Source organism: Macrosteles quadrilineatus, unplaced genomic scaffold, assembly GCF_028750875.1.
Source record: "Macrosteles quadrilineatus isolate MER2022 unplaced genomic scaffold, UCM_ALF_1.0 Scaffold_5__1_contigs__length_97177068, whole genome shotgun sequence".
Classification (NCBI taxonomy): Eukaryota; Metazoa; Arthropoda; class Insecta; order Hemiptera; family Cicadellidae; genus Macrosteles; species Macrosteles quadrilineatus.
This window is the reverse complement of record NW_026542598.1, coordinates 57,253,736-57,321,106: the sequence shown is the minus strand read 5'-3', so window position 1 is coordinate 57,321,106 and position 67,371 is coordinate 57,253,736. Positions and strand designations below refer to the sequence as shown.

The window sequence follows — 67,371 nt, the reverse complement described above, 5'->3', positions numbered from 1 at the left end:
TTTCAGGTAACTTAATAACACGTGCGTTGCTGATCAAGAAGTTATTTACTAACTTACAAAAAAGAAACCTACTTTTTTAAAAGAATTGTATTTTATACACTAAATAAAACCATTTATCTTAATGAAAGTAGTGAAAACTTTTGAAGAACTATATATAAGATTAACTAACTCAATAAAATGTACTCGATTAAGTTCCTCTAACATCATGCACTAATATAAGTGGGCTATTATTTATATTTGGATAACTGCATACCTGTGGTTTTGAGAGGAAAACTTTAGTGGTAGGGTGGTAAGCACACATTAGTGTATTACTGTATATATTCAAGTGCATTAATCTTGTTAGTGGTGACCTAAATAATAATAATTGCATGTGCGTAACCAATGCATTAAAGCACTTTAGCTTGCATTTGTGAGAGCGGCGAGTACTGTTGAAGTGTACTTCTAAAATTATATTGACTATTCCATTTCCAAAAATGTTTCATATTCAAATTCATTGTTATAATAAGTTGTAATAAATGATGACGCTTTCTTTTACTACTTTAATCAAATTTTAAGCGAGTAGATAAGATTATAAGTCGGATTTTAATGTTCTAAACATCTCACATTAGTAAATTTATTAATTTATCTTTAGAGCATTCAAATTATAGATTTTAACTTGTTTGGTTATAAAAGTGTTACATAATTTTATGTTTACTTGTTAGAATTTGTTGTCTTGTCCAATTTTAAACAGACGCCGTCTTTGGTCATAACTAAAAGTTAACTACACGTTAACTTCTTCAATTACGGGTCCATTTTATTTTGGGCTAGTATAAAAGTTTATAAACAATTTCCATACATTTTTACACACGACGGATGACAAATATGCCTTATCTTGTTCACTGTCAATTCGTTACTGAATTAAAAATGCCATGAAGTTGGAAGCTGAAAATCCTTTATCGGAAAACAAAGAAATTAAATTGAAATAAAAACTTATACTTAATATCAAATATGAATTGTTAAAGAATTCTTAAAGAAATCTTGTTATTTATGCCAAAGATGTTAGAAATATGATAAAAAAGTTATGACAAGTCTTTGGACTTTGACAGACTCTAAAGTGTTGATTGTTGTTTTTCAACCGAATTTACTTCCAGAGCTTTAACTTTACCTTAATTTAAACCATGCCAACGTTCACCTTATGGTTAGTATTGAACCTTTTTATGCTGTAAATATATAGAGTATTTTTGGATGCTATGAAGGTATATGATCTTACCGTCTTACCACTATAGCCTACGATCTCTACATCAATCGCTAAGGAAATGTATAGTGTAATAATCAAGAAGACGGTTCGATAAAGAAAGATGAGCATGTTAAATAAAATAGAGAATCATGGAATTTACACCAATTTATATCATCAATAGTCATGATTTAGCCCCAGAGCTGAATTGATGACTATAATATAATATAATACAGTTACCCTCGTCACAGCTCTGAAGTTTCTGTATATTACGGCCGTTTCGGCATCAAACTACCATCCTCAGATATATCCACCAGAATTGGCGTTCGTGTGTGTGTAAAGTTTGACGACGCCAATTCTGGTGTATATTATCTTGTGTATATCTGAGGATGTGTATACCTATCCATTTTAATGAGTCATTTTCATCCATTTATTTTCCACACAAGAGATAGAAAAAAACTAAAAGAAAGTGATCATACTACAGTTAACATTTTCAGACACACATTTTTTACATACAAGCTTTAAGTAACAATAATAAAGGCTAGACAACAAATGACACTATACCATTTCAATAATCGACTACAATGAAATCAGCATTCAACAAGCTTATAAGGAATTAACACTAATGACAAAGCGATATGGCATGTTCAAAGCTGCAAAAACGAAGAGAACTGTAAAAAATACAAAGAAATTTCAATAATATAATATTTGTTATCTGTAATGCTATGAAATTAGAGGTGTTTCTGTGTGTGCAGTTATGTGTATCTGTTTTCAAGTGTGAACGCAAAACTTCTGATTCTCTTCGTCATCGCCCTGTTGCGTAATACCATTGAATATATACTATAAATGGTATATAGTCAACCATTTACGATATATATTCAATGTTAATACAATCCGGGTAAAGTAACATATATAAATTCAAATTTATTTTAAAAATTGAAATCTTACTACACATTGTAGTCTGCTGTAGAACAAAGAATAATATTACATTAAATTTTGCAAGTTTGATTAAACCTAATTATGATAGTTGTTATATAGGTGGTTTCTTATAATATTAATAGAAAATTTTATGGCTGTTAAAGATATTAAATATAACACTTGATTTTCCAACTTGAATTTCTTCCAAAATTTCTCAACTTGTTGAGGAATTGTTCCTCTTGATCCAATGAGTAGTCCATATACTTCAAATTTTGATATTTTATATTTCTCTGAATAATATTCTGTATTCGCATTTAAAGTTTCTAATATCGTACGAACGGAGCCATCTCACGGTTTATTCAGGACATTTTAATAAAACTAGTAAACACGTTGCTCGAAATCGAGCAATTGCAAAGATAGTAAAGTATCTATTTAAAAACAAATAAAAGTCATCATAACTTCCGATGAGTTTAAAAGACTTTGAATCGAAAAATAAACAACAGCAATTCAATAATACAGCTGATCAAAATGTAAACAATTATGTTCTTCATAAGGATAACATGGGAGCTTTAACAGCCACTGGGACAGAGCCCAAGGGACTTTTTCAAAAATGTAAGACCAGTTTGCAAATCTACGCGACTTGCTCTTTCCAATGAGACGTCAATGGATAAAATCGGTTAAGAAATGGCGGAGGAGTTCAACCGACAAAGTTTCATGTAGCGTATTAATTATATAGATATCATTAAACACAAACCAACATCCAAAACTATACACATTTTAATACAACATAGATAATTTACACATTGACTGTTTACAATTAAAACAACATGTGTTCTTCAGGCATTTGACAGTTCTGGTTGTTTACATTTAAATGTCAAAGCAAATGTAATATTTAATTTATGACAACAGCTGGAGTTTCAAAACAATGTTTGTTTCCCATGTTAATCTTATGGAGAAATACGAAACTTTAAAGGGCCCCAGGTCCTCACTCTCTAATTATTTACCTAAAAAGAAAGTTTCCTGCACAACTTCACGTTACGCTCTTTCCAATGACACCAAAAACATGTCAATCGGTTCAGTAGTTTCGGAGGAGTAATTGTCACAAAAATCCTGCTTGCGTATTAAATAAGTATAGATTTGTTCACACTGTCAACCGTTTTATTAAAAGCTACGAGGCGTTTTAAATTAAATCTAATTCGTATCTTTCGAGCTTATCGTATTTCACAGAAAGATGCATATTTGCTGTTGGAAATTAAATCAGAGATGGGTTAGGGGGAGCGATGCGACAGCCACCACAATCTGATAGAATAATTTCATTTGGTGAGGGTGGCTTATGTCTTGCCACAGTGGCGCTGTGGTGCGTTTGCGGTCGTTATTAGAACTACCCTCGTAGGCAGGTTTGCGATTTGATTGTGTATTGTTGTTAAAAAGTTCATCGTATTCTGGGGGTTTTATTATTTCAAAACACATATTTCTGTATACTCTGACTCTCACATTGATAACCAGTATATATCTTCATAAAGGAATCTGGGCCGCCTGTTGCTAAACCCTTTTAACATAACTATTAATGACCACTAAGTTAATGTCGTTAATGTCCTCTAAGCTATGAAAATGGTAGTTTTGTTTTGAGATACTGTAACTTGTCATTTAAAACACGCTAAATGAGAGAGGTTACGAAGACAAAGTAGTAATCGTTATTGATCCTAAAACATTTAATATGATTACGAATTTTGTATTTCCACAATGTAGCTTGAGATAAGGCTGTAATCAACAAACTGACTTTGAATAACGCAAGTAAACCTCCTAACCTACTGTAAAACATTCAACTTGTATGTTTTGTGTAGTATTTAGGGTTATTTATTTTTTTATTTTTTGAGAGCACTAACCTAGAAGATTATTTTTGTTATTTTCTTTATAACTACTGCAAGCCGAACTGGTCGATGGCGATCGCGCTAAATGTCTACAGAAATTAATTCCAGGAACTTTTTGACTGTAGTAGTATAATACACTGATGTTCTTATTTAGTAGATAACGAAACTATTTTATATTGTTTACTATTTACTAAAATACTCTGTAATTATTAAGATCTAAACTCAAACTCCTGGCAAATTTAAGTCATTCACGACATATTAAATGGGAACCATTCGATTTCCGCTTGAAGTTATTGCAAACAAGGTGGAACCGTAAGGTGAATAATTTACGCCTCCGAGTCGCCGTCAATACCGAGCTTGCCGCTGTAAACACTGGGTTATGTGACTTTATGTCTTCTAGGCTTTATTTCATACACCACATCGCTTATTAATATTCATTCAATATGAGTTAAGGTGGTGCATAGACGCGGTAGTCATTTATGGTATTTTTCTTACACGAATATTTACTGGAGTTTATTTTATTTTTATTTGTTACTTTGAGTTATTATTAGTTTCTTTCGCAGATTAATGCATAGTTCAAAATTGAGCTAAAAACAATATAGCAAGCATAGTTTGTTTGTGTTTTTTCCTCAATTAGACCCCGTTTGGAAAAAAAAAGATTGCATAGTAAAAAGGAAAACTGTTCATGTTCGATAAAATATTGTGTTTGAAGATTAAAAACCCAGAACACAAGAAATAATACGTAGCTTTTCTCCAAATCGTCACAAATTAATCCATTGACTATGAAAAACTGTGTTAGATTTTTCATAAATAAAAATAATCGTAACACATAAAATTATGTTTCAGCATATTACATTTAAGTTTAGAGGTTAACTGTAAGAAAGGACCAGGAGGTCCCGAGTTCGCCTCAATAATGAAAGAAGGATTTTTATTTCCTTTCATTAAAAGCTGTATCAACAAAATCGGTTGGTATGTGTCAATGAGTAAACCTAAATTTCGAAAGTATTCAGAAAGATTGGTTTCAACTGATAAAGGGATTTAGACTCGATGACGATATCATGGCAACTATTTAAGATCCGCAAGGTGAGAACCATGGCAGAGTGCAGTTACATGGTTTTATACGGTTTTATCAGTTTATATGATTACTACCTGAACCCAGCAGACGTTGTCTTGCCTTTGACTATTTATGATTTAAGTACCGTAACGTTTAATTGTCTTATTGTATATGAAGTGCTTATAACTAAACTAAAATACGTACGACAACTAATGAAACACATATAGTACAAAGGATAACCGATTCTTTATTATTGCTCTTATATTAATGCTAGTGGATAGACAATAATTTTGGTTTTTCTATTCGGCTCAATCACGTCCTGGTTGAAGTTCGTTTGCTACGCTCACTCACCTTTAGGTTGGAGCTCGTTCGCTGCGCTCACTTGCCTTCAGGTTAGCTCGTTCGCTACGCTCACTTGCCTTCAGGTTAACTCGTTCACTACGCTAACTCACCTCCAGGTTGAAGTTCGTTCGCTATGCTCACTCACCTTTTGGTAGCAAATTAGCTGTTGTCATAAATGTAAAAGAAATAATAGTGCTGCACCCTGTTGGTAATCCTTGTAACTTTAATGCTATTGAACATCATAGAACAGAACCAACTTGTTTAATTGAAACAGCTGTTAAGATTCATTAATTCCATTTCTCATAAGGTTAACATGTGGAAACTCCAGGGCCACTGGGGCGGAGCCGATTGGACGGATCACGAAATTGATGGTGTATAAACCTATTCCATGAAATTCTACACGTATGTACCAAGTTTCGTGGCAATCGGTTCAGCGGTGTCTGAGTTTATCACTGCCAAAAATATATATATACTAGAGAACCCGTGCGGCTCAATGAGCCGCATAAACATAACATCAAGGAAAACGCTATGCTTAAATTCGAGTAATTCTAGTTACATCTTAAAGTTGTTTAAACACTTGTTAGAAACTAATTTTAAATATCTCGATTTGCGTCGTCAAGGCTCACCTACATTATTTCTGCTCTCAGTTTTAACTGATAACCTCTAATGAATGGTAAATGATCTGTTACAATTCGAGTTAACATGTTGCAAAAACGTTTTTCCAGCATTGAGAATTGAAGAAAACTGTTGCCTTCCTGATAACCTGTGTAAAGTAATTTGAGTTGGGTCATTTTAAGGTTTGAGACATCCCCCTAATCAAACAAATTTCCTCTGTAGAGAATCCTGAAAAGTAAGGTGATATCAACAATTTCATGTGCTCCATTTTTTACCCACAAACTCTGAAATACTAATTGCACGGTCATAAAAATCTGCTTTGAATAGGCTAAAGCAGCAACACCATTGAAAGTTGGTTAACATATTTTAACGTGTAATCTGTCAGTCACAGTGTATGCCCCGCATCAGAACGTTCTCACGTTGTTCTGTGGAGTTAAGTTTCTCTTAATACCTGTCCCAAAGTTTTGAAAGTATGGATTCATTTGTCAAAATAGGTTCGATAACTCTTGTAGCTATAAGATTTTGATGGCAATTTTCATTTTCTCTTTTTGAACAGCGTATATTATTTGCCTTTCCTGAATCATAAAAATAAACAAACTTGACCGTAACTACTCGTTGAATACATAAACACTAATTCCTTCACTTATGTTTGGTCTAATATTGCCACTGAAAATTTCAATAGTAAATGAGTTTTTGAAACTTCTTATTTTTGACTTGAAATGTCTGAATTGTGTTGGTGAATTCAGTAAAAAAAACTGTGTATTAGTTTGTCAAAGCAACCGGCATGGCAACCTAAACCTAGGAGTAAACAATCCATTTTGCATTTTTTTCTCAATTGAAGTAGAGCGAGTAATACAAAAGTTTACAATAAAAACATTAGGTCCGCCAAGATTTGGTATTATCTTACTACTTGAACTCATCAAAGTCAAGGCATAAATATAGTTTGTACTAAATGTTTTGAAATATCTCGATCTGTCAGTGTCAGAAGTATACATTTCTTATATGCATTCATTTGATCTGACATTAGGCAAGTTAACTTTACCACCGTGACAACACTATGTGCCACATATATTTTTTCACTTCCAAAGTAAGTTGACTGCAGAACTGGCAAATATTATTCATCTCACCAAGTGAATTTGTATCTGGATGGATATCTGTTAGACCAGGCCTCTCTTTTTCTACTCTCCTCATATGCATAAGATATCTTATTATTAATTGTCTCCTCCTCCCGTTTTCAATATTTCTTCTTTGAACTTGAGGCATTTTCTGTTCTTCCAACAAAACTGATATAGTATATTTCATTACTAGGACCGAAAGTGGCATTTTCCGGAGCGCGCTCAAGTTTTTGTGTGAGGCGAAGCCGAACACAGGAAAATCCAATTTCACATGCGAGGCGAAGCCGAGTATGTGAGAGCTATTTTCACGTACGAGGCGAAGCCGAGGACGGGAATAATGGAGCAAGAGCCGGAAAATAACTTTCGGTACGAGTTATGAACGATACTTTTCATCACGACGCAAAAATACACAAACACAGAATAACAGACCTCAGTAATATTACAACTAGTTTATTTCTAAATTATTTATTTTAAACATCAAAATAAAATCTTCTAAAAGGAAACCTTTGTATATTTCTCGATTAATCTTTTTTTAAACATAAAAAAATCTAAAGGGAACCTACTTAACAATCAAAAAATTAGAAGTTTATGGTTATGTTTATTGTACAGTTTTCATTGTTGGAGACATTCACTCCTTCGTTTAAAAGTTTTTTCTGAAGTTCTTGAATCGTTGAAACGTTTGTAGTGGTCGTGTTTGTTTCATCAACTTTTCTTACTTTTCTCTGAGGACATTCTTCATCTTCTGAGTTGTTAAACACATGATCAATGTCAAAAAAATCTATTTGGCTTCCTGAATGTGTTTTTTCTACAACATTTCTGTTTGTATTCTCAGCAGCTGTTGAACTCATTGCATGCGGATTTTTAAACAGTTTTCTTGACAGTTGTAATTTTCTTCCAATGGAATTTTCCATGTAACTCTCTGCGACATTAGAGGATTTCCAACCTCCGTGTGATTTAAGGGCAAGTAAATCCCCTCCTCCCTCAACTAGCATGGTGGCTGAGGTACGCCTGAGGGCGTGTCCAGTATAGCGCTCCGGTTCGTCTAATTTAAGGTATTCTGCTACCTTTTTTGGGATTGAACTGATTGTGTGACCCCCTACATTTTGTCCCACGCATTTACCCTTCCTGTAACCAATTAAAAATCGGTTACTTTTCATTTGTCTGGGGCGCAATAACAAATATTTGCGAATCAAATCACATGGTCTATATGGACAGTTGTCATTGGTTATGGTAAAACTGCGTTTAATGTGTGTTTTGCCATCGTTGAGAAACACGACAAAAAAACTGCCATTGTCTGTAATATCTTCTACTTTTAAATTTATAAGATCGTGGTTTCGACAAGCTCCATAAATACCGAGCGTTAGGATGACTTTGCTCAATAGCCATTCATTGTCAGGAGCGTTAACCATGAATCTTTGAATTTCGTCTTCAGTAAAAACCTTAGCTTTTGTAGGTTGATAACCCACTGATTGACGTTTAAGAAATGCTAGAGATTTGTTAAATTTTGATACATCCACATTTTCTTTTAATTTCAAACCACTCTTTATCATAGAAAATTTACTCCACAACGTTGTTGGTTTCATGCTTTTAGATTTCTCAGATAAATATACTAATAAAACTTCGTCACTTACATTCTTTGGTAAAACATTGTGTCCTTGGCACCAGTCCATAAACTTCCTGAACTCCTCATTATACCTCTCTCTCGATTTCTCTGGAAGGAGGTTTTTGGTTATCTCTAAAGCTTTCTTCGATAAATCGTCCGAAATAATAGACATATTTTGGCCGCTTTTAAATACGCACTAAGCTAAAAACACAGCAAAACAAGCTTATGCCTGTTTATGTTTACATTTAGATTGTCAAACAATAAAAACAGCTGATTCAAATCATTAAATTAAACTGTAACAAAACACTAGCGCGCGTAGTGAATAAATGGAGAACTAATTGAGAGCGACGAAAGTAAATTTAGAGCGAGGGAAAATCAGCTGATCGATTTTTCCTCGCCCTAAATTAGAGCTTGGGAAACGGCTACTTTCATTGATGTCAGCTGTTATCGAAAATAGTTACTTTCGTTACGGAGTGATGAAAAACTGTTTAACTTCTTCTTAACCTACTGAAAATTACAAACATTAATATTTACTCCCTTTTTTGTAAACAGCTGTTTTTTGTTTTTAAATTTGTTCTATGTATTTCTTATGGGGAAAACCCGACCTTTGAGAAGGTCTCACGCCCTTAAGAGTAGGAGTTTTTAAATTCTAAAACCTTATTGCAAAACTACATATTGAGACGAATCTTTTGACACCTTAAACGTTAAAATTGGTCTACAAATAAGGGAGGAGTTGCGTTAACAAAAAACTGCTTCACGTATTATATATATAGATATATATATATACAAACATCCTCTTTTATACTTATAGATTATGGTTATATTTTAACCTTCAATGTTTTATCGCCTAATATTAGGATGTTTTACTCTTTCTATTCAAAAACGCACTTTCGTCCACTGATACAAACCAAAAATGTCCTTCATACTAAAAAAAATTATACAACATCAAATATGATGGATGGGCTTTTATTATGATGAACATACTTAAATTTTAATCCAGTAACTTCAGCTATATTTTTTACAACTACTGGAAAAATTTGTTCTACGCAGACAATTTCTAACATACGGTAGATCGAACCTTACAACCAGATGAATTACCAACACAACTTTCAACACATCACAACCATACAAATAACATGCTTCTGGGGTTGTAACACTATTTCATCCTCAAGTTCAACGATGTATTTATCATGCATTACCCATTATTCTATTCCAAGTTGTCGTCGTGCACATACTGGTAACACTGAATATCGGACTTAACATTTGGATCAAAGCACACAGGTAATAATTCATGGGCAAATACACTACAGACTCCAGGGACGGCAAAGCAGCTTAGGACGTTCTGTGTTAAATGCATGACAGGCTTAATGCATGTGGGGCCGTATTGCTTTGAAACAAAACACATACACACGGTACTGTAGCGTAAATTGTAATAACTTATATGATTCTGAATTTTAAATCTTATTGGCAATCTTAAAAGCTAAGGAAGACGCGTTTTAAGTCGTTGCACTTAACTTAATTTTTTTCTTAATTTTAGTGTTAATCTACACTATAGAGTGTAGATACCTCTAAAAAGCAACGTAGAAAACGTTGAACGACCCAATTAAAATTACCTACAAATATACAGGTCAAGTAAAGGTGACCTGATATAAATATTTTTTTTGTCCTAATTTTACTAAATCTGCTCACTATTATTTATTTTGCTTATCTACAATCAATGCTTAGTTTCAATAAATGTAGACTTAACATGAGGCAAACTACAGTACCACTTAAGTAGTAAAAGTTTTGTAATAGGATACCATATCTTAAAACGATATCTTTTCTGTATATGATTGTTTTCTAATCAGTTTCTCGTATAGGTTTCTTGTTACTTATTGTCCAACAAGGAAGCTTGGAAGTGTAACCTAGAGTTTAAAGTGGATTCCAGCCCACCAGTCCGTGGTATAATGATGATACTAACACCCAACAGCAAACTACCATTTGTGTTTGGTGAGATTTGAACCCGCGGGCCGTTGGAATTGAACCACTGAACCATACCATACCATACCATACTATACCAGCCGAACCATTATTACAAAATTACTCTAAGAAGGTTTCACGTGGTTTCACCCATAACAACTGTGTGTAATACAACTGACTCTGATTCACCAACCACACACGGTAGCTTTATCATATAAAATGTTGTGCTTAATTAAGCGTTTTGCTATGCAGCTTTTTTCATAAGGTAGCAGTGAAGTGGTTTTAATTACTTTCAATACAAAGAGTAGTCACCCACTCAGTGGAATTTTACTTTGTTTGATATTGTCTGGTATTTTGCAATATTAATTTTATTCAAAAGAGGATTTTTAACCGTCTTTTGTGTTACTTGTCTCGTTTCATTGTATGCTGTGTGTATATTGTCACTGGATATTTGAGAGTGGGGCTTTTCAAAGAGGACTTTTAATTTGTTAAGTATTTTAAGCTAACGTTGTTAAGCACATTCGTCTACTTTATATGGCGATGTAAGCATTATGAAGGCAACGCTTCCAAATTGCAAGTACGAAATATTGTTGAAAGTGAATCGCATATAAAGTAGGTTCATCTCATTTAATATAGTCAGACTATCTGTTTGTATGTAATTTCATTTTCAGTAAGCAATATTTACTCTATTTAGTCAAATTTTAACACTTAGGTTTTGGCAGGCCAATTAAATATTGTTAGTAAATTTCATGGCTTGGTCTTCGTTTGTTAGACGAATATCTCTTAAAATGAGTTGCTCCTACTAGAGGATGGGAAATTCGCTAAAATTAAATACAATTATTATAAACGTAAAAATTACCAGATATGTCTTTGTCAGACCAAAGTATCCCTACGCAATCAAAAGAATCCCTATTTTAATTCCAATAAGTAAAATCTCTATCGCATACAGACTTGACTGGTTTACAGTATTTTCAAAGGGGTAGATAGAAAAGAAGGAAATGTATCAAAGTTGAAAGTGAAACATGTGGGTTTACCTGCTTTACATTGGCCCCACGATCCCTTCAAATTGAATCAAAATCAAGGAGTTGTGTAATTGTAAATAAGGCAAACTCGATTGTCATCATTGTCATTCAACAAACATGCTTCCTCACATCCAACTTGTTAACTTCAAAATAGGAGACGGGTCTTATTTATTACACGTGCCTTTTTGTTATACAAGCAAAATACCCCCACCGCAGCAAATCTGCAGAGTAAGCAAATATCCATCTGCATATATATTTTTTTCTTGCAGATTTCTTGAGAGAATTATGAAAAAGGAAACATGAAACAGAGCGAATTTTCGTTTAATACAAACGGTTTCAAGTAGAGAGAAATTAATGAAAAATGTAAAAATGAACAAAACCAATAAATATGAACAGTTTACAAATAGTTGAATTTTGAGAACATTGAACAAATGGTGTTTTTGAAAATGAAAAAAATCTTCAACCAAATTAACCAAATTCCCACTTTCTATTTTTAATTTTCAATGAAAACGGGGTAACAATAATTGGTCATTTTACACCGAACTTGAAATTGTTCAAACCATTCCAACCAATACTTTTGGTTTTCAAATTTTGCTAAGGCTCGAAAAGCCCAGACTCTTCTGAATATAGTGAGTTGTCATTGTACAACACACATACATCCAGAAACGGCAATAACACAATATTAGTTTTCTCAGCCGAACTACGAATAGAAGGCCTTGCATTGATTCCTGGATGCTGACAGGTTTAGTGTAATAGTCATTAGCCATTGTTTTTTAACCAATGTTAAGCACTTTTTTTCTTTTGTTTTATTTTGTTAACATCTTCAGCCTGACTTTGTGGTAGAGCTGGTTCACAGACTCATTCAAATATAACGCTGTATGTCCTTTGTCTGGCCGCAGCAAACCTGCCGACTAAGCAAATTCCCATTTGTCTTAATTGATTTTAAAATTAAATATATTTAAATAACATTAGGTTTAACGAGCAAATAGGTTTGCTGCTACAAGGAAACTAATAAAGTGTGGTTTTTAGTAAAATATTAATAGCTAAGTATAAAATAAATAAATATGGCAAGTTTGATAAAAATATATCCATACTCAAGCAAACTACAACATTTTACAACCATAAGAATAACATGGGAATTTTAAGAGAAAAAAAACAATTTGATATACTAAATTACTTGTTTTATACTCTCTCAATTTTTTCCTTGTTTCCTACATTCAGACTTTTCAGGCTTTTTCAGGACTCTCTCATTAACCGAACTCTCGTATAAAGTTTATACATTTATTTCACTCAGCTCTATTTAATACTACAGTATATACAGTACTAATTACAATTTCTCCTTCGAGGTACGGTTCTTCATGGCTAAGGCAATTTTTAAGGCGAACCTTTGACGTCTTCTAGATCAGATCTAGACCCCCCCCCTGTCTTAGTCACAGTAGCTTCTTCTTCCAATGTTACTGTCCAGTCATACTGTCAGAGGTAAACTGACTCTTGTACTATATCATGCCATACGGTCCTATTCTTTAGATAAGCGAACTGTCTACGTGTGGACTGCCGAGATGTCTGGACAATGTGGCCTCTGACATTGATAATAGGCTTGTGAAGGTGGGTGTATGTTCGTATGTCCTAAGTGACCATGACGCAGTGTTCTTGGAAGTACCACTGCCGGAGAAGAAGCAGAATCGCCATCAACCTTCTACGTCAAGGGAGATTAGGCCTGTTAATCAGGCTAAGATAGACTACTTCATATCTATTTTAGATGGGGTCGAGTGGTGTAAGTTATTAGTAATCGATGGTGGTGAGGCAAATTTTGATCTATTTATGGAGACCTTCATAAATATTTTTAACCAGTGCTTTCCGGTTAAAGAAATTAAAATCAAAGCTGCTAAGCCTATGTCTAAGAGCCGTAGGCCTACTTCCAATTGGATCAACCAATCAGTACTTGCCAAAAAAAGTTGGGTTCTATTTCTGTACGACATGATGAAAAGCTCGGGGAGTACTGACATAAAGAACTTGTATAATCAATGTAAAAAGGAGTACAAGAGTGAACTAAAATCAGCCAAACTGGTGGCAAATATGAAGTTTATTGAAGGCTCAGCAAATAAATGTTCCGCTGCTTGGAAGATCATAAAGAAGGTTACCACCCCCAGCCTATCTAGAGTGCCTGAAGTAACTCCGGACCAGTTGAATGAGTACTTTGTGGAAACGGTGCAGTCCCTTAGAGAAGAGATGGAAGATCCTGGAGTATCTGCATTGGAGTTGCTGGAGAGGTGCCCCTCCCCTACCTGCAGATTCGAGGTTGAACTGGCTTCTTGTGACCAGGTGCTGGATGCTGTGAAGGATATGAAGACATCGAGATGTAAGGACATTTATGGCATTTCTAATGATTTCTTAAAATTGATTATTAACCATATAGTTGACCCTTTGACCTTTTGTGTAAATCAATGTATAGCTGAAGGGATTTTCCCAAAGATTTAAAAAAAGTCTAAAACCATTCCCATCCACAAAAAAGGCAGTTGGGACCTACCAGAAAACTTTAGGCCTGTGTCGATTCTGCCCATCTTTTCTAAGGTGTTTGAATATGTTATTCAAAAGCAACTTTACCATTATTTCGAATCAAACCACCTGCTCTCGGACACTCAATACGGTTTTCGTGCAGGGCGGTCGACCATTGCTGCGGTCGACAATTTGGTTAAGATTGTTCTTGAAAGTTTTGAAGAGGGTAGTCTTGCTGGGGTCACCATGTGTGATCTCAGCAAGGCTTTTGATACAGTCGATCATGAACTGTTAATCAAAAAACTTGAATTTTATAAGGTTGGGCCTAGAACACTCAGTTTGATTGAGTCTTATCTGTGTGGCCGGGAGCAGGTTGTGTTTGCTAGAGGGCAGAGTTCTCGTGCCAAAACATTGTCTCATGGTGTACCGCAGGGCTCAATCCTGGGGCCTCTGCTCTTTTTAATCATGGTCAATGATCTAAGTCATAACACTGACGCAACTGTCATTAGCTACGCAGATGACACTACTCTTGTGTGTACAGGTAAAGATGAAGCCATGCTAACAGGGGATATGTCACGTTCCTTGGAACAATCAGCTATCTGGTTCCGTGCAAACTATCTCTTTTTAAATAATGCCAAAACTCAAAGTCTGATTTTTTCTCTAAGGCGGATAGGCGATAGGCCTATCAATGATTCCAATAATGTTAAATTACTTGGCTTAACCCTAGATAATAAGTTGTTATGGGATGATCAAGTTGCAGTGACATGCAGCAAATTATCAAGAGTTGTACATTTATTAAGAAATTTGAAGGTAAATGTTCCCAAACAATACTTAAAAGTAGCCTATGTTGCATTTTTTCAAAGTATAATTTTATACGGCCTAAGCCTATGGGGCAGTGCAACTGATGTTAAAGGTATCTTAACTGTTCAAAAGAAGGCAATTAGGTTAATGGCTGATGCTTCTTATGACGCACATTGCAAACCCTTATTTGTATCTGAGAAACTGATGACTGTTTACAGCTTGTATATTTTTGATATTTTAGTTAAGTTTAAGGAAAATAGTATTGGGAATGTAGTAACTAGAGCCGAGGTGCATGAGCATGACACAAGAAATAAACATCTAATAGATATACCTTATGTTAGACTTAGAAAAACTCAACTCAACTGTGATATCTTAGCAATAAATCTATTTAATGCATTGCCTTATTCAGCACGAAACCTGGAGATCCGCCAGTTTAAGCGGAAACTACAAGAGATGCTATTGGCGCATCCTTTGTATGCTTTAAAAGAATTTTTTGAAATTCCTACAGCTGTTGTAAGTAGATGCTTTTGATTGCTTTTGCTGTGCCTGAAGTTTGAAGTAGTTTGTGCATGGTGTGTTTTTTTTTGTTTTTTTGTTTTGAAAGTAGATATGAGTAGTTTGTGCACTATTTATTCACTATTGTAGTTGCCATTATTTAACTATTTATTTATTTATTATATTTGCCTGTTTTTGTGCATGGTGTGATTTAAGCTAAGTCAACCCAGTTTACTAACTGGGACTGTTAGCCTAACTGATTGTTGCCAGATGATTATTATATGACTTGTCTGATTGCATGTAACTGCATGTTTAAAAGACCAAATAAAATTCTCATTCTCATTCTCATTCTCATTCTTATTCTCATTCTCATTCTCATTCTCATTCTCATTCTCATATTATTTCGTGTGATAAGGAGTGAGTAAAATCAACTACTATAACGGACTTTTCTTCTGTGGCCAGTAGTACAGTAGCAGGGCTTGAGATATACATATGTATATCTCAACCTATGTACACAACCTATGTAGTCAAATAGTTTCTTCAGGTATTGCATTTTCTTGAAATTCTCCCAAAAAAGAATTTCCATTTTCTGTTTTCAAAATAAAACTTTCCTAGAAGGACGGACATTGCGAATAATTTCTCAATGTTTTTATATCCTCCATTCTTAATTGTTTATTTATCATCTTTACAATGTGCTCGTGTTGAAACAGTGATTTTGATATGAAACAAAATATTCTTAACTTTATCTTTTACTACTCTTAAAAACTATGTAAAATACGCAAATAGATTTGTTTAAATCCAACAGAAGTATTCACCTCAGCTTCATTTAAATGAAGATAGATGACTTCGTGACAGGCTCTGTGAAATGACAGTGTAATGAAAGTAAGTTATTAGTGTTAGTACTGTAGAAGATATTAGAAGCAGAACTTCAGCCATTACAAACTTACCTTGTCTAACAAGACAGTCAAACATTAGGGACGAACACAGCATTGGACTTTGTTATTCCGACTTCGGAAGTGAGGAGTTGTGTAACACATTTTTGTCAAGTTCCATTTATAGCTTTAATATACAATAAATAGAAAAATGTCTTTGTGATCCTAGATAACAAAGGTGAGGTAACACAACTAGCTTGATTTGGTTTTGGCAAAGCTATTTTTTAAGATGTTGTTAACATGTTTAGGTTTTAGTTGTGTAATTTTAAATCTATGAGATAACAATCTAAAGATGTTTTCCCAAATGTATGATCCCCGACGTATGATTCTGGTCCCTGAATTCATTTGAAATTATGCATTCTAACATTAGGCCAATGATGAATATTGAGAATACCGTGGTTTGAACCTTTAACTGTTGATAAAACCTTCAGTATCCAATAGTCAATCGTTTGAACCGTTCACTTACTAAAGGTGAACCCAATCCAATGGCGTTTAACAAACACGATAGTAAAAATTTGAGGAAATCGCTTAACAACACAAAATATTTTCATAAAGATACTCCGATAAGAATTACATTAATTTTAACTTACGAGGATGAGGATGTTCGTAGTCCTCTAGTTGACTACTACTAATTTACATGAATAACAAACAAATTATACGTCTAATAACTCTAGTATTACTAGTTATCACACTAGTGTTATTAGTGTGATAACACTTACTAGTGTTATTAGTCGTATAATTTGTTAGTTTTTTCAGGTAACTTAATAACACGTGCGTTGCTGATCAAGAAGTTATTTACTAACTTACAAAAAAGAAACCTACTTTTTTAAAAGAATTGTATTTTATACACTAAATAAAACCATTTATCTTAATGAAAGTAGTGAAAACTTTTGAAGAACTATATATAAGATTAACTAACTCAATAAAATGTACTCGATTAAGTTCCTCTAACATCATGCACTAATATAAGTGGGCTATTATTTATATTTGGATAACTGCATACCTGTGGTTTTGAGAGGAAAACTTTAGTGGTAGGGTGGTAAGCACACATTAGTGTATTACTGTATATATTCAAGTGCATTAATCTTGTTAGTGGTGACCTAAATAATAATAATTGCATGTGCGTAACCAATGCATTAAAGCACTTTAGCTTGCATTTGTGAGAGCGGCGAGTACTGTTGAAGTGTACTTCTAAAATTATATTGACTATTCCATTTCCAAAAATGTTTCATATTCAAATTCATTGTTATAATAAGTTGTAATAAATGATGACGCTTTCTTTTACTACTTTAATCAAATTTTAAGCGAGTAGATAAGATTATAAGTCGGATTTTAATGTTCTAAACATCTCACATTAGTAAATTTATTAATTTATCTTTAGAGCATTCAAATTATAGATTTTAACTTGTTTGGTTATAAAAGTGTTACATAATTTTATGTTTACTTGTTAGAATTTGTTGTCTTGTCCAATTTTAAACAGACGCCGTCTTTGGTCATAACTAAAAGTTAACTACACGTTAACTTCTTCAATTACGGGTCCATTTTATTTTGGGCTAGTATAAAAGTTTATAAACAATTTCCATACATTTTTACACACGACGGATGACAAATATGCCTTATCTTGTTCACTGTCAATTCGTTACTGAATTAAAAATGCCATGAAGTTGGAAGCTGAAAATCCTTTATCGGAAAACAAAGAAATTAAATTGAAATAAAAACTTATACTTAATATCAAATATGAATTGTTAAAGAATTCTTAAAGAAATCTTGTTATTTATGCCAAAGATGTTAGAAATATGATAAAAAAGTTATGACAAGTCTTTGCTGGACTTTGACAGACTCTAAAGTGTTGATTGTTGTTTTTCAACCGAATTTACTTCCAGAGCTTTAACTTTACCTTAATTTAAACCATGCCAACGTTCACCTTATGGTTAGTATTGAACCTTTTTATGCTGTAAATATATAGAGTATTTTTGGATGCTATGAAGGTATATGATCTTACCGTCTTACCACTATCGCTACGATCTCTACATCAATCGCTAAGGAAATGTATAGTGTAATAATCAAGAAGACGGTTCGATAAAGAAAGATGAGCATGTTAAATAAAATAGAGAATCATGGAATTTACACCAATTTATATCATCAATAGTCATGATTTAGCCCCAGAGCTGAATTGATGACTATAATATAATATAATACAGTTACCTCGTCACAGCTCTGAAGTTTCTGTATATTACGGCCGTTTCGGCATCAAACTACCATCCTCAGATATATCCACCAGAATTGGCGTTCGTGTGTGTGTAAAGTTTGACGACGCCAATTCTGGTGTATATTATCTTGTGTATATCTGAGGATGTGTATACCTATCCATTTTAATGAGTCATTTTCATCCATTTATTTTCCACACAAAGATAGAAAAAAACTAAAAGAAAGTGATCATACTACAGTTAACATTTTCAGACACACATTTTTTACATACAAGCTTTAAGTAACAATAATAAAGGCTAGACAACAAATGACACTATACCATTTCAATAATCGACTACAATGAAATCAGCATTCAACAAGCTTATAAGGAATTAACACTAATGACAAAGCGATATGGCATGTTCAAAGCTGCAAAAACGAAGAGAACTGTAAAAAATACAAAGAAATTTCAATAATATAATATTTGTTATCTGTAATGCTATGAAATTAGAGGTGTTTCTGTGTGTGCAGTTATGTGTATCTGTTTTCGAGTGTGAACGCAAAACTTCTGATTCTCTTCGTCATCGCCCTGTTGCGTAATACCATTGAATATATACTATAAATGGTATATAGTCAACCATTTACGATATATATTCAATGTTAATACAATCCGGGTAAAGTAACATATATAAATTCAAATTTATTTTAAAAATTGAAATCTTACTACACATTGTAGTCTGCTGTAGAACAAAGAATAATATTACATTAAATTTTGCAAGTTTGATTAAACCTAATTATGATAGTTGTTATATAGGTGGTTTCTTATAATATTAATAGAAAATTTTATGGCTGTTAAAGATATTAAATATAACACTTGATTTTCCAACTTGAATTTCTTCCAAAATTTCTCAACTTGTTGAGGAATTGTTCCTCTTGATCCAATGAGTAGTCCATATACTTCAAATTTTGATATTTTATATTTCTCTGAATAATATTCTGTATTCGCATTTAAAGTTTCTAATATCGTACGAACGGAGCCATCTCACGGTTTATTCAGGACATTTTAATAAAATTTGTTCACACTGTCAACCGTTTTATTAAAAGCTACGAGGCGTTTTAAATTAAATCTAATTCGTATCTTTCGAGCTTATCGTATTTCACAGAAAGATGCATATTTGCTGTTGGAAATTAAATCAGAGATGGGTTAGGGGGAGCGATGCGACAGCCACCACAATCTGATAGAATAATTTCATTTGGTGAGGGTGGCTTATGTCTTGCCACAGTGGCGCTGTGGTGCGTTTGCGGTCGTTATTAGAACTACCCTCGTAGGCAGGTTTGCGATTTGATTGTGTATTGTTGTTAAAAAGTTCATCGTATTCTGGGGGTTTTATTATTTCAAAACACATATTTCTGTATACTCTGACTCTCACATTGATAACCAGTATATATCTTCATAAAGGAATCTGGGCCGCCTGTTGCTAAACCCTTTTAACATAACTATTAATGACCACTAAGTTAATGTCGTTAATGTCCTCTAAGCTATGAAAATGGTAGTTTTGTTTTGAGATACTGTAACTTGTCATTTAAAACACGCTAAATGAGAGAGGTTACGAAGACAAAGTAGTAATCGTTATTGATCCTAAAACATTTAATATGATTACGAATTTTGTATTTCCACAATGTAGCTTGAGATAAGGCTGTAATCAACAAACTGACTTTGAATAACGCAAGTAAACCTCCTAACCTACTGTAAAACATTCAACTTGTATGTTTTGTGTAGTATTTAGGGTTATTTATTTTTTTATTTTTTGAGAGCACTAACCTAGAAGATTATTTTTGTTATTTTCTTTATAACTACTGCAAGCCGAACTGGTCGATGGCGATCGCGCTAAATGTCTACAGAAATTAATTCCAGGAACTTTTTGACTGTAGTAGTATAATACACTGATGTTCTTATTTAGTAGATAACGAAACTATTTTATATTGTTTACTATTTACTAAAATACTCTGTAATTATTAAGATCTAAACTCAAACTCCTGGCAAATTTAAGTCATTCACGACATATTAAATGGGAACCATTCGATTTCCGCTTGAAGTTATTGCAAACAAGGTGGAACCGTAAGGTGAATAATTTACGCCTCCGAGTCGCCGTCAATACCGAGCTTGCCGCTGTAAACACTGGGTTATGTGACTTTATGTCTTCTAGGCTTTATTTCATACACCACATCGCTTATTAATATTCATTCAATATGAGTTAAGGTGGTGCATAGACGCGGTAGTCATTTATGGTATTTTTCTTACACGAATATTTACTGGAGTTTATTTTATTTTTATTTGTTACTTTGAGTTATTATTAGTTTCTTTCGCAGATTAATGCATAGTTCAAAATTGAGCTAAAAACAATATAGCAAGCATAGTTTGTTTGTGTTTTTTCCTCAATTAGACCCCGTTTAGAAAAAAAAGATTGCATAGTAAAAAGGAAAACTGTTCATGTTCGATAAAATATTGTGTTTGAAGATTAAAAACCCTGAACACAAGAAATAATACGTAGCTTTTCTCCAAATCGTCACAAATTAATCCATTGACTATGAAAAACTGTGTTAGATTTTTCATAAATAAAAATAATCGTAACACATAAAATTATGTTTCAGCATATTACATTTAAGTTTAGAGGTTAACTGTAAGAAAGGACCAGGAGGTCCCGAGTTCGCCTCAATAATGAAAGAAGGATTTTTATTTCCTTTCATTAAAAGCTGTATCAACAAAATCGGTTGGTATGTGTCAATGAGTAAACCTAAATTTCGAAAGTATTCAGAAAGATTGGTTTCAACTGATAAAGGGATTTAGACTCGATGACGATATCATGGCAACTATTTAAGATCCGCAAGGTGAGAACCATGGCAGAGTGCAGTTACATGGTTTTATACGGTTTTATCAGTTTATATGATTACTACCTGAACCCAGCAGACGTTGTCTTGCCTTTGACTATTTATGATTTAAGTACCGTAACGTTTAATTGTCTTATTGTATATGAAGTGCTTATAACTAAACTAAAATACGTACGACAACTAATGAAACACATATAGTACAAAGGATAACCGATTCTTTATTATTGCTCTTATATTAATGCTAGTGGATAGACAATAATTTTGGTCTTTCTATTCGGCTCAATCACGTCCTGGTTGAAGTTCGTTTGCTACGCTCACTCACCTTTAGGTTGGAGCTCGTTCGCTGCGCTCACTTGCCTTCAGGTTAGCTCGTTCGCTACGCTCAATTGCCTTCAGGTTAACTCGTTCACTACGCTAACTCACCTCCAGGTTGAAGTTCGTTCGCTATGCTCACTCACCTTTTGGTAGCAAATTAGCTGTTGTCATAAATGTAAAAGAAATAATAGTGCTGCACCCTGTTGGTAATCCTTGTAACTTTAATGCTATTGAACATCATAGAACAGAACCAACTTGTTTAATTGAAACAGCTGTTAAGATTCATTAATTCCATTTCTCATAAGGTTAACATGTGGAAACTCCAGGGCCACTGGGGCGGAGCCGATTGGACGGATCACGAAATTGATGGTGTATAAACCTATTCCATGAAATTCTACACGTATGTACCAAGTTTCGTGGCAATCGGTTCAGCGGTGTCTGAGTTTATCACTGCCAAAAATATATATATACTAGAGAACCCGTGCGGCTCAATGAGCCGCATAAACATAACATCAAGGAAAACGCTATGCTTAAATTCGAGTAATTCTAGTTACATCTTAAAGTTGTTTAAACACTTGTTAGAAACTAATTTTAAATATCTCGATTTGCGTCGTCAAGGCTCACCTACATTATTTCTGCTCTCAGTTTTAACTGATAACCTCTAATGAATGGTAAATGATCTGTTACAATTCGAGTTAACATGTTGCAAAAACGTTTTTCCAGCATTGAGAATTGAAGAAAACTGTTGTCTTCCTGATAACCTGTGTAAAGTAATTTGAGTTGGGTCATTTTAAGGTTTGAGACATCCCCCTAATCAAACAAATTTCCTCTGTAGAGAATCCTGAAAAGTAAGGTGATATCAACAATTTCATGTGCTCCATTTTTTACCCACAAACTCTGAAATACTAATTGCACGGTCATAAAAATCTGCTTTGAATAGGCTAAAGCAGCAACACCATTGAAAGTTGGTTAACATATTTTAACGTGTAATCTGTCAGTCACAGTGTATGCCCCGCATCAGAACGTTCTCACGTTGTTCTGTGGAGTTAAGTTTCTCTTAATACCTGTCCCAAAGTTTTGAAAGTATGGATTCATTTGTCAAAATAGGTTCGATAACTCTTGTAGCTATAAGATTTTGATGGCAATTTTCATTTTCTCTTTTTGAACAGCGTATATTATTTGCCTTTCCTGAATCATAAAAATAAACAAACTTGACCGTAACTACTCGTTGAATACATAAACACTAATTCCTTCACTTATGTTTGGTCTAATATTGCCACTGAAAATTTCAATAGTAAATGAGTTTTTGAAACTTCTTATTTTTGACTTGAAATGTCTGAATTGTGTTGGTGAATTCAGTAAAAAAAACTGTGTATTAGTTTGTCAAAGCAACCGGCATGGCAACCTAAACCTAGGAGTAAACAATCCATTTTGCATTTTTTTCTCAATTGAAGTAGAGCGAGTAATACAAAAGTTTACAATAAAAACATTAGGTCCGCCAAGATTTGGTATTATCTTACTACTTGAACTCATCAAAGTCAAGGCATAAATATAGTTTGTACTAAATGTTTTGAAATATCTCGATCTGTCAGTGTCAGAAGTATACATTTCTTATATGCATTCATTTGATCTGACATTAGGCAAGTTAACTTTACCACCGTGACAACACTATGTGCCACATATATTTTTTCACTTCCAAAGTAAGTTGACTGCAGAACTGGCAAATATTATTCATCTCACCAAGTGAATTTGTATCTGGATGGATATCTGTTAGACCAGGCCTCTCTTTTTCTACTCTCCTCATATGCATAAGATATCTTATTATTAATTGTCTCCTCCTCCCGTTTTCAATATTTCTTCTTTGAACTTGAGGCATTTTCTGTTCTTCCAACAAAACTGATCAACTGTTTAACTTCTTCTTAACCTACTGAAAATTACAAACATTAATATTTACTCCCTTTTTTGTAAACAGCTGTTTTTTGTTTTTAAATTTGTTCTATGTATTTCTTATGGGGAAAACCCGACCTTTGAGAAGGTCTCACGCCCTTAAGAGTAGGAATTTTTAAATTCTAAAACCTTATTGCAAAACTACATATTGAGACGAATCTTTTGACACCTTAAACGTTAAAATTGGTCTACAAATAAGGGAGGAGTTGCGTTAACAAAAAACTGCTTCACGTATTATATATATAGATATATATATATACAAACATCCTCTTTTATACTTATAGATTATGGTTATATTTTAACCTTCAATGTTTTATCGCCTAATATTAGGATGTTTTACTCTTTCTATTCAAAAACGCACTTTCGTCCACTGATACAAACCAAAAATGTCCTTCATACTAAAAAAAATTATACAACATCAAATATGATGGATGGGCTTTTATTATGATGAACATACTTAAATTTTAATCCAGTAACTTCAGCTATATTTTTTACAACTACTGGAAAAATTTGTTCTACGCAGACAATTTCTAACATACGGTAGATCGAACCTTACAACCAGATGAATTACCAACACAACTTTCAACACATCACAACCATACAAATAACATGCTTCTGGGGTTGTAACACTATTTCATCCTCAAGTTCAACGATGTATTTATCATGCATTACCCATTATTCTATTCCAAGTTGTCGTCGTGCACATACTGGTAACACTGAATATCGGACTTAACATTTGGATCAAAGCACACAGGTAATAATTCATGGGCAAATACACTACAGACTCCAGGGACGGCAAAGCAGCTTAGGACGTTCTGTGTTAAATGCATGACAGGCTTAATGCATGTGGGGCCGTATTGCTTTGAAACAAAACACATACACACGGTACTGTAGCGTAAATTGTAATAACTTATATGATTCTGAATTTTAAATCTTATTGGCAATCTTAAAAGCTAAGGAAGACGCGTTTTAAGTCGTTGCACTTAACTTAATTTTTTTCTTAATTTTAGTGTTAATCTACACTATAGAGTGTAGATACCTCTAAAAAGCAACGTAGAAAACGTTGAACGACCCAATTAAAATTACCTACAAATATACAGGTCAAGTAAAGGTGACCTGATATAAATATTTTTTTTGTCCTAATTTTACTAAATCTGCTCACTATTATTTATTTTGCTTATCTACAATCAATGCTTAGTTTCAATAAATGTAGACTTAACACGAGGCAAACTACAGTACCACTTAAGTAGTAAAAGTTTTGTAATAGGATACCATATCTTAAAACGATATCTTTTCTGTATATGATTGTTTTCTAATCAGTTTCTCGTATAGGTTTCTTGTTACTTATTGTCCAACAAGGAAGCTTGGAAGTGTAACCTAGAGTTTAAAGTGGATTCCAGCCCACCAGTCCGTGGTATAATGATGATACTAACACCCAACAGCAAACTACCATTTGTGTTTGGTGAGATTTGAACCCGCGGGCCGTTGGAATTGAACCACTGAACCATACCATACCATACCATACCATACTATACCAGCCGAACCATTATTACAAAATTACTCTAAGAAGGTTTCACGTGGTTTCACCCATAACAACTGTGTGTAATACAACTGACTCTGATTCACCAACCACACACGGTAGCTTTATCATATAAAATGTTGTGCTTAATTAAGCGTTTTGCTATGCAGCTTTTTTCATAAGGTAGCAGTGAAGTGGTTTTAATTACTTTCAATACAAAGAGTAGTCACCCACTCAGTGGAATTTTACTTTGTTTGATATTGTCTGGTATTTTGCAATATTAATTTTATTCAAAAGAGGATTTTTAACCGTCTTTTGTGTTACTTGTCTCGTTTCATTGTATGCTGTGTGTATATTGTCACTGGATATTTGAGAGTGGGGCTTTTCAAAGAGGACTTTTAATTTGTTAAGTATTTTAAGCTAACGTTGTTAAGCACATTCGTCTACTTTATATGGCGATGTAAGCATTATGAAGGCAACGCTTCCAAATTGCAAGTACGAAATATTGTTGAAAGTGAATCGCATATAAAGTAGGTTCATCTCATTTAATATAGTCAGACTATCTGTTTGTATGTAATTTCATTTTCAGTAAGCAATATTTACTCTATTTAGTCAAATTTTAACACTTAGGTTTTGGCAGGCCAATTAAATATTGTTAGTAAATTTCATGGCTTGGTCTTCGTTTGTTAGACGAATATCTCTTAAAATGAGTTGCTCCTACTAGAGGATGGGAAATTCGCTAAAATTAAATACAATTATTATAAACGTAAAAATTACCAGATATGTCTTTGTCAGACCAAAGTATCCCTACGCAATCAAAAGAATCCCTATTTTAATTCCAATAAGTAAAATCTCTATCGCATACAGACTTGACTGGTTTACAGTATTTTCAAAGGGGTAGATAGAAAAGAAGGAAATGTATCAAAGTTGAAAGTGAAACATGTGGGTTTACCTGCTTTACATTGGCCCCACGATCCCTTCAAATTGAATCAAAATCAAGGAGTTGTGTAATTGTAAATAAGGCAAACTCGATTGTCATCATTGTCATTCAACAAACATGCTTCCTCACATCCAACTTGTTAACTTCAAAATAGGAGACGGGTCTTATTTATTACACGTGCCTTTTTGTTATACAAGCAAAATACCCCCACCGCAGCAAATCTGCAGAGTAAGCAAATATCCATCTGCATATATATTTTTTTCTTGCAGATTTCTTGAGAGAATTATGAAAAAGGAAACATGAAACAGAGCGAATTTTCGTTTAATACAAACGGTTTCAAGTAGAGAGAAATTAATGAAAAATGTAAAAATGAACAAAACCAATAAATATGAACAGTTTACAAATAGTTGAATTTTGAGAACATTGAACAAATGGTGTTTTTGAAAATGAAAAAAATCTTCAACCAAATTAACCAAATTCCCACTTTCTATTTTTAATTTTCAATGAAAACGGGGTAACAATAATTGGTCATTTTACACCGAACTTGAAATTGTTCAAACCATTCCAACCAATACTTTTGGTTTTCAAATTTTGCTAAGGCTCGAAAAGCCCAGACTCTTCTGAATATAGTGAGTTGTCATTGTACAACACACATACATCCAGAAACGGCAATAACACAATATTAGTTTTCTCAGCCGAACTACGAATAGAAGGCCTTGCATTGATTCCTGGATGCTGACAGGTTTAGTGTAATAGTCATTAGCCATTGTTTTGTAACCAATGTTAAGCACTTTTTTTCTTTTGTTTTATTTTGTTAACATCTTCAGCCTGACTTTGTGGTAGAGCTGGTTCACAGACTCATTCAAATATAACGCTGTATGTCCTTTGTCTGGCCGCAGCAAACCTGCCGACTAAGCAAATTCCCATTTGTCTTAATTGATTTTAAAATTAAATATATTTAAATAACATTAGGTTTAACGAGCAAATAGGTTTGCTGCTACAAGGAAACTAATAAAGTGTGGTTTTTAGTAAAATATTAATAGCTAAGTATAAAATAAATAAATATGGCAAGTTTGATAAAAATATATCCATACTCAAGCAAACTACAACATTTTACAACCATAAGAATAACATGGGAATTTTAAGAGAAAAAAAACAATTTGATATACTAAATTACTTGTTTTATACTCTCTCAATTTTTTCCTTGTTTCCTACATTCAGACTTTTCAGGCTTTTTCAGGACTCTCTCATTAACCGAACTCTCGTATAAAGTTTATACATTTATTTCACTCAGCTCTATTTAATACTATATACAGTACTAATTACAATTTCTCCTTCGAGGTACGGTTCTTCATGGCTAAGGCAATTTTTAAGGCGAACCTTTGACGTCTTCTAGATCAGATCTAGACCCCCCCCCCTGTCTTAGTCACAGTAGCTTCTTCTTCCAATGTTACTGTCCAGTCATACTGTCAGAGGTAAACTGACTCTTGTACTATATCATGCCATACGGTCCTATTCTTTAGATAAGCGACCTGTCTACGTGTGGACTGCCGAGATTGCGGAACTGCGTCAGGTAGCATTGAGAGCCAGCTAGAAGACTTGCTACCAGAACATGTAGACAAACGTCGTAAGTTGGATGCTGACAGAGTGGCTAGGAGGTCTCTTCGTCGAGCCATCAACTGGAGTAAACGCAGTTAATGTGAGACATTAAAGGACTATGTCGATTCCAATCCGTGGAGCCAGACGACGTTGCAGTTTTGATAGCTGCACGTAGCGTTGAGCTGGAACAGAGTTATGCGTACCATAAATGCATGGATGGCAGACCACGCGGTCTCTCGCTCGCTTTGAGCAAAACTGAGATCGTGATATTAACAGAAAACGGATTGACACCATCGTGCCGTTGAGGGTAGGAGCCGTCGAAGTCCAGACCGTTCGTTCTGCCAAGTAACTTGGGGTTATGGTGGACAGCAAGCTTAGCTGGCAAAATCAGATTTTCCGTGCGGCGGACAAGGCCGCTAGGGTGGTTTCCTCTCTCAGCCGGTTGATGGCCAATGTCTGAGGGCATAGGTCCAGCCGCAGAAGCTTAAATGTCTTCCGTCGGGAGACAGCTCGTTTACCCCCCAGGGACTTGAATGGATAATAAACGGATGTTGGAGCTCAACACACCAATAATCAGTTGTACCGGGCTCAACATGCCGGCTGCACCAAGCTCAGCACGCCTATAGTGCCGGGTGACGGGGCTCAACGCACATCCTATTACGTAGTGCCGAGGGTCAACACGCATTTACTACGGGGTGCATGGGCCCAACATGCCTCTGGAGCATACCCCCCCCCCCCCTACGGGTGACACCTGCCGGTGGGGTCGGGCCCGGAGGCCTAACTGACTGAAGTCTTCTAAGGATGTGCTTTAAATAGGGGTGCATGGTGCTTTGATGGTGGGGGGAAGTACCCAATACTGCCGAAAGTTCTTGACACTTTTACCTAAGCACATTCTCTGGGTACTTTTCATACAATTCACTGATCACTTTTTCTGGGATTTTGTTGTTTTTTCCTGTTGCTTCAAGCCGATTCCTTGGCCTTCATAAACACTTCATTAAAGTATACTCAGTGATAAAACTAAATCATCACTATTAGCTAATCAGATTAATAGCACAAATACCTAGCTATAGAGATATAAAAAAGAATACCAAAATTTTTTTATTTGGTTGGAGGTGCAAGATAAGGTTAAGTACTGGAAAAGGATAACATCTAACCAGGCAAACTTTAAGCTATGAACCTCGGTAAACTCAGTTTATTAGAAAAACAAAAATCATTTCCTAACTAGAATTTGAAAAAAGCCGGGAAATGTATAGAACAGTCGTGTTTTAGGGTATAATAGTGTAGCTACATGGTAACTTAACCAAGCCATCTTTTTTAAGCAAACTAGAAAAGAGGAAGAAAAACAAAAACGTCATCCCGTCCATCCCATCCGCCATCAGTGTTGCCAAAAAGCGGGTAATTACCCGAAAAGCGGGTAATTTAGTTACCTGGGGGTAATGCTGCGGGTAATGGAAAATAGGCGGGTTATGACAACTGATCAAATATTATTTTTTTTCGTATTATTACTTATATTTCACTAGAAGAAAAATATTTCCCTGTGTTTTTTTCCATTAAAGTTATTTCACAGACTTTTTATTGTTTTACACTACTTCTCTTAATCTTCATCAGTTTGGTTCAGTTCTCACTCAGTCACTAGTAGTGTAGATATAAAGTCAATGCGAGTAGGCTACAGCGTTCAGTCGGCCAGGCCTTAAATGCCTGATCCGTGATCCTGATCTCACTCTCACTTCACTTCTCACTATACTACAGTCAACGCTGATACCATGGTGGAAGGAAAATACCGTACCGTACTAGTCTACTTCTAAAGAAGATGAATAACATAAAACAGGGGAATAATAATGTTGATCGGTTATAATAACTATTTTCTCCCTAAAACTAATAAAAAATAAAATTTTTAACAGTACTTACTCATTATTAAACAAGTATATGACATAGGCTATCATAAAAAAAAAACAAATCATTGTAGGACTAATGAAATTATTTTTGTAAGGTCAGTAAGATTGAAAATTTCATTATGAAGGTTAATTACAAGTCTCAAGTCCTATATTTAGTTCTTTACTACATCTTAATTTGTGGGATTACTCAAAACTAATTTATCAGGGTTTTTATTCGTTACTTTTAGAGACAGGCAAGAGTGTTAAAAGGGAATTTTTGGTTTGTTGAGGGTAATTTTTAGAAAAAGCGGGTAATTCTTTGCTTTGGAGGGGGTAATCGGGCCATCATAGTGGATTGGCAACACTGTCCGCCATTCGCGTCTTCTCTTCCTTCTATCAAAATGATTAATAAAATATTAAAATTATTATAAGCACGTATTGTTGAAGAACGGAATACTGGTTTCGATTTCACGTTCTAAGCATATTGTTACTTAAGGTAAATATGTTCTTCTTTTAACATGCGAAAGTCAATATAAGATTATTATAAAGTTTACCAAGCCCTGTTCCTGTTTGTAGGTTAAGGCGAACAAAACAAGATAATCCTACTAACTTGATCCGGTAATTGAATTTTTATGTAGCTTTGGACTACATAAATAAATAATACTAAGATTTAAATGTTTTAAACCTCAGACGTTGGATTGAACTAACGAAGATCCATAAATTTTTGTAAGTTAGGCCTATCCATCCTAATTTAACATTGCAGTAAAGTAGGCCTAACATAACCTAACCCTAGATGGGTATCGCACGTAAATTTGACGTAGGGCGAGTTATTTTTAGCGTCCCTTCCTGCACCCACTCAACCGACTACCCTCTTTCCAGCAGTGCTCTCAGTAGTCATTTGTCTAGTGATGGCAGGCCTTGGTTGGGTCGTAGTGTGTTTATTTAAGTTCCTTGCTAGTCGGTTTCTTGGAACGCATACGTCAAACTTACGTGTCAATACCTTTTGTGTACGTATAGTAAAGTGACCGGCTTGTGTATAGTAAAACAGCCGGCAGTACGGTACGTCAAATTTACGTATTAATTAGCGTCACACTGTATGACGATACCTTACAATGCAGTTCCTTGTTAAATTTACGTATTGATACCCTTAGCGTCATGATGTATTACAATACCTTTCTAGGGTTAAAAGTTACTTAGTTTTCTTATTTACCTAAGTTAATCATCTTGAAACGAATTGCCTGTTACATGGATGCTGCAAATATAATTCCTGCTCATCAATTTGGATTTCGGCCAAAACATTCGCCCATACATCAAATTAGTTAGTTACTTAGTATCTCAGAATAGGCTATTGGCATTATTTTTACAATAGTTTCTTTTGTATTGTGAGCTAGGTATGTAAGTATTAGCATATAGTAAATAATACTCCCTTAGGTAGGTATTAGGCGTACAATGAAGCTCCTCAGGTCCTATTATACACAAGCAAAGTAGGGGAAGGCGACAGGCCCCCAAGACAGTTAGGCGAATATTTGACGTAGGCCTTAACTAGGCTATAAGTTAACTTGAGTGAATTTCTTATAAAATAGGCTATGGTTAAAATATGTATTGTAAGGGCCAGTTTTTTTTATATTTTATCAAATAAAAACTACCGTAATTATTAATTTGATAACATTTAAAAGTGTTTCTACATTTAGCCTATTTCCTCTACTTTAAAATCAGTGGTCCAAGGTACAATATATGTAGGTCCGAGGTACAACATAGGTATTGTACTTGGTCCTAATGTTATAATTTTTTAATAATTGAATTTTAAGGGGGGTTTTATGGGGTAAAAATTGGTTTTTCCCATTTTTGACCCAAAAATCATAATTTTTTTTAGCTTAAAAAAACAAATAATTTAGTAGGCCTAGCCTATATTGAAGCGTAACTATGCGCCTTATGGCTACGGAGAAAATTCCAAAAAACTTTTAATTTAAAATTTCCGTGTTATTTATAGATAGGGAATGAATGTAATATTTTTAAAGGAGACTTTTTAGTGTAAATTAAATAAGGCAAATGGAAATTCGCTTAGTCTGCAGGTTTGCTGCGGTGGGGTATTTTATGCATCCCATGTAAACAGCTAAGAGCTGTTATGCTCTCCACACACCTTCCTCCCCCTTAAGTATTAGTCGCCACAAAAACATACAAACTAGAGTAGAGGACTTGCAAAAACCACCATCTGAACCACTCGATCAAATTTAAATGTGTTAGGCCTATTTTTTATTTTCCGTTTATTAACATTTTTGCTGTTATTGATTAAATTTGATTCCATATATCAAATTATAGTAGGCCTACACACATGTAAAATTAGTACATTATCGTAAAATTACGATAGGCCTACATTAATCATACTATGAATAAAAGCGTTACTATTACGAGTTATTTATTGACAATAGAGTAAGTTAGCTTAGTCATAGAATTAATACGATTGAAAATACCAATTAGTTTTAAGCTAAATAATATTGGTAATATGATGGAAGTCTGATATTAAAGTTTGACATACATTTGTAATAGTGTTTCCCGTTTTGTGCAATGTAAGTTTGTTACCAAGTGATTTCACTGTTGTACTCAATTGAAAATAGCCAAGTGTACAGATTTAGTTTTAAGGGTGGTCTATAACTGTTATAGGCTAAGTTATACAAAGAAATTATGTAAAATGTATTTTCAGGATCAAAGAGATGGAACAAGGAGATACAGTAAAGACCATCAGAGGTAGAGGTCGAGGCAGAGGTCGAGGTGCAAGAGGCCGAGGCGTCAGAGGAGGCAGGGGAAGTCGAGGACGGGGGAAGAAAAATGTCAAGACCGTCAGTGAAATGGTAAGTCAATCCCTTAAAGCAGAACACCAGTTGACACTGTTGACAGTATGACAATGTCGTTGAATGAGGAAGAGGCATGAAACAAAAATTGGACCAGTGTAAAATAAACTGCAGCACAAACACAATTTGTGATTGCAAGTCTACAAAAAGAGTGTGAGATCGAAAATTGACGATTGTTTCATCATCTGCGGGAGATATTCACGATGATGCCACAAACACAGAAGACAGTGATATCCATGTGATCGCGGAATATGTTTACAAACACAGCAAGACATTTACAGGTTTTCAGCTAACACATGGAACATTAACGATTCCGGAAGTTTAATTTTTTCACCAATTCAACTACAGAGTAAAAAAGTCTGGATGGCATACTTTCAAGTACTACCTGATATTTTTAATTTAGTATTTTTTGCTGACCACTAAAGTAATGCGAGTTTATTTACAATGGTTTTTAATTACGTAAGAAGAGACAATTGTGAATAAAATGTTTTATAAATAGCACCAATACTTGTGTCTGATCAAATGTTTTTAGCCTACATAATTCGTTTTCTCACATTTTTAGACAGTATTTTATAATATTTTTATTAATTAAAAACAATATCTGTTGGAAAGCTTAAATATGCACCGGTATGCTTTATATTGTTGACCTCCTAAACAAATTAATCACCACATGTAAACAATATTCTGTAAAATTTTAGCTGTTTGTCGGATTTAAGGTAGGCCTACCTATTTATCATATATAAATTAATCACCACCAAGCAAAGCTCAGTCCCCTGGTACTTCATTTTAAACTCAGTTTTCTCGTTTTGTCATCCTTTTATGTAACTTGCTTGTTTGTAGGCCTATTTAAAATCATATTTAATTGTTTACATCATAATATAAAATTTGCTTTTAGAAATGGATAGGTCTGTTTGAGACAAATTGCCTTACTATGTGGGCATTACAACCAATTCATGACATAAAAAAGCTTGGCACTACAAATGATCTCAGGTTTTCAGTGTTTTCACACTTCTACACATAACATAGGTACATAAAGCGTTGTGTTTCTTGGGCCAGAATCGACTCTTCCCATTTAGGTAAGCCTGCTATCATCACCAAACATCTTAAAAAAACCTAGATCTTTGGGCTCAATGTTGCATCCTAAGCATAAATCCCGGCTTCAAAATGTTCTGCCTTTTTGCTAGTTTTTTATGCAATACTTTTATATACTTTATACTTTTCTTTGAAATGGCAACCATACAAATGTAGGTATTTTAAGCCAAGTATGAATGGAGATGAGTGTGAGATGAGTGGCGCGATTGTGTAGTCTTGTTAGTGACTAAGGCCAACATATTCCTTAGACACAGCTGTTAATTAATAGCCCATACAGCTAATGGCAACTTAGGGACCTTCAGTTTATAGTGGAATCCGAACCACGTTTTTGCCTTGGTATATACGAATTGGTCTAATTATCAGGATAATTAAAACATATATAACATATAAAACATATATATAATACATAAATAAAAACAATGTTACATGTTAGAAAAACATCAACTTTTAACCACAAAATAGATTTATATTTAAAGCTAATAAGACACACACACTTTTGAGAAAACCGTAAGCGACACACGTATCAACCACATCCTTGAATGATTTGTTTTTCATATGAAACTTCCCCGAAAACATTTTCGACCTCTCCTAACGTTTATTTCAAACTGTACGGTTTCCGCCGTCCGATTGAAAACAGTACAAATTCACACCGTTTCTATGTTTCATTCACATTACACGTTATCTATCTGTACAAAATCACAATAAACATAAACAGTGTCCATTTGACTGGTCTGATTTCAAACGGTAAACATTGCAACAGCTGATCTATTTGCTTGGCTGGTGGGCTCCGTTCGATTAAAAACCGTGCACTATGAAAGCTTGCACTTAACTACATATGCCACTGATGCATGGCCACGGCACGGTAACCGTCCGGTTCAGTCACTGCAAGATGGTAGGTTTTCTGCCGTCGCCTACCCGTGTAGTGTGAAAGCTCTCACGCTCTTCTTTACACTACTAACAAAAAATTACCCTATGGTTTATTGCGTAGGGCTAAAACCGTAGTGTGAAAGGAGCGTAAGGGAACAGACTTCAATTAAAGGACTGCATTTAATCACATTTCAAATATTGAAGATGCATCAGCTGTTTTATCATGTATTTTTATTTATAGACTAAACTTTACATACCTCGTCTTGCAGTTCAAATATAGTGTTTGAAGTCCACTACATATGTTTCGCCATATATGGCATTCTCAAGTGGTTACAGAAACATTTTATCCAATTTGGACTCGTCAACATGTTACTTCAAATACGAACATAGTTACCGGTACATTACGACACCAAAATAAATAAACGAATAAAAACATTTAAACATGTAGGCCTACAACACATAACCCGACCAATGGCACTCCCGTGCAAATGCAGAAGAGATCATGGTTATTAAAATAAGCAATAAGTATGATTAGCTAAGTATTCTTGCCCCGTTGCATAGCAAGGGCAGATCAACTAGTTCATTGTAAAGATTGTTTCTGTACATGCTGTTATCTCTTAGCAGGTGGAGGTGGAGGATGGGGAGAACATTGCTCCCCAGGAAATAGAGAACAAAGAGGTCCAAGATGAGTCCCAAGTTCAAGTAGGACCCAAAGAGAGTAAGTAGTGGCCAAACTCAACAATCAGTAATATTCCTTACAGACTTTACTCAAGTTTAATTAGGCCTAAACAAAATAATCTCCTCATGAAAATATTTAATTTTAGGTAAGATTTTCAAGGGCAGTAGATTAATAGATATAAAGATACTTTTAGTTTTATGTTCATGTTCATTCTTAAGATGTAATTTTCCCCCGATTTTACTTAATCTGTAGGACTGTTTTGAATAATATTTATATTTAGTTTTCTATTAGCCTATTCTCCAGACAGGGAATAAGCAATTACTGTTATTAAGTAAATTTGTCCCGGGTCCAGGTCCATGAGACTACGGTAAGAGCTTATTTCCAATATTGGAAATTTGCTAAAAATAAAAAAATTTTATGCAATTTTCATTAAATTTTGTACTAATGAGTAAACCCTCCTATTTATTGTTAAAAGAGTTTGTAAATTGAAAAATGCATGATTCGACTATGGGAACATGTTTCTATGGGGTGATATTAGATTTTTCCCATTCTTCAAGCAAGCTCAAAATATAAAATTTCTCAAGTTCTTTCTAATGAATTTTCTGGAACCTTAAACCAAATAACTTTGTACGTTGTATGATTAATTGCTAAAAATAAAATTAAATAAAACTCTAAATAAAAAATCCCTAGATGCCACTCTTATAGAAAAAAATAAATCTGTTTTATTTTAATTTTTCATGGATTTTTTTATTTTGGCAAATTTATTCATCCTGTGTTATTAAAATGTTACTAAAAGCAAAGACCACCTTATTACCTTCCTTGAAGCATTACTAAGTAGGTTATCAAACTTAATGTTATATAAACAGGATATAAATCTGATATTATTAAGGCAATATCTCAGTGAAAATGTTCAAAAGTCTGGATGGTGAGTTTATAGTGTTCTAACAAGTTACATATAGGCTATGATACGTTTTTTATAATAACAATAGGTATTGGTAGTTGGGGACAGTGTGCTAAGTGCCAAGTTGTGAATGGTGTCTGATTTACACCTGTAAGTGTTCTGTACATAAGTGATAGGTAAGCCTAGACCAAACCATCAACATTTGTGTAATAGTGAATATTTACAAGTGTTTGTTTGTTATAACCAGATGCCAGGTAGTTTGTGATGTACATCACACTTTTATAATTATTATTTTTGCTTTATTCTTTATGAGTGTTCAAATTGTTTCTGATTGTGTGTCAAGAGGCAAATTCCAAATGACATGCATATGTTTGCTATAATAATGCAGTACACTCTGTACTAGAACTAGGGGCCTGCGGTGCACCGAAAAAGTAGGTAGGCTATGGGAGTGAATTTGTTCCTAGCCGAGTAAAAATATTTTTTTGGAGTAAGAGTTTCATTTGATTAAAAACCTGTAGGTAAAAAGGTCAAATACCCATTTATTAAAATCAATAAATTGTTTGAATAATATAAATTGTTATCAACACTCAGTTAGGATTAGATAATATATCACACAGGAAGAACACATCCAACCCCAGCATTAACTCAGTAAAGGGCTTGACATAATGTATATATTGAAGTTGTATCATAATATTTTTAATAATAATAAAAACTTGTTGCGTCACAGAGAAAGTCCTTAGTAAGCCCAAAGTATTCTTGGAAGTTTATCTAAACGAATCAGTAGTTGTGTGACAGATTCATATAAGGTAAATGAAAGCTGTGTATGTGTTCTAAGAACAGGGGATATGAGTCAGAATATCAGTAAAGTTTCAGTTGTCCCGGTGTGCGCATACATCCAGCATCAGTTGCAGAAAACACAGGTTAACATAACATTATTGTTTGTAGTTATATACTTTCAAATGTACTCTATAACAATTAGGATAAGAAACCTATCTGGCTGTTAATTGTTGAAGTAAACAGATAAGGCTAGGTAATTCCAGAGATAAGATTGTCACTTTGTTCTGCTTCTTGGATGCAATAAAATATTTGTCATCCATATACAGTAGCAGTCTACCACTGAAATATAAAACAAATGCATACTTGGATAAAGTATTGTTTGTTGGGATTATTTGTAGGTTGTTTGATGGCACAAAAATCTAGACTAGTGATTGCAGTTAAAGTGTTTGTTTAGTCTAATGGAATTACTAATGGAAAACAATCAAGTTTAGTTGAAAAGTTTTAGGAAAGAAGGATTCAGGTTTAGACAAGCTCACATCAAACAGTCGTGATCATGATAACCTTTTAACCAAAATAACAGTAAATCCTATATATGGTTTTTAGAAAAACTTGTTAAATGAAATTTTATTTTTTAAGTATTTTAGTAAAATATTATAAATAAGTTCATTGTTCTTTAATGTTAGCTTGATGGTTAGGTTACTAATAACTTGAGCTCCTTTTTTCTATAAGAAGCTTTTTTGACACCTTTAAGTTTGGAAATTATTTTCTTAATTGAAGAGCTTTTCTTTAATAATTAGAAATTTATAATTAGATTAGTTACATACATTGAGCAAGTTCTTTGCAATTTAAATGTATATCTAAATGAGGGGTTTTAAGATTTTTAGGTTGATTTCAAGTCTAAAGATACAGATAACTGAAATAAGTTTTCGTAAGTAAATTGAAATGAAAACAGAAATCATATTACCGAATTACTATTCTATTATTTTGGGATGCACAGTAGTGCATAACCTGACGCAGAGAGAAGGGAGATTTAGCAATAATTGATATGTATTGTAACAGCTTTGCTACTAACTTTGACAAGCTTATTTTCATCCATGATCTTGATTATGGTCATCTAGCTCTGTTTGAAAAAATTATAAATTCTTCAAACTTTCTTTATAGGCCTATCATATTAACCTATCAAAAAAAAAAATTATCCTCACCACTTGAGCATATTATCAGCTGTCATCGGAACGTCACTTGATAAAAGAAAGTATTGTCTCATAGAGTGGGGTGTAATTGTCAATTTAAATTCCTCAATCACATAATTTGTGGTAACTTAATCATCTGCATAGTTTTCTTGTTTAGCAGACATAACATCAAAATCTAATACATTGTACCCTAGATTGCTGTTTGCTGGTTTCAAATTTTTCAGGGCCAAAAGGTTTTGTTGGGTTTGTTTGTTTGAGGTTATTGCCGAAGCAATCTTGACACCAAGAAGCATCGGTCTACATTAAATTGTATACACTAAAATAATAAGTTAATTAGTTGGTTTTACCGAATGATGAAAAAACCAATATACATATTTTCAGTGTAATACACAGTCTCAGGTCGCAAAACTCATTATGGGACTTTGGTCCCATTATTGGACTGCTGAATTATATTGGACTGCTTAAAACATTTTAGTCAGTAATGTTTTTAATTTTCATGGTATCTCCAGGTTTTTTTTTTAGTTTTGATTTTTAATGGGGATTTTCCCACAAAAAGCCAGAAAATAACAAAAAAATCAGATTTTCTCAAAAATGGCCCGAACGTTTTTAATAAAAACTGAGTATGTTATAGTCCTTTAGATTCTGAACAAATCCAGTTCAAATCCAGTTTCCGTAAAAAATTATGGTTCCAAAGTTATTGTAACTTATGTTATTTTCCCATTAAAAAATCCCACACCTTACCTTACCTCCTTGGCCATTCAAACCTAAGTTGGATTTTGGCCTCGCCAACAAGATGCCTCCAGTGTTTTCTGTCTATTGCTTGGTCAATTGATGTCTTCATGCGCTGAAGGTCTTTCCGCACCTGGTCTCCCCATCGTAGTTTGGGTCTTCCTAGTGGTTGGAAGAATAAAAAATCCCATAAAATTACAAAAAATCGGATTTTGGAAAAAACCTGGTTTTGATTAAAATTAATGATTAATCAGTGTGGCAGATTGCGTGTAATAAATATAAAGGTTACTTACAGTCTTCGCAATCCTGTTAATTGAGCACTACGGCCGTTTCGGAGATAACTCCATGGTCGGGTGCGTAGTCATTATACACTAATCTGAGCTATTTACATATTTACATTTTTTACGTGGTTTCTTCATTTTCATTGCGTCAAAGTTTAATAAATAGTACATACAACACAAAACACGAACACGACACGAAAACATTAAGGCACGTGTACGGCTAAAAACTGACGACCGACTGATCGAACTTTATCACTGCAAAGGATTGGTGGACGACTGGAACAGCTGATAACACGTGTACCAACATAGCTGCTCAAATTATACCTTGTCCTGTTTGATTTGTATTATTTTCTCAAAAATTGGATTGGCTGCTGAATTAGTCTGGGAATTAATTATTAAGTTCGGTTCTTTAGCTGTACTGGTGTAAATGTGGAAATTTTCAATACAATTAAGTTTGTGACCTTTGCTACCAATGTGGAGTATTTATAAACTATTAATTTCAGAGTAGTCGTGGCAATACTGTTGGATGTGTTCTGCATAATTTGAGACAGGATTTGGTTTCTTGATAGCACTTATATGTTCTTTATATCTGGTCTTAAAACATCTACCAGTCTGTCCGATATAGTAGGAATCACATTCTCCACATTTAAGCTTATACACGCCTGACTTCTCTAGTATAGGCGCAGTATCCCTTTGTCGTGGAGCTGACAACTTACGTTGAAGGTTGTTGCTAGTTCTGTATGCAACTGAATAGTTATGCCTACTAAAAGGACGAGTTGCTAAACGTTGGTTGAGTTTACAGAACTCTAGTGTCACGTACTTTTTATCAGTTTTTTCTTTGGCAATTTTATTATTAGCTTTACTCTTGATTCTCCTGTGCAGTTTATCAATCATGTCAGAGCTGTAACCGTTATTCAAGGCAATGTATTTTATTGTGTTAAGTTCATTTCTATAATTTTCTTCACTCTGTACTTAATTGTATTGAAAATTTCCACATTTACACCAGTACAGCTAAAGAACCGAACTTAATAATTAATTCCCAGACTAATTCAGCAGCCAATCCAATTTTTGAGAAAATAATACAAATCAAACAGGACAAGGTATAATTTGAGCAGCTATGTTGGTACACGTGTTATCAGCTGTTCCAGTCGTCCACCAAACCTTTGCAGTGATAAAGTTCGATCAGTCGGTCGTCAGTTTTTAGCCGTGCACGTGCCTTAATGTTTTCGTGTCGTGTTCGTGTTTTGTGTTGTATGTACTATTTATTAAACTTTGACGCAATGAAAATGAAGAAACCATGTAAAAAATGTAAATATGTAAATAGCTCAGATTAGTGTATAATGACTACGCACCCGACGATGGAGTTATCTCCGAAAGGCCGTAGTGCTCAATTAACAGGATTGCGAAGACTGTAAGTAACCTTTATATTTAAAATTAATGTGTTATGGTCCTTATAATTCTAAAAAAATAATGCAACACCCATTACTGTAACAATTACGGTTCAAAAGTTATTGCAACTTTTGTGATTTTTCCTACAAAATTATCATAGTTACTCCCACCGCTTACCCATAATAAAGGTTGTTGACAAGCTTATGGGAGAAAGTATGTGTCAGATTGCTGATACCGTTTATTTTTTTACCTTAATGTGTGCTCACAGGTATCCAAGTATTTTGACTTTGTGTATCTATGCAGACATAGTAGTTTATATTAATTAATTATGTGTTTAGTCGATCTGGAGGCAGACATATCACAGTTGGAGGCTCCGACGTTCACCACGCTGAACCGAGGACCTCCAGAGCCGATGTTGAGACTCAACTGGGACCATCGTGTCAACCTGGTGGCCGAGAAGGTGCTCAATCCCATGATCCACTGTTGTGACAAGTGCCAGAAACCTATCCTCATATATGGACGCATGGTACAGCACTATACTACATTATACTACTATAATATTATTCTTGTTAATTATCTTTTTATCACCCAGCATACAGTAGACTCCCACTCCCACTTATCCGGACTCCTCTGGACCGAGGCCAGTCCGGATAACGGGTTTTCCGGTTCAACCTACGTCCCCAAAAAACTTATAAAAACAGACTGTTTAATGCATACTGTATACAGTATGTGGCTTCAATCTAGGAGAGCATTGTATTTAGACGTGATCACTGGTCTCAAATCTTTCTCACGAGAACAGTCGTTTCGGTACCACCCACTTCCTGCTGATCTAGTCCGGTTAAACCGAAATGCTGATAAAGAATTGTCCGGTTAAAGAGATGTCATATCCACCGAGCGTAGTCCGGTTAAACCGATGTCCGGTTAATAGGTGTCCGAATAAAAGGGAGTCTACTGTAGCTGAAAAACCCCCAATCAAAAGGCACCTTTCATACAGGGTTGGGCAAAAATATGGAACACCCCTATTAACTTCTTAATGGGTTGTTTCAGGAAAACCAAACTCTTTCTGCACACCTTAATATGGCATAAAAGCACATATTTTGTTAGTATCCCAATTTCATCCAAAAAACCCAAAATGGGTTATTTTGGGTGCAACTCACAAATTTTAAAAGTAAAGCTCCATCAAGTGACACCTCATTTTAAAGGCCATTCATTTAAAAAAATATGAGTGAAAACTATAGGCCTTCATCTTGTTCATTCCTGAGAGACCGCAGCTAGACACAATTCTAAGCTGCTGAAACAAGCAGCGTCAACATGTCTTACCTTTTATGCACTCTCAGTGCTGCCAAGTGCCAACATGATAAAATCTCTCTGTAGTAGATAAGCAGTGATGCTGGATAATGAGTGTTTGCTCCTGAACTATGAGAAAAATTAATCAAACTTTATAATTAATTGTCTTAAGGAAATACTGTTGTAGAAATCGTTATTACCAATAATGCAAGTGTTGAAATAATCTTCAGAACGCACCATTGTCAGATCTTACTTGATTTTCAGGTGAACAGACCACTGTCTTTAGCATCGACATCACAGCACATGGATCCAGAAGCTCTGCCATTTCCTACTAAAAAAGGCCTAAATGGAGGACTTTGTATTGTTCCGACAGAAACCTGTGTATGAATCACAAATTCTGTTGGATGACATTTTTTCTTTAGGACTTGGATACCTCACAATTTAAGACTAAAAGTGTTTGAACTAAACAATAAAAAATAAAAAAGCTGTTTAACTGTTTTTATCATTTTGTAAAAATATCTTGGGTCGGTTATAATTTAATGTTTGAATAATGTTGTTTCAGATCCCATGCAAGCATGTGTTCTGCCTAGCGTGTGGCAAGAAGGAAGACAAAGTGTGTCCGCGTTGCCATGACAAAGTGACTAGAGTAGAACAGACAGGTCTAGGGACTGTGTTCATGTGTACTCATGGAGGCACACGCTACAACAGTGAGGGCTGTCGCAGGACTTACTTGTCCCAGAGAGACTTGCAGGTAACACACTAATCTTGTTACCTATTTAAAGGGATTATTGCAGATGTTTAGTAAAATCAAGTTTAAGGACACAATCCTATAATTGATGTAAATAATCCTATAGTAATTTGTAACTATATTTTTAACAGATGAAAGATTGCACAAAAAATATCTTTATAAAATGTACCAACCGGTCGTTCCTTCAACTTTTTTCTCCAAACGACAGCAGAAATAATTTTGAAAAAAAATCAGTAGGCAACTGAGATACTGTATATATGTTTACCAGAATAACTCGCAACTTTACCACTGTGTTCCAGGCTCATATCAACCACAGACACATGGTGTCCCATGGTGGAGGGGAACCGCCTGAACCTTCCCCCGCCAAGATACCAACCATGGGAGGATCTGTGCCCAGGCTCAAGTCTTCTCAATCAGCCGGGGACCCAAGGGTACAGGTAACCTCTTTATCTCTACTGGTCATTAAGTTTTTAGTCCATCCATAAAATGATATGGACAATTTCAATCATTCATCATTCATTAACAACAAAAGCCAATATTACAACTAGTGTCAACTACTTCTCACCCCCAGGATGTCCAGCCGAACTAGAAATTAGAGAAGTTAACATGGAATTCGCTGAATGAATCAAAGATATAGTTTTCTATCAATTTACAATTGCTGAATAGATATTTTGCAAATATTTTGATTTTAAAATGTGGTTTTATCGAATTTCCCATACAGGGAATAAGTTTTTACTGTAGAACTCAGGGTAAAACCTGGACCCGGGACCAATTTACTTTTTTGTTTTGAGGTCCCCAGAGGCAAAAACACCATCCGTTCAAATTAATATATATTTCCGTTAGCACGATAACTTGAGCAAATATTATCTGGTTTTGATTAAATTTGGTGTAAACATACATTTATTCAAAGGAGTTTGCGGACCAGCTTGATCGGACTATGGGAAGGGGGGTTTATTAGGGTTTTTATTGGGTAAAAATTGGGTTTTCCCATTTTTGACCCTAAATTCATAAAAGTTTACAATTTATTTCCAAACCTTTAGTAGAGCTTTAAAAAAATGTATTAGTATATTGAAGCATTATTATGCGCCTCATGGCACAGAAAACATACTACTATAGCCCAGAATGCTAACCGCATGGTAAAAAGCGTTAAGTACTCGGAGAGAGCTTTGCCTGTCAATTCGTAGGCAGCGCCACCAGCGTTGCTATGCTGGTGTATTGTATCCTGGTGGCGCTGCCTACGAATTGACAGGCAAAGCTCAATCTTGCTTATGAACATAATGCCAATGCTGATCAATTTTTTAATGCATTTATTTCATACTAATCTAAATATTAAAATAAATAAAAAATACTTTTCAACCCTCCCTGTAGCAAACATAAGTACTGTTTAAATTAATGCTATTTAAATTTAAATAGGGAATGAATGTAATATTTTAAGGATATTTTAGTGTAAATCCAATCAAGCGAATGGAAATTCACTTAGCCTGCAGGTTTGCTGCGGCGGGAGCATTCCATGTACTAGCAGGTATAGAAACAAGTAAGTTTTGCTTATTTCGACCAGCAATTTTGTCCAGCAATTTTTAATTTCATCCTGGAAAACCTGGATTTGTCCTTGCGTTTTTATTTTGATTGGGACGCTCATAGATAACTGGAACAATGATTATTATCAAGTGTTTCGACAAAGTTACTTCGAAGACGGCGTACGAACGAATAATCCTGTCTGAGTAAAATCCTTCGTTCCTGCCTGCTCGAGGCTTACGCGCTCAAGCAGCGAACTTAAGTACTACTAGACATCAGCTGATCGAAAATTCAACTGTTGAACCGGTCTAGTTTCGTCTGTCGTCTGTCAACAAACAAACACCGGTTTGGGGTTATGTTGTCGTCAGCATTAAATACTCGTAAAATCGGTCGGTTTAACTTAATTTGGGGAAATGTAGTGCTAATATGAATAAATATATCGGGTCAGTGTGGGTATGTACTTCACTGTGATTAAAAATAGGCCTACGTTCTTTGGCCCACAGCCCAAGCTATGGCCAACACATAGGCCTATTAGTAGGCTATTGTGGATGAAAACTGGTAAGTTATGGTGTTTGTTGATTAGCAGTATGTTTATTACCCCCCTTAAAATTTGGTACCTTACAGTCTTTTTTGGATAAGGAAACATCATCATCATCTTCTTCTTCCTCAATCACAGCAAAATCAGAAACATTTCCTGCGGTCGTGTAGACAATATCATTGTCTTCTTAGATCGAATGTGAAGAATCAAAATGTTACCTATCGGTGGTATCAAGAATCAATACATCCCTCTTTTCGTTACCTTTGTGTTTATAGTTTTCATTTCATCAAACATTAAATACCAAGCAGCAGCTTCGAATCTTCAGTTTATTAAGCTATGTAGAAAAGATTTCAACTTAAGCATTTAAAATATGAGATTTAAGGAAAAAAATATTCAACAATTAATATAGCCTAATCAAGTAGGTGGATAAAATTATAATTTCCGTATGACCTTGTATTGTATTGAGCCCAATTTCTGTTGACAGTCTACGCCAGCTGTGATTGAACCACATCACCGCAGAGGTTCGTCTCCTCCCCCTCCACCTCCCTTCGGGAGCCACTCTCACAGACCTCCCATGATCCATCCTCCTTACCAGAGTGGCGGAGGACAGTCTTCCATGAGGACTAACTTGATCACAGTGCAGATACAGGTGTGTCATGTAATTCTGTGAAAGAACTGTATTATTTATATGCAAAGTAGGAGTAATCAAAAGGTGCCGTCAATATGTGCAGTCTAGTCATAAAAAATAGGTGTTTGTAGAAGGGCCTACTGCAATATTTCTGTACATTATAACTACTAGATGCCAGAAAAATTGTCATAGTGAAAATTGCCACTTTTTATTTCTACTACTAATTGCTTTTTCTCTGTGGTTGTGTGAAACAACATAACATTTGTCGATGTCGTAGTTAGCATAATTAGCACTCGGTGGTTGTATTATAGATTTTCTAAAGTTAAAGTGCACATTAGTTAAATTTGTGGTGCCTACAACCATAGACTAAGCAACACAAGTAGACTCCTCATCCCATTGTAAATTTTGAAGCTTGTTTTTTGTGTCTAGTTCATGTACGTCCACTCTGATTGCTGGGGTAGACAACATTTTGTTTATATTATTTTAGGGTTATTTTCATGATTTGTGCTTTATTATTTGGTTATATAACCAGGAGACCAGTTATTGTTTATGATTAAATCGTTTTATTTAGTTAAATTATGATTTAAATGACTGAAATAACAAGAAAAAAATTGTAAACAAAACATAACCTCTACAGTTGGACGTACAGAATAAACAATAAAATTAGCTTCAGCTGTTCCATAAGGATGACAAATCTACTAAGGGAGTATGATTTATCTATGCTACAACTTCCTGGTGTGTTCATTCTTTGTATGAGCATCTTGGAAATATCTTGGAAATCTATTCTTAGATAAAATACATACCTATTTATTTTGTGACTTTAATTGCTTCAATTGGTAGATGTAGCCTTTCTTCAGTGTATTCTAACATTTCTAATTATGTTTTAATATGTCCTTTTTTCCGTGTTACAATTTGTTATAGGTTTACTTATCTTAAATTTATTTTACAGAACATTTCAAACATTTTTTAAAAATTTGATTGTAGTAATCATTTTTTAATGATTTGTTTTTAGGACTCTGGGATGGATGTCGCCCCGACCACCTTCCACCAGCCACACAGCTACTCTCATGCCCCTCCACAGTACGCTCCCCCATATGGAGTTCCCCCGCCTGTTGCCATCCCTCCTCCCCAAGCCCCCCCATTCTACCCCACTCCCCCCGCCAGCTATGCTCCACCCCCAGGCCCTCCTCAGCCTCCCCAGTATGCCTCAGGGCCTCCTGCGCCCCGCCCCCCGCACTACCAAGACCCCATGGCCCCACAACAATACAATGCTCCACCTCCACAGTGGCAACACCCCCCGCCGAACAATGGCCAGCAGTTTTATCGATAATTGTCTTTTTGTCTCTTTTTGACTGCTTTTAAATGAAAGTGAATCAACAGCTAATCAAATATGTTAGATCATGACTAATAAAATTAGAATTTAACTACTGTATTTTGATATTTTATGCAACCAATTCATCTGATTGTTACAAAGTGATTGTTGGGAAAGCTTATGCAGCTTTGTTGTCATGTTAAAACTAGGATATTTTGTGGATGATTGCAAGAGTAGTAAAATTTTTACCTCTAAGTCAGTCTTTTAGATAAATTAACCTTAGCAGCGCTGTTATTCATTACAATGTGAATGCATTTTTGTAAACTTTTTGCTGAGAGGTTATGTAGACTTTATTTCTACAAAATTAAAAAAAAATTGCAAAACTTTTGACAGCTAGCCTGAATAGCCTGACCATACTACTGGACCGAATTACACGCAGGTTGCGCCAAAATAAAGGTTATTGGTGCTATATGTGCAGGTTTTATTTGTATTTTGAGAATATTTATGTTTATTGGATCAAAAATGGAAATTAAACTTTTCTTATGGAGATTAAAAATGGGGCTAATTCTATATTAGCAAATTTCCATTTAGGGAATAAGCTATTACCAGAGTACTCATGGTAAGACCTGGACCCGGGACCAATTTAATTTTTTGTTTTGAGGTCCCTAGAAACCAAAAACACCATACGTTCAAATTCATATATATATATCTCACTAATATTATAAATGTGAAAGTTTGTGTGTTTGTTTGAAGTTCAATCACGCATTATCTACTGGACGGATTGGGCTGAAATTTGGCATGATTATAGCTCACATGGTGATTTTGTTTTTTCACTCGTTACGCTGGTTATGTCTATGCAATCGCTGGAGCATAGGGTTCATAGGGATGCAATGTTCAAGGTTTTGGAGCGCCTGCAGCTTGCATTGACAAACAATTCTATCTACCTAGTTTGAATAAAAACCCTTCCACAATAACCTTTTTTCAGAATATGTAAAACTTACGAATAATATTCAAATAAAATGTATATTCTACAAGCTGTTAAAATTATATAACAAAAATTAACAATTCAATAGACTAGTAGTTTTTGTGTTACAAGTTGTGTAGGTCTGGAAAGCTGTAAGAGACATGTTTTTTTTTTTTTTTTCTATTTGAACCGTTAGAAGATTTTTTTGTAAGCATACCCAATTTAATAGATAAGAAGGTAGTTCACATTGCATTTGATTGAAAAATCAATATAACTAGCCAGTCACTAAAAAAGACTGAACATTAATGTTAATATGTTTGGCTAACTGATTAGAAAGAAGCCTTAACAAATTAGATGTGCAGTAGCTAACGTCAAGAGCACAAAAGCTGATATATGATGTAGAACTGCAGAGCGGGCCATACATGGCTCATTGTAATACAATTTACAATATTTTGTTTTTGTTTCTCTGTAGCTATGTCACTGTCATGATAGTTTATTTACCTCACAGATGTTTTGTAACATTTGGCAAAGTTGTGGCCATCTCCCCAGAATTGCCAGATTTCTGACTCGAAAAGCTCACTCTAAATAACAAATTAAAATTCCAAATTTTCAGGATAATAACCTGTAACACGTCTACTATTCACACTTTATTCCATTTGTTGTCTTGAAGGATTGCATTGGAGAAGCCAAATGGTAGGTGCCAAAATATGGGGTTTAACTCTGGATTCCAGCAGATCAAATATTTGCATGAGATTTGGTTCTGACACATTACCAATGGTTATTATTTAAAAGTTTTAAAACTTGAAGGAATATTTATGTATATTTCAAAAAACCAAAAGAAGTAACAAGGGGTAATAAACAACAGCATTCATAATAATATAGTTCTCTTTAATAGTTCTGGATATGATGTAAGATATAATTCATTATATGTTATATATAAAATATGTTATATCATAAAAATATATTTTTCAGCTATAATCTAATTCAAATAACCTTTCTCTTACAATTAGTACCCAACACTCATATCCTAAGTAAGACTAAACAACTTTACAAAATATGTTTATCCATAGCATTGCATTTTTTGGTATGACAATTAGTGATGGTCAAAACTAGAAATTTCTAATCTCAAAACCTAGACGCAAAACTTTTTTACTTAGCTGGTTACAAAGGTCAAGGTTACAAAAAAATACACATAATCATAAAATGTTAAGTATGCAATCAAAACTGAAAGAGGTCGACTCCTGACCATGACATAACATAAATATGTGAATGTGACTGATAATCTTAAAACAAAACCCAATACAACATAACTTTTCATAAACAACCAACAAAAAAAATTAATTAAACTTCTAACACCAACATAAACATGTATATTAATATATGATAATATATGATTAGTTAGAACATTTATTTAGTGGTCAATATTTCTTAATGTTTAGTAAATATTGATGTGAAACTGAATTGTACCAGTTATAGTATTTAAGATACCTTTTGAAGTTCAGAATAAAATTTACTTGTTTCATTATTGTTAATGGTGATGTTTGCTCTGTTGCGACCAGCTTGTTTGGAAACATCGAAAACAATAACAATGTCACAAAAAAATGTCAGCAGTTTCAAAAATAAAATTGCCAAAATCTTCAATTTCGAAACTTTTGAATATTGAAACTTGGTGATCGAATCTCGAAACCGAAACTTTTCCTAAGCTTTCATGGTTTTGAGATTTTAAATTTGGTTTTGACACATCACTAATGACAATAATAATAATTTATCGGCACAAAACTTGCATATTTGTGCAACACAAGAACATGTCCTATGTCACTTTCTCACCACTCTGAAATAGTTCTTTATTAACATTCCTCTAAGCTTTAACTTAAATTTTGGTAACATTATCAAAATGCACAATCCTTGCAATGACCATCTTATTGTTTATACAATTACAACATGCAATAAAGTTTGCCAATGTACAATGGCTACCCAGAAAGTAGATTGCGTTTTTGTCTGTATCCGCAATGAGTGGGGCGTTACGCAGCTCATTCGGCATCTAGTCGTGTTTGTGAGAGGTTTCTGTTGTACTTATTTGAGTTACTGTGACATTTAAAAATGTATGTGTTAATTGAAAATGCCCCAAATTGTTTAGTGCGTGAAAACTGCAACCGATAGAAATCCATCGGCCACTTTGTGAAGTTTATAGAGAAAACATAATACTGAAGGTGGAGTGCGTCAGTGGGCCACTCATATAATTTTAAAATGCCCGAACTAACGTTCACGAGAAAGAGCGATAAGGAAGACCCATGCATAGTGACTGCTGAACTGTCGAAAAAGTCTATGCCAAAGTCCACAAAATTCACAATAACGGAACTCTCTATGGGGTTTCCACAAATTTCACGAGGTTTGTTGCACGAGATGATAACTGAAAAGCTTGGTTACCACAAGTTTTGTGCAAGATGGGTACCGAAAATCTTGACAGAGTCACAAAAAGCAGCAAATGGCTGCAGCACTAACAATTCTGGATGCTTACGATAAAGAAGGTGACTCACTACTCGATCGCATCATTACTGGGGACAAAACATGGGTCAAACATGTGATCTGCGAGATAGAACTGCAGTCAATGCAGTAGGGGCACACAAATTTCCCCCCAACCCAAGAAATTAATGCAAACAAAAATAATGTCGGCAAGGAAGGTGATGGCAACTGCTTTTTGGGTAAATTTTGTGGACTTCCTGGAATGAGGCACTACAATAAACTTTCAAAGGTAATGCCAATCTCTGCAAAACCTTAAAGAGCGATACAAAACAAGCACTGGGGAAAGTTAAGCTCAAAAGATCTTGTTGATTCACGACAACGAATGTCACTCGCGAAGTTCTTGAATCTTTTAAGTGGGAGCTGTTTCCTCATCCGCCGTGCAGTCCCGACCTGGCACCGAGCGACTTTCACTTATTCCTAGCAGTGAAGAAGTGGCTGGCTATGCAGTGTTTTGATAACGAAGCACAGCTACAAGAAGAGGTAACCAAGTGGTTGGAGACGCAGATGGCCAAATTCTACGACAAAGGAATTTCTAAGCTCCTTCGACGTTACGACAAGCGCCTTAATTTGAAAGGTTATTATGTTGAAAAGTAGTATTAAGTGTGGCTTTCATTTGTGAATAGTAATATATTTTTCCAAGACGTTTTTTATCCTTAATTCCAAAATGTAACCTATTTTCTGGATAGCCCTTGTATGTAGGCTTTTAAATGCTAGTTAGAATGTAGGCATTGATTTGTACTATTTACAAATAGGATTGTTACATGTTTATTTACACTTGTTGACTAGTTAATTTGTACAACCTAAACCTTGTATCACATGTTTTAAATTAAACATAACCATCCAAGAACAAACAGTGCAACTATGGATCTTTCACAAAAGGCGGTTTTAGGGAAAGAAATCTATCCCCTCCTTGTCTTGTTCCTGCCATTAAAACATAGCTCAACAGCTGAGATTTGTCAAAATGTCAATCTGCAACATACATTATGCAGAAAAAAGTGGTGGAGGACCTTCCCCACAAACCATCTAAATTTTGTTAACGGACTATAGTAAAAGAAGATTATGAAACATACAATTTTTAAATATTTTCATGTGTAAAATCAACATTAATACATTAAGGAAAAAATATGTTTTCAGTACAAAACCCTCCTGTGGTTACAAGGAGTGGTTTCAAATGTCAACAAACAGTTATCACAGTAATTTACACCTTTGGACCATTTAAAGGACTTGATACTGTGTAGTTCTAATTGTACTTTAATACTTTATTCTAAAATGGCGACCATACAAATTTGTTAAAGATACAATAGTAAACTAAACCACATCCAGACGGTTCATCTTTAGATGAATGATATTGTTATAGGTAGTACCATTAGTACATTTTGATTTGATCATCCTAATCATATTCGGTTTGTAGATCTACCTTTCACCCATTTACTTTATAACTGTTAATTATTTGTTAGACATTGATTATAACAAACCCTTGTAAACAGCCAAACCTTTACGATGTTCACTCTATGATCTGAGGTTTGTAGTCAGAGGTTGCTGCTTTTGCCAGTTCTTCAGCATACATGTCCAGTCGCATTGTCATCTGGGGACAGCATATTCAGTCATCTCATAATATACAAAAAAAATCATATGCAAATCATAAATAAAGTATTTGCTGTTGTACATGAACAATAAAGTCTATGTTTAGTTTGTAGGGTTTAAAAAATATCTTTAGCATTTGCAATCATTATTTGAGGACAAGAATATCATAAAATAATTGTGACTACCTGTGGACCAGTCCTACAAAAGGGGATTAGGTAGTCATTAAAACTGTACTGGTTAACATACTAAACAAGCAATTTTTTACGAGCTACAGTCAAAAACATTATCATACACATAATACACTGAAACAAAACTTAAAATCTCAGCGTCAGCTGGAATTTTAAAAATGTTTAGTTAAATTTACAAAAGCGTTAATTCAAAAATTAAAATTATGGTTTTGACATTCCGCTCCTCTCAAAATTATCTTCACTTCAACAGAAGAATGTTGCAAAACTGCAGGGCCGGCGAAAGCCGTCACAGGCCCCTGGGCTGAGCGTTCCCGGGCCCCTGGGCTGAGCGTTCCCGGGCCCCCTATTTTCCTGATTTAGTGTCTAGCCGCCTCCATCCCGTTTTTTTAATACAAATAACAATACACATCTTTTTGATCTTGAGAGCAACATAACATAACAATGCTTGGTAGTTTGATTAATTCTCGTGCTCTCAGAGTTGCAACTTTATTCAAGTCAAGAATTTAACTAAACAATTACCGGTAAGTCAAAAATTACTTAGTGAACTGGAAAACCATACTATTTTTTTTTTTTACTTTAGCAGATTACATTTACGTACAGTACAGAAAAGATTTTACATTTGACCGGGGCTCTACCCCACCCTCTAGCCGGCCCTGCCAAACTGACTCGTGGTCGATTCAGAATTTTAGGGCAAAAAACTCCTTTACGTATTGATATACAAGTTGAAGATAATAACTAATGTAAAACAATTAAGGTATTAAGTAACATCTTTTCAGCTAACCATAACTTTTAGATCTTGATGCTACACTAAAAACCCAAACTGTTAACTTACTGTAGGCTAAGTCAATCATCTTTTTTATTATCAAATTGGTGCTTCAATTATGATCCACATAGTCTCAAAAACCTATGGAAAGATGTGCTGTATAATACAAAAACAGTGTGATTGAATGAAAATCGTTGAAAAGACAGCCCTAATAATTTAATATAGATCATGATTTATTAAAGATTTCTTATCTACAACATTCAGCAATGTTTACGTCCCTAGTAGTCTTGCAGATAAGTTTATTATGAATAATGATACAATTCAAACTAAACTTACCCTGAAGCCCCAAGAATCCTTTACTTGTCTACACATATTTAGATCCAAATCTGCGAAGAGAAGTCCACTTGTTGTCCTACTCAAGGACTATAAAACAAAGGAAGTGAGATTATATAGACTACATAGAATAGTGAATATTTTAAATGTTAAGACTGATTTTAATTTACTTTTAGGCCTTATGACAAGCATAAAGCTGATGATTAAAATTGTGAGTCCATTATACACCACAGTTCGTTCAATTTCATGGTTGGACCCATCTATTAAGAAAATACATGAGATAAAATTTTGGACAAATTGATACTTTGAGCTTTAGCAGAAAAAGGATCTGCAGTCAAACACCCAAAATATTACCGTATTGTTGAACATTTTTAGTTATAAACAAGTCAAATAGTTTACAAGCCAGGTATAGAATAGTATAGGCACATTAAAATATATAGATTAAGTCACTCCAATTCACAAATTCTTTCAATGACAATACAGAAACATACAAAATAAATTCACTATTCAGACACAAACTGACAGTGGCGTATCCAGCTTAGGAGCGCCCTGGTTCAGAAATTGCTTAACCCCCCCTTCTCCCAAACATCATAATATATTTACTAGCCGACCCATTTGAATCATTGACACTGTATTCTCCTCACATCCCACTTAATAGTACACACAGCTAGTACCATGTAGTTTGTGCGCCTTTGTTTTGGGTATAAGATGAAGTAAAGAATACCGTGTTTACATTTTCAGATTACTTATTTCTTTTCAAAATATAAGGTAAGGTATTTACAGGTTAACATGACTCCTTTGCACACTATGTTTGGAGTGATGATATGGTCATCTGTTAGTAGGTTTGTTTTATCCAGACATAGTTGTCACCGAGAGATTAAACCCTTGAAAATGCTGTTTACAACTGACCATTTGAAAAATCAGAGTCTGGCACATACAATCCTTCCTTTGATTGTGTCTATCCCTTTGCCTAATTTATAGTTATGCAAAGACAACTTTTATGGGAAATTGCTTCTTAATCATTTTGAAAGGACTAGGCCTACGTCATATTGCGTAGTTTGACGATAGTTTGAACGGAGTCAGTAAATTTTGCTGTGATAGTGCTGTTGCCCAAGTGAGCTAAAACCAATCTTATGCCATTAATTACGCCCTGCTTGCTATCCATGTTCTTACATGTTAAACATGATAAAGCGTTCCTTTTTAATATGAGTTTATTTACTGTCTCCAACAAATTATATGCCGGTATTATATAATAATATAATTGGCGGTATTTAGGCACTCTATGGTCGCCATCTTCAGACCGACTTTAAAGATACTGAGATACTAAGGCCTAAAAAGACTCCTTTTGACACAGATTATTTTACTTGCTTGCACAGAGCTTTTACTGTCATTTAGATCCAATACACATATTACTAAAACCAAGATAATCTTGTATACTAGATCTTATTATATTGATTGATTAGATGTAAGTATTCATTTGCTGTATTAATAACAGCATTATGTATTTTGTGACGATTGTTAATGCATTGTGAAATGTCTAAAACAATAAATTGATTTGATTTGATATATTAAAAAGCTTTTGCAAAACCTGACAGCTAGCCTGACCATACTACTGGCCTGTATTACACGCGTTTGGTACCAAATGAAAGATATTTTCTACAGCTGCCTACCGGGGTTCGAGAGCCGTCAGGAGCAGTGATGTAGCTGGAGCCGTAGAAGTGACCAAAGCTGTTGTGAGCAGGATTCCCGTCTCCCGAGGTGAACTCGTGAGGGAATGTCTCTGTACCTACTCTGTTGATGGCGCAGGTGTAGTAGTTGTTGGCAATGGCTGCTGTCCGAGCTTCCAAACTCCACAACGGCTCACTGCAATCATTCAGGTTACCCTTCAATTTGGCAATCTCTCTTTTTAGTGGCTCTTCCAGTAGCATTTTTAGGGAAAGGGTCATATTCATATTTAATTCCCCCTTCCATTCAAAAAGCAGAATGAAATATGTTTTTATTTAGAATCATACAGTGAGGGATTTATTGTTTGAATGTTAAAACGAAATTGAGATTGCAAAAGAAAAGTTTTGGAAGTATGCAAGGTTTAACTTTAATTATTTTGAGTGCAATCTAACTAGGTGTCAAATCACTTTTGTGGGCGTCACTATAGAGGTATTGGTCCGTTCAGTAATCTAAATGCAGTGAAGGACCATTACAGTAAAATACACATAGAAGAACCAATGGCCTCAATCTCCTCGTTTAAAGCAAAAACCAAAATGCTTCCACTGAGCAACCATGATTGTAAAATGAATGTCTTCAATAGAAGAGACTTTTTCATTACTTTAGTCTCTGGGAAACCAGAGATATTATGGTACCTGTATCACATTTTTCTAAAATTATGAAAACAATAATTATATACAATTTAGTAATAATGAGTAATGCTACTATACATTAGTTTACAAATAGTATAATTACTCTCTTGAACAAGGAAAACAAGATATTAAGATTTTTGTATTGTGCCAATTTTAATTCTCATCCCTAAAACATAGCGAATGTTTTTGACTTACCTAAGCCTGCCAACCGTAGCAGATGGGTTAAACACAATCTCAGCTCCGTTCAGACCAAACATGAGCCAGTTGAGAGGATGATGACGGCCATAGCAGATGTTCACTGCAATATTACCAAACTCTGTCTGCAAACACAAGACTAAGAGAAACTACAACAATGTGCGTTAATGCAGTAGGCTTAATGATCATATCTGATGACTAAAATCTCAAGTTTGATTGTATCTTTGAATTTCAAATTGAAAACAATTTTCATGCGTAACATAATAAACTGTGAGAATGTATTAAAACCTTTATTACTTTGTTTTAAATCAATCCTAAGGATTTAATTGATATATCCAAACATAATTTGTAAAAAAAGTTATGATTTTACAGAAAAGACAATTAATCACGACAAGGGGGTCGTGCGCTAATTACGCATTATTCTATATTATATAGCCTCTATATCATAATTTCTTAAGTACTTTTTTTGTTGGTACGCCATAACTTCCTTAATTCATCGCCAATTTCCATAAATGAGGTGTCATTTTAAAGCTTTTTTGCCCACTATACGCAAAAAAGATACAAATCACTAATTTTTCAGTCCTTTTTTGTTAAAGATTTATTATATCATTTAGCAAGTAATTTAAACTTGAAATGTTTATTTACGTTAATTTGATCAGCTGAAACATGTGAATTAAATTAATCAAAACAAACGAATATTTACTTCTCAAATCCGAGTGTTGTGGTTTTACCGTTTATAAACTATTTCTTCACTTGTTTACAACTGTATGATGATTTTCATTGACTGTGATTAAAAACTTGACTGAAGGTAATAAGGTAATAATACGTAGGTCAGCAGCACCTGGACTTTTAAAAGCATCCTATAGAAATAAATAAAACATATAAAACATGTGTTCTGTGCTGGGGAAGACGAAGCCCTAAAGAAAATTACCTTTTTACTTACTATTCGTCCCTGCGCTAGATAATAAGCTTTAAAATGAAACCTCAATTGTAAATATCCGTTAAGTAGGACGGTGAAAAAGGAATATTAGAGAGACTCTTACCGAACTGTATTAAGTACCTATATAGATAGATAATTCTAAAATTAACTTAAGATGAAATGCAGGTAAAATAAAATAATACTGTTTCGCAAAAGTTTTACAAAAACAGTTTTGAATTTTTATTGACACTGTAATCAAATGTTTTATCTCAGAATTTTGCTACTGGTCAGCTCTTTAGACTTGTTCATATTTCATTTTGATTAGGCTAGGTGCATTTAACAGTTTTTATACTAATTAAATCTCTTGTTAATGTATTAATTTGACAAGTGCCCTTTACAGAAAAGCCTATAGTACTCACCTTAAAGACGGGATGGCCAGTGTTTCCTTCCATGTAATATGTAGACTCATTGAAGTCGCCAACCCTGGGAATGTGATTCTTGCGATGTTTTCCCTTTACGATTCCATGGTTATCAATTATCACTGCCGTGTTCCAGATCAAATCAGTGTTTTCTTCTCGTTCCAGAATCGGTGACACAATCACCATATTGAACTCTTTGGCAAACTTAAAACATAATTTGATCCAATTTTTAGGGAGGGGGGAAATAATGAATATGAAGAAAAAATTAGTATCGTAATAGCTATATTTTTTTGACTCAATGTAAACAATAAAAAATTGTGATCTCTATAATGTAAAAGTAGCATTCAGCACAAATTACCCTTTGAATATGAGCAGCCAAACTGAGATAGAGTACGGTACAGGTGTCTACTTAAAACTACTTATCCTAACCTTACGCTAATCTTGACGCATCCCAAAAATATGTTCACTATTCGCCACTAGTACGAAATATATAAACCGTCTAAAGAAAATCCTCAATTTTTATTGAATGACAAGTTATCATTAGAGTCAAGATTAGGCTATTCCAGCCCTACACATTCATGCAAAATAAAATCGGACAAAGATAACTCGAGTTATTACATTCACAAATAGTGCTTTTTTACTTATGGGGACATAAAAATGAAAAAGTAAATTGGTCCCGGGTCTAGGTCTTGTTGTTCTACCTACAGTAAAAACTTCTTCACTATAGGGAAATTTGCTAATAAATTGAAATTAAATACTATAAGCTGATTTTAAATACAGTGCAATCCTAAGTATTAGTGAAAGTGTGAAGATAGAGAGTACTATTTATACTAAGCTTACTTTCTGAAGGAATCGTGTCGTTGGTCCTCGTTCTGCTGATTCAGCAAATTCCAGCCACGGAAGTTTCTCTCTGGTGCAGAAAGCAAATGGCATTGCTGTAAAATGATGTTGCTTCAAAATTAATTTTTTATGGTGCTTGAAATATAACCAACCTACTACTTTTATCAAACACTCCTATTGGTCATCACCAAGTACTGTTTATGGTGAAGTGTTAAAATTCCAATGGTGTGACTTGACACATACCAAAAAAGATTCAGTGGAATAATTTGTTCAGCTCATCAATTGATGAGCTCAAAATTAATACGGCAGACACTCAGTTTAGCAATGCTGGTTTGCTTCAAATGCTTGATTTCTGAGCGCTGATGAATTATGGCTGTAACTGCATTATATAGTGGCAATACACAGATTTACTACAACAAATACATAACACAAACAAGATGTTACTTCCCAATCCTTGGAAAGTGTTATATTGGTAATTTGGTCCACTACACTAGACTTACTCCATGCTTCCTGTAGACAGAGGACATTGACCTTACACTCGGCAGCCGAGTGGATTATTTTGGCAATGAGGTTGTGTATCGCATCTCTTTGAGTGGCGACCGGCTCTGACGTGTCAGCCACAATACAGTTCTGGATAACCCCAACTCGAACAACCCTATAAAATACATACCATTGTATATTACAACAGAACTGTAATCTGTAGGCAATGGCCTAAGTATATATGTTTTCTAGGGCCAGCTAGATTTACAATTTAATAGTCCCAGATATCAATTTAAAAGATGGCTATACGAATAGATACACAAAAATATCCTCAGTATTTTCATTTGAAGCTCTCAGATTTCATTGAGTCGTCCAACATAATTTTGGAAAGAACAGAGTGAAATGCAACAAAATTAGTAGGCATGTTCAAAAGATAGATTATCTTTAGAACATATTCAACTTACAAATCAGAGTAGGCTTATTTATTTCAGCACAAAATTTTACATGGGCCTAAAGAAAAAAAAGATTTTGCAATATTTACCTTGAACTGGTTTTACAGTTAAATATATATTTTTAAAACTTGTAATAGCTAACATGAACGTAACTGGTTTAACTTGCTACCAATTATGTGTGTAAACTCTCAATTAAAAAGATTTCAATGGCTAAATAAACTGTAATTAATTAGGAGGTCATAAAGCTAAGGTTAGTATTGATAATAGTTTGGAGCTTAAGTTTTACAGGTTACGTAGGCAGGGCCACGTTAAGGGTCAGTGGAGCCCTGGGTAAACCCAAAAGCAGTGCCCCCATTTTTTCCTTGTGCGGGCAGTGGTTGAGGCGCCCAAACCTTCGACGCCCCTGGGCATATGCCCAGTCTGCCCGTTTATAAAAGTGGGCCTGTACGTAGGTAATCATACCTAGGCATAGGATATTTTATTTATGTGGAGACATGTTTTGTAATCTACAACCAAGCAGTAAACCTCAACTACCTTGGGGGCCTTAGTTGTTCTTCTTTAGCTTCGAAACTGTATCCCTGTATGTGGAAGTTCTGTTTTTCTGCGTATTCCAACAGGTGTTCTGGTACATCTATTGAACTGAGGAATAGATAATATAGATTATAATTTAAAATATATTTTAGCCTTAGATTAACACGTTCGCTACTGAGCGTCGCATATATGCGACGCCGCGGTCATTGCCACAGACCGAGGTATACATTTGAATCTTACACACAGACCGGCTGTCACTTGGATAACAGTACACACAGACCACGGGCGAAAACCTGTAAACAGTGATCATTTACATTGTAATACGCTACAATCGTGTTTGTAAATAATGTATTCTTGTTTTTTTGTATTATTAATAACCTTTTGTAATGTCGCATATTTGCGACGCCCGGTCTACAGCGAAGACAATAGTGAAATTATCATAGTTTTCTTGAAATAGACCAAACGTCGCATATATACGACAGTTCATTTTTTGTGTTTTGAGGTGAAAGTAAGTAAAATAAAAACAGATTGATCAAGAACAGTTTATAACTGAACAAATATAAAAGCTACATAGGATAATTCAGCATACATACTGCATACATACAAACAGTGATGCAGAAAAGTAAAGACCAGTTTTTCCAACTATCATATGACGTCACCAATCATCATATCCACAGACCAAGCGACGCAGTTGTGCGTCAGACATCTCTGTAGACCACTGCAGGGAATTCAGTGCCTTCAAATAGACCGTTACAAAGATAAGCATTTTAATAACATTAGAACCCCGGCGCAAATATGCGACGGCAGTCTATTTTAATGTGACTAGCCGACGCATATATGCGACGGCAGTCTATGGGTGGAACCCGGCCGACGCATATGTGCGTCGCTGGTCCACGTGAATGAAAAATTTCGTACTATTGCAGTAGCGAACGTGTTAACCTGTACATAATATATATATATATATATATCTAGGCCTACAAGTTATCTTATCAGACTCTTTCCATTAAACATAAAGATTAGTGTAAAGCCCCCGACACCTGCTGATAATAAAAGTAAACTTGAGTATAGACCTCATAAACTTTATCTCCAACCAGTTACTAATTAATTATGCTAAATTATGAATTCATTTGCAAAAAAATATAGATTGTGTTATTCTAAAATAAATATCAGAAAAATTACTAAGAAAATGTGTGGTAAATATTTTAAGCTGTATTCTATCACTATGTACCTAGGTATTTTATCACAGATTTTTAAATATGAGTAACCAAACAAACCACCAACTAATTCGAACATATAAAAAATAATATATAAGTTTTAGACGTGTGTAAATTCAAGATTGCTATCCTGACGGTTAGCAATGACTCTCGAGTCCTGACTATAAACAAATCAATGTGTTATTTACAATCTATTTTAAAAGCAAAAACTGTAACTTTTTGAAAACATTTTTGCTACCAACTGACCAGGGTTGCCACCTTTGGTTAGGGAAAACCCGGGACACTCCCCCCCCTCCCCTTTCTAAGGATTAACATGGGCATAAACACCAGAACAAGGGACCAAAATCGGGAAATAAATTGTGTATTAGTTAGCAAATGACCTGATAAAAATTTAAACAGCTAAAATAGTATAGCAAATAGTAATACTTCAGCACTTTTGTCTAAAACATTTATTTTTCTTTTCTTATTTTTTCCAATTTTTTTCATTTGTTTTTAAATATTTCTTTATAACTTACATCGGTTAAAGATTTAATAGAACAAAAAGATCTTTTAAGAAAATTAATGTTCTTATAGACAATCAACTATAACAATAGATGTCGTAATAATCGGGGGATATATTAGCCTACCGTTCCCAGAGCCAAAATAGATACGCGGATATATACGCCTACAGTCCGCTATGCACAAAATGCTAGCGGGGATATATCTGCCTATAGTCCGGGAAGAATTAACTAGCCTAATTAATTCATATTTTACAAAGTAACTTAAGTACCTAGCCTAAGTTAGGCCGACACAAAAAAATTAATGCTCTTAGGGTAGGCCCTACCTGAGTTTCTTCCCAAATAAAACCGTGTTATTTAACTCATCATTTTCTGGATACTGTTTGTTGTAGATACTCTCCCCTTCACTGGTCATTTTAATTTGTTCGCCTGAGTTGCAGAAAAAGTGCCTGAAACCAAATTAAGTTACATGGGCTAGTAACTTAAACCTAAATCTAATCACAGTCATAGAAACCTAATAATATGCACAAGAGCCTGACCTGCCATCCTCACATGTCTAAATAAGGCAAAAAGGCAGCCTTAAAACATTAATTACGCGGTGAAAACAGCGTTTGTCCCAAAAGTGCCAACGGAAAAGAGTGCTTATGAATGCCTAATGCAGCCAAATAAAAAATTGTTTGTTAAAACCACATGAGTAAGTTTTAGGCCTAGCTTAAGTTCATAAATACCCAAACTTTTGTTAAGGTTGTAATGGGTAAAGTTTTTTAACTGGGCTACACTAATATTGATTTGATTAATAACTTATACTTTCTAACTCTATCGATTATAAAATGGAACTGTTATAACCTCCACCTAAATAACCAAACTTACTGATAATGAAAAAATCAATCGAATCTAATTTTTGAATTGATATTAGCATTGCCCAGTTTAGAAACTGAAGGTACCCAATATGAGCCTATGTGGTGTCTTTTTTGTGGACTGATTTGTATATAGCCTATAGGCTAGTTGAAATTTAAAAGTGGCCTACCCTGAAGTTAAGTGGCTATCATTTAAATCTCATCTAGGCTAACTTAGGTAAGTTACTTACCCTTGATTTTGGTAGTTTCAATCAGGCTAACCTCTAGCTTTGACTGCCAGCACCAAAGCCCTATTAATTTTTATAAAGAAACTGAATCAATTCGATTTCCTTCCTAACGTGAATACAGTAACTTCAAGTTAGTTGATAAGCTCTACTCTGAAAATGAAAATACGATAATGATAAACGGAACGAAATGACAACAATAAACAAACCGACAGACGATAAGAAAGAACAGATGTTCAGTGTTCAGTGTTACCAATCCAATTCCAAGAAATTACCCTCAGATCTTGAGGGTAATTACCATTGACTATGTTCACGGCCGCCTTTAACTCCAGCCAGGTCCCGGCCTTCGAAGTGGCAACGTCGCAAGTGGTGTGGTTGTAACAGCTGTTTTGTTTGGAAGCAATGGTATTATTTGTGTATTTACGAAAGATTGGTTACTGGACTATTACAATATTGAATCATCTTAAAACTGTACAGATATAGATTTTTAATTCATATTGTTTCGGTTTTCAGTTATGTATGTTTTATTTTCAATATTATAATAAATTTATATTCATAAATTTAAATTAATAAAGTGTGAATTGATGAGCTGGTGTCATCTGTCTGCCATGTTATCTTATGGGACGTCTGTCACTAAACAACACCACTTGCGACGTTGCCGATTTTAGGTCGTGGCCCCGTGGCCTGTAGCACGGTCGCCTTTAACTCCAGGCCGCGGCCTTTGAACTGGCAACGTCGCAAGTGGTGTTGTAACAGCTGTTTTTGTTTGGAAGCAGCTAATGGTATTTGTGTATTTACGAAATATTGGTTATGGACTATGTCAATATTCTAGCGCTGGGAGCGCCGTATAGTTACGTAGTGCGCACTGCGTAGGCCGCAACTACTTGGCACTCCCCTCAGGGCCGGATTTCCCAATAGGCCCAGTAGGCCCGGGCCTATGGGCGCAAGGTCCCAGAGGGCGCACGGCCGAGAGTATTTTTTTCATACCTAGGCTATCTAAAAATAAAAATAAATAGTCATAGTTGATAAAAAAAACTCCAAAGCATTGTGATTCTGAAGTTCATAGGAAGAAAAATAAATGTTATGAAATTTAAACTTTATTTTCAGAATTACGCATCAATTTCGTTACAAAATTGGTAACGAACATTGGTTGGAGTAGGCTGTAGGGATGTTGACTTGACGAGCGCCCAAGGGGTACGCATCGTATTGCCACTGCACTGCCACTATGCTGGGTCGGGCTCGGCACTGATCAGAGTGATAAGGGGCGCATGCGTGCTAGACATGACATTGTTACCACCCTCACATCACAAAACAAAACTTATTTATTAACTAATCTTTTGATTAGTTTACAACTATCTGCAGGATCAAGTTAAATATATCATAAGTTTTTTTGAATATTAAAACAACAATGATTTATTTACCTTTAAATTAAGAAAAAAAATTTTAATCTCAGTTTGCATTCAATTTTAGAAAAATTCAATAGGTACCCTCCAAAGAACCATTAATGCTGTAATTTTCTCCTCAGGCCTAAGGATCGGTACGGTTGGCCGGAATAATAATAATTGAAAACATTATAAAAACATTAGTACCCTTTTAAATTCATTTTTAATTAATAAACGACATGTTTCGACACTTAGGTCATAGTCATGTTTACATTTACAAATACAATAACAAAAATAATGAAAGGAATAAGTCATATGTTAAGTTAACTTAGAATTTAGAGGATCTTGATTTAATCTTTGTTTAATTTTGCGTATATTATATAATATTTCAGTTTTATTGCAACTGTAGGATTTTTTCAAATATCGGATTTGTTTTATTTATATTCATGGTATTCAATAAATTTTGAGGGTATTTTTTGTAATTTGTGTATATATGAAAATCTTCTTTGACATTTAATTTTGTTTTATTTCTTTCATATTCTAGAATTTCTAAATTTTCATTTATATTTTTGTACTCATGACGAGTTTCGATTAGGTGCTCTGCAAAATTTGATTTCATTGTAGGCGATAAGGCATTTTATGTGAGTGTATGCACTTGCGTGAGACAGACAGGACTAAACAGGATCCCTAATATTATATAAAACTGAAATATTATATAATATACGCAAAATTAAACAAAGATTAAATCAAGATCCTCTAAATTCTAAGTTAACTTAACATATGACTATTTATTCCTTTCATTATTTTTGTTATTGTATTTGTAAATGTAAACATGACTATGACCATAGATAAAACAAAACATACTCCGGTTAGTCTATGCTATGACCTAAGTGTCGAAACATGTCGTTTATTAATTAAAAATGAATTTAAAAGGGTACTAATGTTTTTATAATGTTTTCAATTGTTTATATAGTAGTAGCCCTAATCACAATCATATATTTGTGATATACCCGAGGCAGTTTGATATATTTCACCGAAACATTTTTTTTATATTCTAAGTAAATAAAATTGTGACAGACAGATAATGCAGGAAGTCGGGTAGTACTTGGACAATTTTAATGCTATATAAAAAAAGACTGCATTTTGTAAACATATTGGTAACAATGGTTGTACCATGTAAGCTACAGTATCATTGATGAAGATAAACATGGACAACAATATGGGGCTATGGGTGAGTCAGGAAACATTTCTAGAAAACACTAAATCAAGGCCAGCTTTCAAAAAATTATATAACATTTACAAGAAATGTTTGTTATATCGAACTGTTATGAACAGAGTGTGAGTATTTCGATTAATTACATAAGCTTTTAGTTGAATCTCATCAAAATTTATGACTGTTATTAGTTTTCCTGTAATACAGGTACTTGACAATTGCTTGATTTTGAGCAACAGGTACTCTAGTTTTAATAAAATACGTTATTATCTTGCCTTGCATTTTTATTTTCTTAAAAAAAGATCACCACTAATGCTTGGACTATTGCTATGAATTCTGATTCTTTCCCTTCTGATCTTCCCCTTCTTCTTATAGTAGTGTGTACAACTATTTACACTTCTTTCACTGGACTACTTTTTATAACTGCACATGGCGTCCACGCCAAGCAGAACGCTAGACTTAATCGAAGTTGTAGGAACAACTGGGTTCATTTTGATGGTTGTTGTTGATGTTGCAAAGGATGTCTCAGTACAGTAAGAGCAATCTGTCTGGGCGGTTCCTTCACTACTAGCCATCCCCCGTCCACCTCTCCTGGCCATGAAGAGCTGATCCACCCTCGAGCTGTGTAGGCCAGATGTCTTTTGAAATTACCAATAAACACTCCCCGCTACTCCACGTGCCAAGACTAATAGCTTTGACTAACTTTGAGGAGTAGTTGGATAAGAGGCGGTCGTTAACGTTTCTTCAGGTTCAATATAATTGTTCATCTGACTTGATAAGGATAATGCATCCTTGATTTCAAAACTGAGAAAATATTCTTCATTTTTTGACCATGTTTCTTTTCCATTGGATACAACAATTGTAACAAAATACAACACTTGCAACGAATACTCTCAAAACTCAATCTACTCCCCATACCTGCTCCAAAATCAAAAACCACAGGAACCGCGCAGCCGCACCTAACACCGTCGTCAGAACAGGAACCATGATGGGAGGCATTGCTGGTTTAAGGCTCTAAATGTTTTATGAAGAAATTATTATAGTTGATGATAATTGTAAGATATCTTTCTTAAAAGTGTGTTGTATCTATGGATACAAAATTTTTGTTGTATTTTATTTTGATCCACTAAGCAACTAATTGTTGTTATGTTGTTAAGTGTTTTTATATCTGTGTTGTTAATTGGAGGTGATAACTCTTGTATAATTGAAATTAGTGGATTTTAAGATGTTTCCTTGAATTCATCTGTAATACAAAATTATGGAATACAAAAATACCTTTTTTTAAATACACTCTAGTTTGTAGTTCATAGTGTTTTTTTTAAGGAGGGACTATTCATTAATTATTATTTAACTATGATAACTAAACTGCAGTACCCATTTATTTTCTCTCTTTATCTCTTAATTTCAAGATCTGTTTATTTTCCCAGGAAAAGAATAAAGATGAACAGGTTAATCTTAAGTCACAGCTAACGAAAGCTTGGAAACTTCAGAACAAAAGTATGACTTTGATCGACCAGATTAAGTGCAATGTAAAAAGTAGTATGAAGGTAAGTGTGCAATGATTTACTACAATTGATATTTTGGATAGGAAATCCGTAATATATTGCCTTTTCCACTTGATAACATAGGATTACTTGAATCATTTAGTGCCAATATGTATTTAAGTGCTAGAAACAGTTGTAAACCTATACAGTTTTACACCGTTAACAATGAAGATTTGCAACAAAGACAGCAAATGTATAAACATATTTATTCTTTGTGTAAAGTTCATTTTTGGTGATGACAAGCTAATGCTATTTAAAGGGTTTCTAAATTTCATGATGGAATGGCCTCTGGATCGTCTGAGTGAACTTATATGTTTAGACTAGCTGGTTGTTGTCAATCCATCCCTGGTAGTTTACAATGACTGCAGCTGTTTCAGATTCAGGTCACTGTCTTGCCAGTGGCGGATCCAGAAGGGGGGCGACCGCCCCCCCCCCCTCGTCCATACACATTGCGTAAAATAATTTGTCACACTAACTAACACTAACTTGGACAAGGAAATGGTATAAAACTGCCATTTTGGAGACTTTTTGGGGGGGGGGGTAACCCCGAACCCGCCAGACCCCCTGGTTTGCCCCCCCCCCCTTGTGACTGTTCTAGATCCGCCACTGTGTCTTGCTAATAATCCCTCTTGTGAAGGTGAAAATCAAAATCAAATCGGAAAATATATCAACGATTGAAACACACCAGACAATGCATTAATAAACTGATCGACTAGACACTATGATTGGGCTTGAGGCGCTGCTTGCTCTATAATGATCTATCACTGTGTAAAACTTTACCCCAGTCAGTTCAGTAGTCTGTACCTAGAACAAACACTTTTATAGAAACCACCTCTTCTTCATAATACACAGAATAAATAGATCAATGTTCACACCACCGATAATAGCTTGTTAGCAGATGCTGCACAAACATCTCTTTGAAATAGTTTCAACCGATATCTCACAAAAGGCCAAAGAGTACTAACCATACTTGGTTTAGATTCATATCCACAAAATGTTATAATTATTGGAAATGTCATTTATTTTATGTCACTGGTGCTGATGTGATTTGGGTGTGTAATGTATCCTGCCTATGTTGCAGAAAAGCTGCACAATTGAGGAAGTTGAGATTATTCCATACCATTCCCGTGTGTGTAAGTATCTTTATATTTTAGTTTGACTGCATTTTAGCTCATTGTGACAAAACAAACTAGATAAATTGATAAAAAGAGTTGAATCACTTGAATTGTAGAATTTTTGAACTCATTTCTATACCAAGAATGTACGGTATGATCCAAGAATCGTCTCCAACGGGATTTTAGCTTTTTCAACTTAAAAAATGTAATTAAACTACAAAATATGTGAAAATGCAGTACGGTAGAATTGTTCCATTAGAAATTCAGGGCCGGATTCCCCATAGGCCCGGGC

General features: G+C 34.6%; 3 protein-coding genes across 4 annotated transcripts; 2 read left to right on the top strand and 1 right to left on the bottom strand.

Annotated features, from left to right (window-relative positions):
• Nucleotides 1-13,711: 13,711 nt before the first annotated feature.
• Nucleotides 13,712-15,558, top strand: LOC128994495 (uncharacterized). Its single transcript, XM_054419085.1, has 2 exons — nt 13,712-14,071; nt 15,419-15,558. The coding sequence occupies exons 1-2, from the start codon at nt 13,789-13,791 to the stop codon at nt 15,538-15,540; spliced, it is 405 nt and encodes a 134-aa protein (XP_054275060.1). The 5' UTR covers nt 13,712-13,788; the 3' UTR covers nt 15,541-15,558.
• Nucleotides 15,559-30,102: 14,544 nt separating this feature from the next.
• Nucleotides 30,103-46,588, top strand: LOC128994488 (E3 ubiquitin-protein ligase Hakai-like). Of its 2 annotated transcripts, none has more exons than XM_054419075.1 (8): nt 30,103-30,202; nt 32,408-32,555; nt 35,136-35,232; nt 40,799-40,986; nt 42,310-42,498; nt 42,795-42,926; nt 45,033-45,197; nt 46,189-46,588. In XM_054419075.1, the coding sequence occupies exons 2-8, from the start codon at nt 32,418-32,420 to the stop codon at nt 46,504-46,506; spliced, it is 1,227 nt and encodes a 408-aa protein (XP_054275050.1). In that variant the 5' UTR covers nt 30,103-30,202; nt 32,408-32,417; the 3' UTR covers nt 46,507-46,588. The 2 variants fall into 2 exon arrangements, with proteins under 2 accessions (XP_054275050.1, XP_054275049.1); XM_054419074.1 differs by having other exon boundaries at nt 42,795-42,932.
• Nucleotides 46,589-48,342: 1,754 nt separating this feature from the next.
• Nucleotides 48,343-62,020, bottom strand: LOC128994854 (beta-ureidopropionase-like). Its single transcript, XM_054419669.1, has 10 exons — nt 61,832-62,020; nt 61,071-61,193; nt 59,037-59,141; nt 58,071-58,225; nt 57,571-57,665; nt 56,731-56,934; nt 55,393-55,517; nt 54,514-54,706; nt 52,847-52,933; nt 48,343-51,560 (listed from the first exon to the last, which is right to left on the bottom strand). The coding sequence occupies exons 2-10, from the start codon at nt 61,157-61,159 to the stop codon at nt 51,480-51,482; spliced, it is 1,134 nt and encodes a 377-aa protein (XP_054275644.1). The 5' UTR covers nt 61,160-61,193; nt 61,832-62,020; the 3' UTR covers nt 48,343-51,479.
• Nucleotides 62,021-67,371: the final 5,351 nt, after the last annotated feature.

What these genes read in the sequence shown, in the direction of transcription:
- LOC128994854 (XM_054419669.1), bottom strand. Translation starts at nt 61,159, where the DNA reads ATGACCAGTGAAGGGGAGAGTATCTACAACAAACAGTATCCAGAAAAT. An exon ending in GCTACGGTTGGCAGGCTTAG is followed by an intron (nt 54,707 to 55,392) that starts GTAAGTCAAAAA and finishes GAATGATTGCAG; the next exon opens with TGAGCCGTTGTGGAGTTTGG. An exon ending in AGGATTCTTGGGGCTTCAGG is followed by an intron (nt 51,561 to 52,846) that starts GTAAGTTTAGTT and finishes TGCTGTCCCCAG; the next exon opens with ATGACAATGCGACTGGACAT.
- LOC128994488 (XM_054419074.1), top strand. Translation starts at nt 32,418, where the DNA reads ATGGAACAAGGAGATACAGTAAAGACCATCAGAGGTAGAGGTCGAGGC. An exon ending in TCAAGACCGTCAGTGAAATG is followed by an intron (nt 32,556 to 35,135) that starts GTAAGTCAATCC and finishes GTTATCTCTTAG; the next exon opens with CAGGTGGAGGTGGAGGATGG. An exon ending in TCCTCATATATGGACGCATG is followed by an intron (nt 40,987 to 42,309) that starts GTACAGCACTAT and finishes ATGTTGTTTCAG; the next exon opens with ATCCCATGCAAGCATGTGTT.
- LOC128994495 (XM_054419085.1), top strand. Translation starts at nt 13,789, where the DNA reads ATGAAGTTTATTGAAGGCTCAGCAAATAAATGTTCCGCTGCTTGGAAG. An exon ending in GGATATGAAGACATCGAGAT is followed by an intron (nt 14,072 to 15,418) that starts GTAAGGACATTT and finishes TGCCTTATTCAG; the next exon opens with CACGAAACCTGGAGATCCGC.